At 41.6% G+C, this 72,089-nt stretch overlaps 4 protein-coding genes and 1 non-coding gene across 12 annotated transcripts; all 5 read left to right on the plus strand.

Moving 5' to 3' along the window:
• Positions 1-17,587: 17,587 nt before the first annotated feature.
• On the plus strand, positions 17,588-17,660 carry TRNAK-CUU (transfer RNA lysine (anticodon CUU)). The gene has a single exon. It is a non-coding gene; the product is annotated as a tRNA-Lys (tRNA).
• On the plus strand, positions 17,636-20,818 carry LOC127344507 (uncharacterized). 7 transcript variants are annotated; one of them, XM_051370805.2, is made up of 3 exons: positions 17,636-19,100; positions 19,212-19,327; positions 20,406-20,818. In XM_051370805.2, exon 1 carries the CDS (start codon positions 17,865-17,867, stop codon positions 19,095-19,097), a length of 1,233 nt encoding a protein of 410 aa, XP_051226765.1. In that variant the 5' UTR covers positions 17,636-17,864; the 3' UTR covers positions 19,098-19,100; positions 19,212-19,327; positions 20,406-20,818. The 7 variants fall into 7 exon arrangements, with proteins under 7 accessions (XP_051226765.1, XP_051226762.1, XP_051226767.1 ...); XM_051370802.2 differs by adding an exon at positions 19,596-19,669 and having other exon boundaries at positions 17,636-19,327; positions 20,406-20,813; XM_051370807.2 differs by lacking the exon at positions 20,406-20,818 and adding an exon at positions 19,670-20,381.
• Positions 20,819-23,280: 2,462 nt separating this feature from the next.
• On the plus strand, positions 23,281-29,414 carry LOC127344504 (transcription factor MYB3R-2). 2 transcript variants are annotated; one of them, XM_051370798.2, is made up of 9 exons: positions 23,281-23,504; positions 23,582-23,752; positions 24,967-25,018; positions 25,362-25,419; positions 26,039-26,133; positions 26,226-26,329; positions 26,615-26,743; positions 27,414-28,704; positions 28,894-29,414. In XM_051370798.2, the coding sequence occupies exons 2-8, from the start codon at positions 23,595-23,597 to the stop codon at positions 28,687-28,689; spliced, it is 1,872 nt and encodes a 623-aa protein (XP_051226758.1). In that variant the 5' UTR covers positions 23,281-23,504; positions 23,582-23,594; the 3' UTR covers positions 28,690-28,704; positions 28,894-29,414. The 2 variants fall into 2 exon arrangements, with proteins under 2 accessions (XP_051226758.1, XP_051226756.1); XM_051370796.2 differs by having other exon boundaries at positions 23,281-23,752.
• Positions 29,415-30,448: 1,034 nt separating this feature from the next.
• LOC127344505 (triosephosphate isomerase, cytosolic) lies at positions 30,449-33,963 on the plus strand. The gene is made up of 9 exons (XM_051370799.2): positions 30,449-30,721; positions 30,831-30,906; positions 30,990-31,113; positions 31,318-31,402; positions 31,827-31,959; positions 32,589-32,683; positions 33,120-33,198; positions 33,357-33,439; positions 33,630-33,963. The coding sequence occupies exons 1-9, from the start codon at positions 30,680-30,682 to the stop codon at positions 33,681-33,683; spliced, it is 771 nt and encodes a 256-aa protein (XP_051226759.1). The 5' UTR covers positions 30,449-30,679; the 3' UTR covers positions 33,684-33,963.
• Positions 33,964-37,501: 3,538 nt separating this feature from the next.
• Positions 37,502-38,929, plus strand: LOC127344506 (elicitor-responsive protein 1). The gene is made up of 5 exons (XM_051370800.2): positions 37,502-37,767; positions 37,846-37,911; positions 38,047-38,185; positions 38,277-38,415; positions 38,489-38,929. The coding sequence occupies exons 1-5, from the start codon at positions 37,701-37,703 to the stop codon at positions 38,540-38,542; spliced, it is 465 nt and encodes a 154-aa protein (XP_051226760.1). The 5' UTR covers positions 37,502-37,700; the 3' UTR covers positions 38,543-38,929.
• Positions 38,930-72,089: the final 33,160 nt, after the last annotated feature.

Below are 72,089 nucleotides of genomic sequence, written 5' to 3' on the forward strand. Positions count from 1 at the left end.
CGTTTTTGCTCCAGAACTCCAGATTTTTCGATCTCTTTACTCAGCCCAGATTTCTGTCTGAAATTTGGCACATTTGCTCTTCGGTATGTGACTCCTCCACCCATCCAAGTAGAATTTCGTTTGGTTGAGTATATCTTGAATATTTTGCTGCTGTAGGTAACATGATTAGTGAGCTTGCATGCTTGTTCTAAGTGGTAGAAACTAGTTTTGATGCATGATTAGTACTCTATCAAGTTCCTATTGTAGTTTCCCTCAATTATATGTCACCAAATCAAATTTTTATGTCATTTGTTGAAAATTTCAGAGAAGCTATGAAGAAGTTTAGCTTTGGAGAGTTGTTCAAGAAGGGGACAACCAGCACCGGGAGGCCTTCTAGGGCCACCACCCGGATTAGGCAATCATACAATGAAGACATCCTCGCGCCTAGCTTCGCGCCCGAAGAGGACCACGGTCCCCCTAATGCTTCTACTTTTCCATGTTATGATTTTCTAAGGAATGCAGGGATACTGGAGGATTTCTTGACCCTTGTCAACAGGGCAGGGTTAACCACCTATATGAGCGATGAAAGGGAGCAATACCACATGCTCACCAAGATCTTTGTCGAGAGTTTCCAGTTCGACAACAAACAATATGAGCCAACGGTTGCATTCAGAATCTATGGTAAGACTGTGACTATGCTTTGTTGAAGGATTTTGTTGTGCTTTGGACATTGCCCCTGTAGGTACAGCAAGTAGGATTGATGACAACCCCCGGGACTTGCTGGAGCTCTACCGAGGGATCACCGAGGATGATTGTCGCACCATCCAGCGGGGCAAGATAAGGAACATCCAACTTCCCGCCATTAAGTATTTCGCATACTACATTGCTACTAGCATTCTTGGTAGGGAGAACACTAGTAATATCTCTAGTTACCATCTTGCTTTCTTGCATATTGCACTTACTGGTCAAACCTCCTATCACCTCGGTGCTCTTATTGCTCGCCGCCTGACTACCAGGGGGCCTATTTTTGGAGGAACTATCGCATTGCGTGTTTTAACATATCTTAATCTTCCTCTTGATCCTAATGATGTGCCATTGGCCCCTAGGAGACTCGATATTACTGCTATGAAGAGTCATCATTTTGTTACCACTGACTCTACTTTAGATAATATGGTGTATAGAATGTTGTTTTCTGACGGGGAGGAGAAGGAAATCCCTCTTCCCCAACCTGGTTTGTTAAGTATTGACAGGCAATCATGGTCGTGCACCAAGGAGGAGGTGGATGAACATATGAAGATACAAGAATTCCACCAGCAACATGACTCCGAGGATGTCGGGACCTCCTACGACCACACCGTCACATATCCGGGTGCTTCTTCTAGCACATACCCGGAATACGACCCATCTTCTTCATATTACGGAGACACTACTTCATGGGATCGATGGGATTGAACTCCACTTAGGCCAAAAGCCTAAGCTTGGGGGGAGGTATACCGGCATCACTCATTCTTTGCATATTATGATTGCTGGATACTTGCACATACTTGTTTTGTTCGTTTGAGTGGTTTTCTAATGAGAGGAAGATGATATTTTGGGAAATGCTGCCTGAAAACAGATTCTGGAACGTTACTGTAAAAATCGTCAAAAATTGCCAGAGCGTCATTTTGAGCTGCAAATTTTTGTGTAGGTTCCCCAGGTTGTTATCTAACTTTCATTAGTTGAACACTTTTCGATCTGAGCAACGTAAGATTTTTGTAAAAATCGATTTCTGTACTGCTGTCAGGTTTTGGCAGATTTCTGTCATCCTGCTTTTCTGTGTTTCTTTTAGTTCGCTATTTCTTGTTTTTGTTTTGTTTCCTTCCCAAAACACAAAAAGACCAAAAATATTTCTGTTGTTTCTCTTCACCATTTGTTTGCTTTGGTTTCTTGCATTTGTTTCACTTTATTTGCTATTGCTAGTTTGCTATAAGAAAACCCAAAAAGATTTTGCTTTGTTTGTTTGTTTCCTCTTGTTCTTATTTGCAATTTGAAAACACCAAAAATATTTGCTGTTCTTCTCTGGTTTGTAAAGTTCTTTTTGAGTTCAATGGTCTTCGGTGGCTGGAGCGTGGTTTTCATTTCATATTATCCAAGCTGCACAAGTGAAAAGGCAATAATGACGATCTACGACAATCTGATTGTGGTGAGAGGCTGGTATGAACTCTATTTGTTTTCATTTTTGTACATATACTCATCCATGTGAGCATGCTTAGTTGGTTCATGTGAGGTATATGTTATTTGAGAAAGTCTAGTAGTTCATGATCTCTCATGTTTAGCTTCAATTTATTAATATGAGTAGCATGTCATGTATGTTTGTCTGCATTGTTTTATTCATAAGTAAGTATGGCATTGTGGTATCCTCCTCTGAATAATTCATTTATATCGACTTGGCACATGCTCACACATGCATATGACTGAACAAAAAGTCAATTAAGCCTCGATGATCTATATTGCTTCAGAGTTCTTGTATCACTTTTATGCCTCCGTTAATTTATTTTGCCGCAAGCATGATTATGACAGTTACTGCTCTCTTGATTTGTCGCTCCCTAGTCTTTTGCTAGCCTTCACTTGTACTGAGCGGGAACGCTGCTCGTGCTTCCAACCACATGAAAACCAAGTTACTCCAGCGTGTCCACCATAAATACCTATGCATGGCATTTCAAACCATTCCAAGTAAATTCTCATGCGCTACCTTTAAAACCTTCAAAATGCTTCTCAATTTGTGTTTATGTTTCATAGCTCATGAGGAAGTATGTGGTGTTTAGCTTTCAACCTTGTCATTTACTTTTGACGGACTCTCATATGGACTAGTGGCACATCCGCTTATCTAATAATTTTGCAAAAAGAGCTGGCAATGGGATTCCCAGTCCCGAATTAATTAACTTAAATAGACACTCCTCCATGGTTTGTGATTGTTGGACGGCACCCGAAGTATTCGGTTAGCCATGGCTTGTGTAAGCAAAGGTTGGGGGGAGTGTCATCATCATAATAAAAATAAAATAAAAAGGCACTCCTTCATGGTATGAGATTGTTGGCAGGCACCCAAGGATTCGGTTAGCCATGGTTTGTGAAAGAAAGGTTGGAAGGAGTGCCAAATAAATATGCAATAATTCATGGGAGCCGCTCTTGAAAGTCCGGTTGGCGAGGTAGTTAGTGTACCCATTACCATTCGTTGACAACAACAAACACCTCTCAAAATAATTTTACTCCTGACTTTATAAAAATGAAAAGCTCTAGCGCATGTTAATCCCCTCGCTTCCCTCTGCGAAGGGTCAATCTTTTACTTTTATGTTGTGTCTCCATTATTTCTTTGAGCACTATCTTGAGAGCACAACTGTCATTCTTAGTATAATATGCTTGTCTCAAAATATGATTGATTGTGGTATAACTTTGATGCATTTATCTTTTGACAATCACTACTTCTAGTCTTTCTATGAACTCGAGGTGCCGGGCATTTATGTTTTGCCAACCAAATACAGGCAAGCGAGATACCACTTTATCATGCTCTCTTATGAACATTACAATTCTGCTTATATACATGATTCATGATGCTTATTATTAATTGTTGGTGCTTCTCCATGATTGACATAGCTGTTAGATGATCTTATTTGCATGTATCTCATTATGAACTGCTTAAGTATTAGCCATACCATGAGAATATATACATCATATGAGCAAATGTGTTCGTGAAAGTTCTTTTATCGCTCGGTTGTTAACTGAATTGCTTGAGGACAAGCAATAAGCTAAGCTTGGGGGGAGTTGATACGTCCAAAACGTATCTACTTTCCCGAACACTTTTGCTATTGTTTTGCCTCTAATTTGTGTATTTTGGATGCAACTAACACGGACTAACGCTGTTTTCAGCAGAACTGCTCTGGTGTCTCGTTTTTGTGCAGAAATCCAACTTTCGGGAAAAACCTCGGAATTTATGCAGAAGGCCCTATTTTCCCAGGAAACTAACGGAGCCAGAAGGGCAATTGAAGTGGAGGCCCGAGGGCCCCACACCATGGGGCGGCGCGGCCCAGGGGGGGCCCGCGCGGCCCTGTGGTGTGGCCCCCTCGGCCGGCCTCCGACGCCCTCTTTCGAACTACTTATTCGCCTCGACCTAAAAACACCAGAAGAGAAGTCGAAGTCGCGTAAACCCTCGAACGCCGCCACATCGCGAAACTCCGTCGCGGGAGCCAGAAGTCTCCGTTCTGGCACTCCGCCGGGACGGGGAATTGGAGGAGATCATCGCCGCCATCACCGCCAACGCCTCTACATCAACCAGCCATGTTTCCCCCATCCATGTGTGAGTAATTCCCCCGCTGTAGGCCGAAGGGGATGGTAGGGATTGGATGAGATTGGTCATGTAATAGCATAAGATTGTTAGGGCATAGTGCCTAGTGTCCGTTATTGGTACTTTGATGATATTGTTGCAACTTGTTATGCTTAATGCTTGTCACTAGGGCCCGAGTGCCATGATCTCAGATCTGAACATGTTATTGTTTCATGAAGATAATCATTGTTTATGGTCTTACCTATAAGTTGTATACACATGTCGCTGTCCGGAACCGATGGCCCCGAAGTGACAGAAATCGGGACAACCGGAGGGAATGGTAGCGATGTGAGGATCACATGTGTTCACGGAGTGTTAATGCTTTGCTCCGGTACTTTATTAAAAGGAGTACCTTAATATCCAGTAGTTTCCCTTGAGGCCCGGCTGCCACCGGCTGGTAGGACAAAAGATGTTGTGCAAGTTTCTCATTGCGAGCACGCACGACTATATATGGAACACATGCCTATTGATTGCTTTGTACTTGGACACCGTTTTATTATTATCTGCAAATGCCCTGCTATGATTGTTACATGAGTTTCTCTCATCCATGCAACGCCCGTCATCCGTCCCCGTGCCTACAGTATTTTAATCCTGCTGTTTACTATAATCACTACTGCTGTCTCTGTTACTCTGCTGCTGTTATTTCACTACTGCTACTGCTATAAAACTGTTACTACTGATAAACTCTTGCGAGCAAGTCTGTTTCCAGGTGCAACTGAATTGACAACTCCGTTGTTAAGGCTTCCAAGTGTTCTTTGTCTCCCCTTGTGTCGAATCAATAAATTGGGTTTTACTTCCCTCGAAGACTGTTGCGATCCCCTATACTTGTGGGTCATCAGTGTGCATAAAACATGTAGATAACTTCAATAATGTGGCATGGAACATAAGAAATTATCGATACGTCGGAGACGTATCAATGTCTAAGTTGAAGAATAATCAATAGCGAGAAATCCAATGCGAGCTTTCTCCTTAGACCTTTGTACAGGCGGCATAGAGGTACCCCATTGTGACACTTGGTCAAAACATGTGCATTGTGATGATCCGGTAGTCCAAGCTAATTAGGACAAGGTGCGGGCACTATTAGTACACTATGCATGAAGCTTGCAACTTGTAAGATATAATTTACATGATACATATGCTTTATTACTACCGTTGACAAAATTGTTTCATGTTTTCAAAATCAAAGCTCTAGCACAAATATAGCAATCGATGCTTTTCCTCTATGGAGGACCATTCTTTTACTTTCATTGTTGAGTCAGTTCACCTATTTCTCTCCATCTCAAGAAGCAAACACTTGTGTGAACTGTGCATTGATTCCTACATACTTGCATATTGCACTTATTATATTACTCTATGTTGACAATTATCCATGAGATATACATGTTATAAGTTGAAAGCAACCGCTGAAAATTCATCTTCCTTTGTGTTGCTTCAATGCCTCTACTTTGAATTATTGCTTTATGAGTTAACTCTTATGCAAGACTTATTGATGCTTGTCTTTAAGTACTATTCATGAAAAGTCTTTGCTTTATGATTTAGTTGTTTACTCATGTCATTACCATTGTTTTGATCGCTGAATTCACTACATATGCTTTACAAATAGTATGATCAAGATTATGATGGCATGTCACTCCAGAAATTATCTGTGTTATCGTTTTACCTGCTCGGGACGAGCAGAACTAAGCTTGGGGATGCTGATACGTCTCCGACATATCGATAATTTCTTATGTTCCATGCCCCATTATTGATGTTATCTACATGTTTTATGCACACTTTATGTCATATTCGTGCATTTTCTGGAACTAACATATTAACAAGATGCCGAAGTGCCAGTTGCTGTTTTCTGCTGTTTTTGGTTTCAGAAATCCTAGTAACGAAATATTCTCGGAATTGGACGAAATCAACGCCCAGGGTCCTATTTTGCCACGAAGCTTCCAGAAGTCCGAAGGAGAGACGAAGAGGGGCCACGAGGGGGCCACACCCTAGGGTGGCGCGACCCCCCCTTGGCCGCGCGGCCCTGTGGTGTGGGGCCCTCGTGCCGCCTCTTGACCTGCCCTTCCGCCTACAAATAGCCTCCGTGACGAAACCCCCAGTACCGAGAGCCACGATACGGAAAACCTTACTGAGACGCCGCCGCCGCCGATCCCATCTCGGGGGATCCAGGAGATCGCCTCCGGCACCCTGCCGGAGAGGGGAATCATCTCCCGGAGGACTCTACGCCGCCATGGTCGCCTCCGGTGTGATGTGTGAGTAGTCTACCCCTGGACTATGGGTCCATAGCAGTAGCTAGATGGTTGTCTTCTCTCCATTGTGCTATCATTGTCGGATCTTGTGAGCTGCCTAACATGATCAAGATCATCTATCTGTAATTCTATATGTTGCGTTTGTTGGGATCCGATGAATAGAGAATACTTGTTATGTTGATTATCAAAGTTATATCTATGTGTTGTTTATGATCTTGCATGCTCTCCGTTACTAGTAGATGCTCTGGCCAAGTAGATGCTTCTAACTCCAAGAGGGAGTATTTATGCTCGATAGTGGGTTCATGCCTGCATTGACACCTGGGACAGTGACATAAAGTTCTAAGGTTGTGTTGTGCTGTTGCCACTAGGGATAAAACATTGATGCTATGTCTAAGGATGTAGTTGTTGATTACATTACGCACCATTCTTAATGCAATTGTCTGTTGCTTTGCAACTTAATACTGGAGGGGGTTCGGATGATAACCTGAAGGTGGACTTTTTAGGCATAGATGCAGTTGGATGGCGGTCTATGTACTTTGTCGTAATGCCCAATTAAATCTCACTATACTCATCATGATATGTATGTGCATGGTCATGCCCTCTTTATTTGTCAATTGCCCAACTGTAATTTGTTCACCCAACATGCTGTTTATCTTATGGGAGAGACACCTCTAGTGAACTGTGGACCCCGGTCCAATTCTCTTTACTGAAATACAATCTACTGCAATACTTGTTCTACTGTTTTCTGCAAACAATCATCTTCCACACAATACGGTTAATCCTTTGTTACAGCAAGCCGGTGAGATTGACAACCTCACTGTTTCGTTGAGGCAAAGTACTTTGGTTGTGTTGTGCAGGTTCCACGTTGGCGCCGGAATCCCTGGTGTTGCGCCGCACTACATCCCGCCGCCATCAACCTTCAACGTGCTTCTTGGCTCCTCCTGGTTCGATAAACCTTGGTTTCTTTCTGAGGGAAAACTTGCTGCTGTGCGCATCATACCTTCCTCTTGGGGTTCCCAACGAACGTGTGAGTTACACGCCATCAACGACGAGTCTTAGCAACGGTGCATACTAAGGATGATAACTTCATGGATATGCGAATATTATTAGTGCCCCAATAGTTGGAGGATTGTGACGCCTGGCGTCTTCAACCTTCATACATTCCCATAAAACTTATGAGTTTATGTAGTCTCACCAAATTTATATTCTATCATCTTGCAATAAGGTCTTAGATATCACATATATCTCATACCTTGATTATTTCTGAAAACTAAATTTTCAGCTCCTTACTTTTCAAACAGATTTGAACTTCAAGTTTCACGGAGACAAGATAACTTTGGGTACTAATTGAAACCATAGCTCTTTAAATCAACAATGTGAGGTTTACTAAAAGTTTGCAATAGGACTTAATTAATTCTTGATTCTTTAACAATACGGTACTAATCCGTAAAGTTTCTTATCAGATTTAACAGTATTTCTATCTCAATAACAAGACTAGCGCATAGTAGTAAACGGATGCCAATACTACAAAATTAATACAAAATACTACTCAGACTATGTTTATGATAATTAGTTCATGTTTTAATCTAATTACTAATGAACTCCCACTTAATACAACATCCCTCATAGTTGTTAAGTGGTACACGATCCAAATCCACTACACCAAAACCGATCATCACGTGAGATGATGTAGCTTCAATGGTGAACATCAACATGTTGATCATATCATCCATATGACTCGTGTTCAACCTTTCGGTTTCCGTTGTCCCGAGGCCATGTCTGTACATGCTAGGCTCGTCAAGCAAACCCAAGTATTCCGCGTGTGCAACATTGCTTACACCCATTGTATGTGAACGTTGAGTCTATCACATCCGATCATCACGAGATGCTTCGAAACGACGAACTGTACAACGGTGCATACGAGGGGAGAACACTTTATTATCTTGATATTAATGTGAGGGATCATCTTATAATGCTACCGTCGCGATCTAAGCAAAATAAGATGCATAAAGGATTAACATCACATGCAATTCATATGTGATATGATATGGCCCTTTTGTCTTTGCGCCTTTGATCTTCATCTCCAAAGCACGGACATGATCTCCATCATCAACGAGCATGATCTCCATCATCGTCGGCGAAGCACCAAGGTCAATGGCGCCGTCTTCATGATTTTCCTCCATGTAGCAACTATTACAACTACTTTGAAATACTACTCAACATGAAATTTAAAGACAACCATAAGGCTCCTGCCGGTTGCCACAATACAATAATGATCATCTCATACATAGTCATCATCACATTATGGCCATATCACATCACCAAACCCTGCAAAAACAAGTTAGACGTTCTCTAATTTGGTTTGCATATTTTACGTGGTTTAGGGTTTTCGAGTAAGATCCAATATACCTACGAACATGAACCACAACGGTGATACTAGTGTTGTCAATAGAAGAGTAAATTGAATCTTTACTATAGTAGGAGAGACAGACACCCGCAAAGCCACTTATGCAATACAAGTTGCATGTCGAGCGTGGAGCAAATCTCATGAACGCGGTCATGTAAAGTTAGCCCGAGCCGCTTCATCCCACTATGCCACAAAGATGCAAAGTACTCAACTAAAGATAACAAAAGCATCAACGCCCACAAACCATTGTGTTCTACTCGTGCAACCATCTATGCATATACACGGCTCTGATACCACTGTAGGATAACATTGCATAGAAAACAAAAAATTTCCTACCGCGAACACAAAATCCAAGCCAAGATGCAATCTAGAAGACGGTAGCAACGAGGGGATTATCGAGTCTCACCCTTGAAGAGATTCCAAAGCCTACAAGAGGAGGCTCTTGTTGCTGCGGTAGACGTTCACTTGCCGCTTGCAAAAGCGCGTAGAAGATTTTGATCACGATCGGTTCCGGCGCCACGAACGGGCAGCACCTCCGTACTCGGTCACACGTTCGGTTGTTGATGAAGACGACGTCCACCTCCCCGTTCCAGCGGGCAGCGGAAGTAGTAGCTCCTCTTGAATCCGGCAGCACGACGGCGTGGTGTCGGTGGCGGTGGAGAAGTCCGGCGGAGCTTCGCTAAGCTACGTGGGAGATATGGAGGAGAGGGGGGCGGCTAGGGTTTGGGAGGGGGTGGCCGGCCACTTCAAGGGGGGCGGCCAGCTTGTGGTCTTAGGGTGGCCGGCCCCCTCCCCTTGGCCCCTCTATATATAGGTGGAACCCAAGTGTTGGTCTCCAAGTCTTCGAATAAGACCTGAACCAAAAACCTTCCATATGGTGGGGAAACCTACCCAAGTTAGGACTCCCACTAGAGGTGGGGTTTCCACCTCCCATATGGGGGGGGGGGTGGCCGGCCCCCTAAGGGGGAGTCCACTTGGGACTCCTCCCCCACTAGGGTTGGCCGGCCATGGAGGTGGAGTCCCATGTGGACTCCACCTTCCTTGGTGGTTTCTTCCGGACTTTTCTAGAACCTTCTAGAACCTTCCATAGAACCTTCCGCGACATTTTAATTCACATAAAATGACATCCTATATATGAATCTTATTCTCCGGACCATTCCGGAACTCCTCGTGATGTCCGGGATCTCATCCGGGACTCCGAACAAATATTCGAACTCCATTCCATATTCAATTTCTACCATTTCAACATCCAACTTTAAGTGTGTCACCCTACGGTTCGTGAACTATGCGGACATGGTTGAGTACTCACTTCGACCAATAACCAATAGCGGGATCTGGAGATCCATAATGGCTCCCACATATTCAACGATGACTTTAGTGATCGAATGAACCATTCACATACAATACCAATTCCCTTTGTCACGCGATATTTTACTTGTCCGAGGTTTGATCTTCGGTATCACTCTATACCTTGTTCAACCTCGTCTCCTGACAAGTACTCTTTACTCGTACCGTGGTATGTGGTCTCTTATGAACTCATTCATATGCTTGCAAGACATTAGACGACATTCCACCGAGAGGGCCCAGAGTATATCTATCCGTCATCGGGATGGACAAATCCCACTGTTGATCCATATGCTTCAACTCATACTTTCCGGATACTTATTCCCACCTTTATAGCCACCCATTTACGCAGTGGTGTTTGGTGTAATCAAAGTACCTTTTCGGTATAAGTGATTTATATGATCTCATGGTCATAAGGACTAGGTAACTATGTATCGAAAGCTTATAGCAAATAACTTAATGACGAGATCTTATGCTACGCTTAATTGGGTGTGTCCATTGCATCATTCATATAATGATATAACCTTGTTATTAATAACATCCAATGTTCATGATTATGAAACTAATCATCCATTAATCAACAAGCTAGTTTAAGAGGCATACTAGGGACTTCTTGTTTGTCTACATATCACACATGTACTAATGTTTCGGTTAATACAATTATAGCATGATATATAAACATTTATCATAAACATAAAGATATAAATAATAACCATTTTATTATTGCCTCTAGGGCATATCTCCTTCAAAAACTGCAGAAAGTTGGCATATAAATGGGAGCATGTTTGAATGCTTTTACCTCCTTAATCAGTCCATGCAATAATTCTTACATTTGGATGCAAAGTTAGCGATGTATCATGAGTACCATGATAATGTTCGTTTACAAAAGCAGCTTAGTTTGTTTTGGAAAAAAAACTTGTACACGTGACGAGGCAGTTGGTTATCCACATTAGCTTTATCAGAGCAAAAAAATAAAATCGTGTTGCATAGGTTAGTTTGTTGTTTTCATCAATGTACTAAGGCAATTGTGTTTATATGCCACTGAACAATTGTTGAATTCCTATACTGATCCATTCCTAATGAACCCGTATGATGAATGATTGCATTTCGGTTTGCATCCGTAGCATTATCCCAGTGAGCTTCTTCCAAACCTATTATCCCTCCCTGTTAATGTTTGACATGTTCTCTGGTTCGAATTCGATTTATTTATAGACTCCATGCAAGTTGATGGATCTCTACAAACTCATTTTTCTCTTTGCCAATCAGTCAACCTGAGCATTCCCGGTTTAGAATGGTTTAGACAGGTTCCTCAAACCAGCCCGTCAGTGCCAGGTTTAATTGGATTGGTTTGGTCTACACCGTTTAGTTAGGAGGTCAAACAGCGGGTTGGTGCGGGCTGGTTTGCCGGTGTATGCGGTTTTGGAACCGGGACGGGGGCGGCGGACGGCCAGGAGAGGACCAGCGGCGTCCGAGGCCGCGGCGGGCAACCGGGACGGCGGCGTCCGGGAGAGAACAGGCGGCCGGAATCAGACTGCCTGGGCGGTCGCGGAAGGCCGGAATCGGACTGCCGGGGCGGCAGTGGACGGCCGGGATGGCGGCGACTGGGAGAGAACCGGGGCCTGAATCGAACGGCCGGCGGCCTGAATCGGACGGGAGGAGGCGGCGACCATGCGCAGCGCCTGAATCGCACCCGTCGCGGCCGTGAACCTTCGCGGCAGAGTCTGCCAAGCTGCTGATGGCGAGCAATGCGGTTTGTGAATGGTTTCGTCAGGTTTAGTTGGTCTCAAACCAGCTAACAGTTTTGTGCTCACGGTTTCAATCCCAAAAACCAGTTGAACGGGGTGCAAACCGTATATCTGGTTCGGTGCGGGTTGGGCTCGTGGTTTAACTGGTGTGACACCAAACCATGAACAGGCTTACCAATCAGGCATGTATTGTTTTGTTTTCGTCCATTTCATAACGTGATGTTTGCTTTGTCTTTAAGGTGGCTTTGCCTTGGCGCTACCATTGTCGTTGAGGATGCAGGACATGGTGGTGGTTCCACTGGATCCAGCACGGTATTCGGTTTAGCACTTGTTCTATGTTATTAATGTACTGGCAAGTATTCACCAATTGATGTGAGAAACATTGACTACTGTTATTAATGTGATTTAGCGACTCTTAATTTCAATGGGTTTTGCTTTGCATATTTTTTCTGTTTTTTTCTATTTAGAGATGGTGAACTAAAGTTTTTCCCTGCCCCACTATTCATTTGCTATTGTAGATTTGTGAATATTTACACCAATATATTTACTATGATTCTCTGTATGATTTTTTTAGCTAGCTTGCTCCATTTTAATTTTTTCTTCCAGTGCGTTGCTCTCACTTGTTCAGGTAGCTGTCCTTCCTTTGTCTGTCTTCTTCATATTCTAGATCTGAAATCTATGTCATAAGCATTAAGAGCTACACAGAGATTTCAGCTGATATATGCATTAAGTCGGTAGATGCATACAAATATAATGTGATCATAGAACAGCATGCAGATTTATTTTGTTAGATAAATCTAGCGACTTGATTGCATGCCTCTAATGAGCTCAAATACATGTGAGCCGCTAGATTGAAAAGTCCCACGATACCGGTTAATAATATCAGTTTACAGGCAACTAGCTAAGAGCATATTGACATGACCATTGTGCTTGCATTGCACTTCTGGTTAACTCAGGTTTGCTTAACCAGTCACACTATACCGGTTAATAATATCAGTTTACAAATGCAATTCATGTTTTCAGCCATTAAGCTTTTAGTGCATAATAAAAGTGAGAGCTTGGTTACCTAATATGCAGATTTCGCCATCCCTTTTTTATGCTGCATGCCTTGCTATTGCTCTGCATTTGCCATTGTACTTCTATTCTTCTATATTCTGATTTAGTCTGTCCTGTTCAGGGATTATTTGTTGCTTTGCATGTTTCTGGGATATAGAATAAGTTTTCTATTTTTTCAGGTTTTAGGCTGCATATTGTTGCTGCTCCTATTTTTATGACATGTGGTTCCCTTTCTTTGCCTTGTACCAATGCATTTTATGTTTCCTTTACAGACTGTTGGTTCATTCAGCTACATTTCTCATAAGGAAATACATATGGTCTTTGGTCTCGAGGTATTATCTGCCGATAGATGTCTTGCATAACTCAAAGAATCAATAAATGAGTGATGGTTTGTTGTGGTTGTGCAGATTCTTTGGGACATTTGCTTTCTACATCTCTAATTTCAGTATACATATGCCGGTTTGTCCATTTCGCCAGTACTAAACGTGCATTGGATCATCCGTTTACTTTTGTAGAGCGGCTTCTTTGTGACAAAAGTTAGGTTATCTTTGCACACTTCATTAGAGATATATTTATGTTTCAGAGCCAGAACACATTGATTCTTCATCTATGTCTACAAACTATGAATAGCTCATGTTGATGTTCCTGGGTTAGTTTACTGCGGTTATGTTTTCCTACTTTTCAAGCTTCTAGCTTAAGACTAATTTATTAAAGTGCTACTTCTTTCTCTTGTGCCCCAACATCGTTTACCTAACCCAATTATTAAACATCTTTACCCTTCATGATCATAGGTTGCAGGGGATTGAGCGGCAGTGCTCTGTGTCGTTGGTACTACCCTTCATGATCATAGGTTGCAGGGGATTGAGCGGCAGTGCTCTGTGTCGTTGGTACATCAATAAAGATCTACCAGAAATAACTGAGATACTTACACATAAGTACTCCTGGTGCAGTTAGGGATTTTTTTATACCATGGTGCATCTTTCTGATGTGCGTGTTGCTTCAGATGGTCACTTGTCTTACTATCTACTCTGCTATTTTGTGTGGGAATTCACGACTTTTTACGAGAAAGGTACGTTTTAGTTTTATACGATGCATTCATGTTTGTTTTCTTGATCTATCTCTGCTCATTTCAATTGTATTTTTCGCTAGAAAGTCCATGCCATGTATTACTCTGTCCATTTCATTCAGCAAGTTCTTGTATTTCTTGCTTGCCATGGTACACAAGATGCCATTTGTTTTGAGTTAATCTGTCTTAAATTAAAGTGGCTGGGAGCTTAGGAGATGCTAAAATTGAGCTTATTTGCCTAAAAAAATGTTACTTCTCTTATCTGCCTAAGAAAGATTTTCATATAAGTAACCTCTATTGACTACAACATTGACACGACTAACCTTAGTGTGTACTGAAGCAGGAAAGAATTGCCCCACCTTTTATTTTTAGCACGATATTCAGTGCTAATTTTGAGTGGAAGAAGTGGAAAAATTTCAGGTGATTACTGTCAAGGATTGTAACTATATATTTATCTTAGAAAGTATGGTTTCACGTATTGCTTGACCTGAAGGGAGGAGGACAGATATGTTGGATCTACTTCGATGGTGGAGGCTGGCGCTGGATTTTGGGTGATCTGCTTCGATGGTCGAAGCCGGCGCTGGATTGGGGTTTCACGATCATGATGGTCATCCTTTCTGCCAAAGACCTTGCATGGCGTCCACGTTGTGCGGGCGAAGCTTTAGCATCAAACACGAAGTAGCCTGCATGTAACTTCTCATGTTCTCTGCCTGTTTTGTGTCATATTTCATTTCCTTTTTTGTTTTCCGGTCATTCACATCCCTATTAATTAGTTACTTATCAAGATATACTTTATCATGTCTTTTTATGATCTCTTCACAAACTGCTCAGTTTTACACATCCAGCTGTACTATTTTGTTATGTCATCTTCAGGTTCTTGTGCATGTACTCTTCAGTTTTACACATTGGATGTTCTCTGCAGGTTCATATGCATAGTCGATGGCGCGCTGACATCATGGCTGCCGTGGTCTACAAGTTGGAGCAGTGGTACCTGCCACATGACTTCCAGGGCGCTGCTCGTGGAGCTCCAGTTGCAGAGCACTTAGGCTCCGCCGACTTGCCATGGCCGAGCTTCGCTGCAGCGTCCTCTTCGAGTTCTTGTGCATGTACTCTTCAGCTTTACACATTGGATGTTCTCTGCAGGTTCATATGCATAGTCGATGGCGCGCCGACAACATGGCTGCCGTGGTCTACATGTTGGAGCAGTGGTACCTGCCACATGACTTCTAGGGCGCTGCTCGTGGAGCTCCAGTTGCAGAGCACTTAGGCTCCGCCGACTTGCCATGGCCGAGCTTCGCTGCAGCGCCACAGTCGTTGCCGAGGCCGCAGGACATCATGGTGGTGGAACCTGGGGTGGTGATCATAAGAGAGTAGGAGAGGAGTGTATGTGTGTGTGTGTGTGTGTGTGTGTGTGTGGTCACGAGGTGTTCAATTTATATTTCATAACAAAACCTTTATCTCTTAACCCAGTTCTTCTGCTTGCATATTTGTTGTGGTTTTGTGGTGTGGTAAGAATTGGAAGGGCAAGTTCATCAACCATTTATCATGCGACGCATGTAATTATACTCTAGATCCTTTTGTACATGCATGTTTATTTCAAACCATTCATGAGTTGCGTGGGGTTCTAATCGTTGTGCTGGTTGTTTGCTGTGACAAAACATCACACTAATGTCGGCATTGAGCGTACTTTTGAGTTATCAATATTGGTGGTTCCGAATACTTATTCTGGTAGACTATTTTGAGTGTGTTTATTTGTGAATTTAGGTGGAATATATGTCAATATTATGTGGTATTGCAGAACCCATTGAAATAGCTTATAGAAAGGTTTGGCACCAGAATTCTATGCTCCTAAGGTTGCTTGAAGATTTTCTTAGCCCTTTGGGCATGTTTGATACAGATGGTTACCATCCAGGATCATTAGCAGACGTCAAGGAGTATAGAAGTGTTATTTGGACTCACCAAAAAAGATCTGTTCCTTCAACTATTATTGTGTATCAGTGTATGTAGCTGCAGCCTTGTGTCAACCGGTGATGGATCTAGAGGCAGAAGAGTTTGAGCCATTCACAGTGATGGAATGCTATAACCCAGATGTTGATCTGGAAGCAGTGTGACCCATTCACAGTGATGGAATGCTATAACCCAGATGCTGATCTGGAAGCGGATGATTCAAATTCCTGTAGAATCGTTCCAAAGGTTTCAAATGTTCTATTATAAGTTTGACAACATTTCCAGAGAATGCACACATAGGTACCATCACTTGAGTTCCATAATGTACCTATTGTAGTACTAGCCTTTAGTTATGTTTTGTACCTATGGTACTATTGGCATACTTTATTTATGTTTAAATAAATTAGTTGAATGTATATGTATAAAATCGAAATATGTTCTATTACTTTGCTTGATAAATGTTTGCTATTCTATTTAATATTTCTTTCGTTTGTATCAAATAAATGTTCTTTAGTTTGCTTAATAAAAACAAAGATGTTGGGTGGGTCTAAGGGGTTAGCAGAGGAGAGGCGGAAGGAACCGTCGAATGGGGGCAGAGGGTGTAGCCAAAGGAGAGCGAAGGGGTCGTTGAGGACATTTTCTCCAGTGCATGCCGCCGGATGCTGTTGGAGCTCAGCCAACCTGTCTGCCCTCCCTTATGGTTTAAATTTCAGGCTTGATTCTGCCATTTGCGCGATAGCGCAACGGGTCATCTAGTATGCTTAAATGTGAAAAGAATTGGCAGATTGGCTAGCGTTGGCCAAAATGGCAAGCGCATACTGAATGGGTCGCATCACTAGGAGAGTAGGAGCACTAGGCTAGCAGGCCAAACCATGGTCCAAATTTTATTTACAGGATAGAAGACAATTTAGATCACCATTATGGTTCGCGCCGCTAAAGATGCCCAAAACATTTGGTACAGATTTAATTGCTTAAATCCGCCGGAGAGAGTACTAACCATACTGAATCTGCTGTCACATTTCAATATGAAATGCCAAAGTGTACAAAAATATGTGAAGTCTCAGCGGCAACAGTAACACGCGTCCCTTTTTTCTAGTAGATACTTCCACAAATTTCCCACGCACGCGCTCTGATAGCTTTTCTTATTTCGAAGTTTCGTAGATGCGAAAAGGCTGTGCTAACGTCAAATTCCTTCTAGGAGATGCCCATTTTATTTATTTATTTGCAGTTGTTCCAGCAGATGCTAATCTGCAGAGGTGAGGCCAAGTACACAACGTTTCCTTGTTCTCCTTCCAACCTGTCGCGTGCATAGGTGATGACGGGATATTCTTCCCAGCGCTTTTACAGGACTTTGCTTGTCCGATCACAGTCGCATCTTTTGAAGGGATTTTGTTATTAGTCACGCTATAAGTCTAATTATATTTATGTAAATTTTATTCAAAAGCCCGTCTAGCTCAGTTGGTAGAGCGCAAGGCTCTTAACCTTGTGGTCGTGGGTTCGAGCCCCACGGTGGGCGCTTGTTTTTTCACTCATATTTTTCCTTTTCCGTTGGGCCATGGCGAATCTGCCGACGACGAAGAAGTTTTGGCTTCGAATCCTGAGACTTGTCTGCTTCCAATCGGCCTATTCGGCCGTCTGCTGACCCACAGGGCCACAGGTCAAACTCTAGAGGGAAGGAAAAAGGTAGCACTCCAGTTTTTTTGCTGGTGAAAACACCTCGATGTCGTCGACCACGGCCGCAGCCGTGCGCCGGCTATGCGCCGCCGGCGAGGTGCGGTCAGCCCTTGCGCTGTTCGCCCGTGGCTCGAAGGCGGGTGACGCGTCCCTGGACGTGGCCGCGTGCACGGCTCTCGTCCACGGCTGCTGCAGGAGCGGCGATGCGGCAGAGGCGCGGAGGGTGTTCGACGTAATGCCGCGCCTGGGGCTGGCCCCTAACGAGGTCACCTTCACGGCTCTGATCCACGGCTACTTCATCTGCGGTCACAGAGAGGAGGGTCTCGCCCTGTTCGAGGAGATGTTGAGTCGTGGAGTCGAGCCCAATCTCTACGCATACAACATCCTGATCGGGGAGTGGTGCAGGACAGCGGAATTCGAGCGCGCCCGACGCCTGTTCGACGAGATGCCTGCAAAGGGCGTCGCCCGCAACGTTGTCAGCTACAACACACTCATTGCCGGGCTGTGCAGACACGGCAAGCTGAAGGATGCCGCCCAGCTGCTGGAAATAATGCGAGCGGAGGGTATCCATCCGACCGTCGTGACGTTCAACCTTCTCGTCGACGGGTACGGCAAAGCTGGGAAGATGTCCAACGCTCTGCATTTCTCCAACCAAATGAGGGCGGCCGGATACCAGCCCACCGCCGTGACGTACAACGCGCTTATTGCGGGGTTCTGCCGTGCCAGAGACATAGCCCGCGCAAACAAGGCGCTCTCCGACATGAAGGAGCGAGGGTTGGCACCCACGAAAGTGACGTACACCATACTGATTGATGCACTTGCCCGAGACAATCACATGGACAAAGCTCTTGAGATGTTTGCGCAGATGGAGCAGACTGGTTTAGAGGTGGATGTGCACACGTACGGTGTTTTGGTGCATGCTCTCTGCGCGGAGGGCAAGATGAAGGATGCCAGAAAGCTATTCCAGTCAATGGCGGACAAAGGTGTTAGTGCAAACAATGTGATCTATGACATGTTGATTTATGGCTATGGACGAGAAGGGAGCTCTTACAAGGCTATGAGATTAATCATGGAGATGAGAAAGAATGGCTTGGTTCCAAATTCTGCTAGCTATGGCCTGACCATCCGTAGTCTTTGCAATGACGGGAAAGTTTCGGAAGCCGAAACTCTGATTCATGACATGCGGCATGCTGGTCTACAAACAGGTGATTCGGTGTGCCAAGCGCTATTGGATGCCAAGGCAAGACAGAGAAGCTCGACTGATGACTCTTTTCCTTAGGCGGTCAGGCATACCACTTGTTCTCAAGTCATACGTTGTCATAATATTTCTCTTGTGAAAGAGGAAGATGAAGCTCACCTTCGGATGGAATCTGATATGCTTTACAAACTGCAGCAATGCTCAGTGGTTTGCTGGACATTGCCAGAACTCCATTATGGGTGTAACTGTGTAAGCAAATCCCCAGCCACAAAATGAAGATCCATGTGTTCAGCACCCGCTTCGAGATAAAGGTCAGTGCATCTGTACTTGCCTAATTTATTTTGGCTGTGCATGTACATTTATTTTGTATATCAATATCAGGGACCTAGTCATATGCAAATCGGATAATTTGTTTTTCATTTTTCCGAGGTCAACAGTAAACATGCTGAATGAATTCGTTTTTTTCCTTCTTTTTGAAGACAGATTATTTGCCAACTGCTTCATGTTTTCTCAGGACAATAGAAAATTATCTTTACATTAAAGCTGGGGTTCCTTATTTCTGTGTTTCTGATTTGACAGGTAATACGTTCATCCTCTGAGTTGGAGTGGTAGCCGGTGCCTCACATACTTAATTTAGTCAAATGTTAGTGCAGGTATGTATCTGGTGGATATGTCTGATTCTCTGAAACATTTTTGTCAATGTATAGTTGAACCTGCTATGATTGTGTTCCGGTATGTTCACATAACTAAGCTTTTGAATGTAGTGAAATCTGCCATGGTACTGTATTTTTTTTGTTGACTGATTCTTGTGTTGTAGAATGCTTAGGTTTTTCTAGCCCTTAGTACAGGGTGTAGTTGGCCACTGGAAAGAGAATACGAGCTTTGTAATATTTTACCTGAGAGTCAAATATTGCGCTAATGAACAGATACAATGAGGAGGTTCAAAGCTCAAAGCCTTAAGTAAATTTAAATATATTCCACCAGCATTATACTATTTCAGGACGAATCTTTCTCAGTGATTACTAAGCCTGGGAGCAACTTTTGTTCTCATTTCTTTTTCACTTATAGCTATGATAATTTAGCATTGAGTTCTGACTCTTACAAGTTAGATTTCCTTAGTTAACCATTGCGTGGCATGTTTCATTAATCATCTCAGTCCATGTCCATGGAATATTCACGACAGTGCTATGCGAAAGTTGATTTCTGTTGCGCTGCTTGGAACTCCTTTTCGAAATCTGAGAACATGATAGAATAGTGAAGAATGTAATCCATGTATGCTTTCGGAGATGTCTGCTATTGAATAAAGTTCAAAAAAGTTAAGTCTCATGTTTGGATTTACACTGCCATTGAATTAGTATCATTACAAGTTTTGCTGGTGCTTCTGTTTAGGCACAGCTGTACAAATTTGGATGTTGTTGCCGGGCTACACCTCTGCTGTGATGATGTTTCGGTTTAATCACGGCTGTACAATTTCAACTCGCGAGGGTAATGCGGTTGTGTCTTATTTAAGGCTGTAGACAATGGAAGCAGACCAGGTGATAGATGTTGTTGATCTTTTTAGCTCACGACTGAACATGGATATCTTTTCTAGAAGAATTATGTGTCGTTTACAACCCAGGAAAATGTTAGTTAAATTCAGTTTGAATGACACTTGGAGCTGCAGGCAACTTGTGTGATTCATGGCAGAGAGTACAATATGAGGTGAACTTATTCAAGGAACAAACACCATCTGGGTAAATCACACTTGAGCTATTTCCTTGAGATGCATAGTAAAACAATTTGAGATTTTGTTCTCTTGCTTATTTTCAGTCTCTTGCAATACTGCTTCATTTCTTTCTATCATAACATGGTACATGCCACATTGCCACCCCTTTTAATTATTGCATGCTGTATTATTTTCTCGTAATATTTAGTACAAGAGTTGCATGTTCTGTTTTCTGCATTACTTTGTTGTTTTCTCCACTCTCCCAATACAGAGCTAGCAAGTTTTTTTCTGTATACTCTAGCTACGTCTAGATCAGATGGAGCGATGATTTTGAGTTATCATCGAACTGTTCTTATTGGTTCTGGGGCATTAGTGGATGTAATCAGCTCAAAAATTTTATAGAGTGTCTAGGCTTTGAGTTAGATTGTCGATAAAGTGACCGCCTTTGAAATATACATTCTGGATCAGATAAAGTGCCCAGTCTTCGAGATTTGCAGCATGCTCGATTATTCCTTGGTCATGCATACTTTCGGTCCAGCTCAATGGTTTGAAAACTGGATTGATACCATATTAAATGTACAAATATATGGGCGAGCGTGTTAGCAAATGGTTTATTTTGATTATGCTGGAGAAAGACTAGCTAAGTTGCGTTGCTGCACATGATTGTTTATTTTTTATTCATATTTCTTGCAACTAATATGGATGGGAGGAAGTAGTTTTTTTATTTACTTATTTGTACTTAGTATTTATCGAAAAAGCGCGGATGCTATTTCTTTAATACTTCTTGTCTCCGCTGCGATTACTTCAAAATTGATCGGAAAATTTAGTATTGGGTGAATTGTGGCAGCACTTCAAAATAAGTTGGGAACTGAAAAGTGTATTGTAGGGCAAGGCACGTATGCTTAGCTGCGACTTAATACGTGTACCAGTGGCATATCTATTTATATTTTACTCACCATCTTATACGAGGTAAAAACGGAGGGAGTACCTAAAATATCGCCTGTGGTTTGCGGACTGCGGCGCTTTATTCATGCTCGCCTTTGCCAGGAAGGAGAATGGACGGCGCAGATGATGTGGAGGAAAGCTTTGACGGCCGGATGCAGCTTAAGCTAGCCGATCCAATCCCACGGTCGCAGCGCACAGAATAATTGGAGGACGGGAGGAGTCGTTAGCCGTCAGGCTTAAACCCGCAACGGTAACTGGCGACGTTGGTGGCCGGCCAGCCGCTCCCTCCCGAACCGGGCCCAGGCCTGACGGCGCCGTCAACCCGCCGCCATGGCAAGCTGCCGTCCGCTGCACGTTTCCTTCCGGCCTCCGGCCCGTGTTGGTTTTCCGTATTCCCCCCCTTACCTTCTGCGAATTTATGCTTCTACTAATAATGCTTCAATGGACGTTACGTGCAACGATTAGTAATTTGACGTCGTCTCCAATACCTTTTTCCCCCATGCTTCCTCCATTCCAGTGAGTCAGTGACCCACGCTCTAGATTCGCATTTATCTGCATGACTACACACTAAAGCATCTAGATACGTACGAATCTAGATAAATCCGAGTCACTTAATTTGAGACGCAGGAACTATATAATTATATGATATACGCTGACTCAGCATGCTATCCGATTTGTATGCCGCATGCACCTCCTTGTTGTCCCGGACCGGCGGCTTTCTTAGTTGTCACCCTTCCTCTAGCACAATGTATCCTCTCACACACACACACTCTCTCTCTCTCTCGTTCCTTTATGCTCCTTCCTCTTCGTCTCGATGTGTCCAATCTTCTTTACCCTACTACTCTTGTTGGACCGCTCAACTTTGAAGCGAACCCATCGTCGGAAGGCGCTGACCTGCATCAAAATAGGGTGTTTCGCGCGCCAAAACATGTGGTGGCCACTTATGTCAAGCTGGGGTGTCATCAAAACAATCATCAGGCCGTTTGAGGTGGTTAGGCTGAACGTTGTGGATTGACACTATTCATCCCTCCTCCTTCTTTAGTCCATTCTGAAGTCGTCGACATTGAACCCTTGAATCGATCTAAATCTTCTAACACCAAACCTGCAACAGATGTACACTTTGTAGCTAACTGAGTGTTCATCATTCGTTGGAAGCCCTATGTGAGGTGGATTGTTGATCGATTCTATTCCTCCATCCTCCCCTTCTCCTCCACAATCTTCTTTGTTCTCGACAATCCCTCAAACCCTCTTCACCTCGCAAGCACCTAGATCAACAACTCTTGCTTCATCGTGGTTTAAGCCCATCGATTGAGCGTCGATATATTTCTTGATGATCCTAAAATTGTTTCTTTGTACACAAGAAAAAGATCATGCATTTATGACCAAAGCTGTTTCATTCTGAATGTAGATTTTGTCCCAAATACACATTATTTCTGTTCTACACTACAAAGAGGTTGTAACGGACCCGTATCTCTTGTCCTTATCTGACCTGATACGCAACAAACCCAGGGACCAAGTCGGAAAAAGCGCGGCAGTAATTAATTCCGGCTCGGCCTCGTCCCCTCCCCCATCCCTTCCCTTCAACGGGCGAGGTTTTTTGAAAGCATCCTCTCCTCTCCATCAACAACAACAACTGCCCCCGACACCCAACGGCAGCCGTAGAGCGAGGAAGGAAGGAAGGATAAAAAGCTTCGCTCTTTAACGTCCCCCCGCCCCCTCCTAGGGTTTCGAGCCAGCCACCGCTCCCTCCCTCGCTTCGCGCCAATCCCCCGCCCCGCCCTGATCGATTCGCCCGCGCCCCCCGATTCGATCCGCTCGATCTGGGATGCGCTAGATTCGTAAGGCGCCTTCCGGCTCGATCTGTTCCCGGCGGGCTCTTCTTGATCTGAAGTTCCATGATTTCTCGCCCTGCTAGGTTGCCGTGGTACATGGGAGCCATGATGGCGGAGGTGGACCACGAGGGCTGCGTCGAGAACCGGGCCGCCTCGACCTCCTCCGTGTCGGAAGGGAGCAGCTGCGGCGGCGGCGCGCTCGCGCGGATGTCGCCGCCCGTGTCCACCTCGGTCAATTCCATCTCGGCGCTCAAGTAAGAAACCCTTTCTCGCTTAATTGGCCCTTACCCGGGGGGATCTGGGCCAGCCGGTCCGTCTGTCTGTTGGGTAGCGCCGGTTGCTTAATTGGTCCTCATCGGAGGGATGATGTATGCTCTCGTGTTGTGGTCCCGGTGAGGCACGCGTTAGGGTTTGAGTGAAACGGGCCTTTGTGTGGTGGGTTGCGGTTTTATCAGCGGCAATTGCCTTGCTTGATGAGCGCTTTGGGTATAATCTTGAGAAAAAAACCCCATGAGGTTCTCTTTCTTGGTCAAGAAGTGGCGCAGGAGCAGTATCATGGCTGTTTGGGTGGAAAAGATGGGGGTTTGTGGGTATCCGTTAGATCCTCCAAGCATTCTAGGTCATCATAGATTCCATGAACTGCTGTGTCTTCATCTAGAATTTCAAGCTTGAAACATGTTCCTTTTTTTGGGTATCCATTAGACCCTCCAAACATGTTTCAACGTGGTGAATTCGGTGTGAAACATGTTCCTTTTTCGTATCTTTATTACTAAGGGTTCAATCATTGCGATTTGGCTGGATTAGTTTAGTTTGTGGCTTTCTGTGATTGATGTAATTTGTAAAAGATGCCCATTTTCAGTGCTGAAGCTGGTTAAACCATGTTACCGATGCCATGCGGTAGTTGTCATATTGATTGATGGGAAAGTTCATTTTGGTTATGTTATTGTTGCTGAGGTTTTAGTAGCTTTAGTATTAGTATGCCTTGTATATCTGGAGACGCAATTTACTCCTTCTTTGGCAGCATTTGTTTCAACAATATAAGGATTGAGTTCTATTTTGTGCTATTCTAGTGTCATACCCTTGTTTGAAACGCTTCATCTATGGTGAGCAATTTCCTGTATTGGATAATCTTTCTTGATTGAATTATCCCCTGGAAACACTTTCAATCATCAGTATGCAGTCTTATTTATGGGAAGACAATCTTTCCCTTAGTGAAATGTGTCTTGAGGTTGCTGTATGTTCTTTAGTAGCCGCAGCATATGCCAGACTTCATTGCGCATTCCTTACTCGGAATAAGCAGATTCTGGCATCTTAGGGTTCTGGGTGGGGAAATTGTACGCTGTTGTGTATCTATAGATTGTGCTTGAGATCATGATATGCATGTTCTGGGTCTACTATAATGTTCCTTAATGCCTTGAACTGACAACATTTCACCTTAATGTTGCTGACAAAAACTTCCTTGTATTAGGCGAACAAGTGGGCCTATAAGGCGAGCTAAGGGTGGCTGGACACCACAAGAGGTAACTATCTCACTTCCTCTTTTATTAAGACTAGCCTATTACATGCAATACAAACCTATATTCAAGGTGTACATATGCCAGTGTGCAAATAGAACGATCTTCTTTGGTTTGTGTATCTAATTTATATCTATCTAATATGAAATTCATCTGTAATATCATCCTCTGTGTAATTTTCTCTCAGTTTGCTGTGTCTATCATTCTTACTGTTCATGGTCTGGCCATTGGAAACTAAATTTTTATATCACAAGAAATTTCTCCTTTCATCCTATTTGGAAAGTAATTTCACTGTTTGGTTCCACTACACATGGGATTGCTGCTAATTGGCATCAACATATGACAACAGGATGAAACATTGCGGAAGGCAGTTCAAGCTTTCAAGGGTAGAAGCTGGAAAAAAATAGGTTTGCCTTTTCTTTGCATTGTACCAACTCATATTCTCAGTTGTCCTTGCATTAGTAAACTGCTATTTGTGCTTGCTTCCATTTGCAGTAGGATGCTGTAGTAATTTTTAGTCTTGAATGCCACTATTGAACATGGATTTAAATCTAAGATTCTGGAAGCCTGTGAAAGTAAACTGTGACTCTGTAGAATCGCAGATCTTGAGAGAAGTTTTGATATGTAGAATAAGGAAAAACACTGTTAACCTACCAATGATTAAAGTCCATGATATTAAGAAGCTGAATTTGTTGAAAACCATAGCTGTAAATGCATTTAGGATGTTGCTAATGACTTAGTCCACTGGCATGGGACCCAACTGCATGTTACATATTTAGCCAATATCATTTGAGGAAAAAGGGTAAGCAGAAATTAAGACGAGTTACTGACGCTCTTGTAGTTGGACAGTTGTTCAATGCCGAAGCACGTCACTTGTCTCTGTGTGGTAATTGCCTAGTTGGTATGACCTTATGAATGCATATCGTACAGTTTAACTAGTTATAGAAATGCCATACTTCTTTTGACGTTCTTCAGTACATATAAGTATGTTGAACTCACAGAAGGTACCATTATCTACCTATGCAGCTGAATTCTTTCCAGATAGGACAGAGGTACAATGTTTACATCGATGGCAGAAGGTTCTTAACCCTGAACTTATCAAAGGTCCTTGGACTCAAGAGGTTTGACAACTGCACTCCTGACTTAGGTCGTCCAGGAAAAGCTTTTGCATGTTCTATCTAACAAATGTTATATTTACGACCTTTTTCTACAGGAAGATGACAAAATTATTAATCTTGTTAACACGTATGGACCAACAAAATGGTCCGTCATAGCAAGGTCACTACCTGGACGTATAGGCAAGCAATGTCGAGAGAGGTATTCTTTTCAATGGTTTCATATGATTTGCTGAAATGCATTTTCCATCTTCATGCAAGACATGCAGGAAATTTTGCTAATATTGAAATACACTGTTTACATAAAGAATTGCAAAACCTGAATGGCTTATCATTTTGTTATGATAAGCACAAATATCCTGTGTTAGTCTCCTGGCTTTCAAACTGTTAATTATGTAGAACTGTTTTCCTATTGAGCTTAATTGGCTAAGCTTATCATAATAGAGGTACAAAACATGGAGCTAATTTTGAGTTCATATGATCTTAGGTGGCATAATCATCTTAATCCTGACATACGGAAAGATGCTTGGACTGCTGAGGAGGAACAGGCACTAATTAATGCCCATCGGGTGTATGGAAATAAATGGGCAGAAATAGCAAAAGTTCTTCCTGGAAGGTACTGCTAAACAGCTTACACCCTGTTGGTAATTTTCTATGTAAGCCCAGCAGCGTGATGTTGAAATCACATTGAGTTGCTATTAACAAACTATGCTATTTCATTACTTCAAATGTTCAGTAATCGCCCTATTTCAGTACCTGGCCTGCTATGAATGTGGAATAACATGGGCAGTTATAGTTGCAACACCATTTTTATCAGAATGTGTTTTAGGTTTACTGGTCTAGTTGCAACACCATTAGATTTTCTCTTTTACAACGATATAGAATGTAAAAAGACCCCCACCAACCACTTCTTTATTGTTGATTATCTGCGATGACCTCTACTGTTGGTTCTGATAAAAAGAATTGCAGTTACAAGACTATCATAATGGAATACAATGGATGTAAAAGATCTAAATAAGCAATCGAATACTGTAAAGACAATCTTCAAGGTTCTGTTCTTGAATGGCGATAGATCTATAGCCACATGTATCACTCATAATGCACAATTTGATTTAGTTAGTTTGATTTTAAATTTCTGTTTGTAACTGCTCCTATTTTTGTTATGGTCGTAATTCTTGATTTGCCTCCTCATTGTATGAGTTTCTGTTTGCATCTTTACTCCTTAGTTTTCCTTGTTTATTTCACAATATTATGTAGTCTTGCTGACAGTATGTTGCTCTTTCCAGGACTGACAATTCTATAAAGAATCATTGGAATAGTTCTTTGAGAAAGAAGTTAGACGTCTATAGCACAAGAAATATTCTGGCAATTCCGAGACTACTTGGTCATGATGACTTCAAGGATAAACAGAAGCTGGTGGCTTCTGAGGGCCATCTTGATCTGAACAAAGTGCCCAGCATCACTTCAAAAGCCCTAACTGAAATAGCTCATCGTTCTAATTGTAGCCCACTTGCACAGGCATACAAACTGGAACATACCAAGGACTGCTCAGGGTTCCTAGCTCTTTCTATCTTACCAACTGCACAACCACTTACTTCATATGAATCAGCGGTTGATCGTTCTGCTGTTACTTTAGCGGTACAAGGTTTGGAAAGTGATTCTGTTCGTGACAAGGGCATGGAAATTGTCTCTGGTCAAGAGAAGGGACTTGATGTTGATTCCACCCTAAATACCCTTGGGGAGTCTGGTACCACTCAGCTAGAAGCTGTACCAGCGAAAGGTGAAGAACCATCTTTGAGGAATGAGGTGCAGTCTAGCCTTGGTCCTCTTTGTTACCAGATTCCTGACATGCAAGATGTAGCCCCTGAGAGCTCCTCGCTCTTTTCTGAACATCATACCGTGCATCAGACATCCGAACATTGCAGGGATGGGGTACTGCCACCCAATGGTTGTACTACTCCAACCCAGGGAACAACGTCAAGCCAGTTTAGTGTTGATTCAATATTGAAGATCGCTGCTGACAGTTTTCCAGTCACTCCTTCAATATTAAGAAGAAGAAAACGGGACAGATCAACACCTGCTAGTGACTTCAAGCTTGGTGAACTGAACACTGATAGCTTCTACACCCCTGCTGGGAAGCGGCCTGCTACAGGCTGTACCCCAGAGTCCTTTAAAACAGCATCCTTTCTGCCACTGGGTTCTCTTGATGAGCTAGCAAGTTCTGTGAGGGGATTTGATGTTTCACCTCCTTACCGGATAAAGTCAAAAAGAATGTCCGTCACAAAAACAGTGGAGAAACAATTAGATTTTTCATCAGATGGATTGGGTACTTGTGGTTCGGAGGTTGTAACAAAAGCAGTTGAGAAGCAAGTAGATTTTTCATCAGATGGGTTGGGTACTTGTGCTTCGGAGGTTCTGAACTCACCTTGCCAGAATTCTCAAGGCACAAATCCTTTCAGTGAAACCCCGATAATAAAAGAAAAGGAACATAAGGGGCATGCCATGCAGCTGGAAACTTTAGCCAAGAACATCGCCTGTACAACCAATTTGGATGTAGCATAGTTCTACAATACGCAGGTAAGCTGCCACCAATATCTTCAACAGTGCATTCCTCTTTTAGCGCTTGAGTTTTGAGAAAGCTGTAGGGATTTTCTGAACACAGAGCTCAGTTTCTTTTTTTCCAAATGCGTGTTTTGGGTTGTGTTGCTCCGGTTAGATTGTTGATCATGAAACCTGTGTATAATTGTTTTTTCCCTTGTCTTGTAGGAGCTGTTGTCAATGTAGAATTGTTGATGAAGTCTGACAGTTGAGCAAGAAGGCCTTGTAAGCTCACCGATGAGATGGGCTCTGTAGGATCAAACCAAAATGCATACTAAATGCAACTCCTGAGAGGAAAATGACTTGGACGACTGGATCAAAGTACTGGATATGGAAGGACCGGCGCGTCTCTTAACAAGGGTCTAGGAACACGTTCTCTAAATTTGGTGGAGCTCTATAGAAGATTTTACTTTGCTCGTTGCACCTTTGTATACTTGATAGAAGAAATAGGGATTCGGATTGTAGAAGCCCAAACTGTGTAGAAAGGTAAACCATAGCTTTAGAAGAAGAAACACATAGCTGAATAAGGGTCTCGATTGGAATGGAAGGGGCCACGGGGTGTTATTTTTTTTGTCAACTTTTGTAATGATGAAATCTTTTTTTTATTACTGGACAAAGTCTGGCAATAGTTTTGTTTGTCAAGAATGTATTCATCAGGCTTAATTTGTTGCTTGAGGTGTTTTATTGTTTGTCAAGAAAGTATTCATCATTCTTGTTAGTAAGTACTCCTTGTTCATCAGCACAGGAAGTACCTGACCGATGGACTGACTAAAGGTAGGTGGAAAGGCAATATCAACAGCAAATAGATGGTCCTCTGGTTTTCGAAAATAAAAGGAGTGTGGCATTTTGTAGATCGAACTACATGTAGCTCTTTAAAAAAAAAATTGAAAATGGCATTTGAGACTTCTAAAAAATTCTACTTATTTTTTCAGCTATGGATGATAATGTATTTTGTAAACATGCAAAATTTTAACTCAAATACCTTATGTTGAATATAAATACACTACCTAGTCTCTTTCTATCAGTTCGGATTTTTGGTTTAATTGTCTAGTGCAACAATCTTTTATCGGTATCAGAGCTCCATTGACCTATGTCTCTCGTTCTAGTCGGTGTAAAAATAACAAAAGTGGAAATCGAATTAGAAGTCGTTTGGAAGCCAGGTTTTCATTTCATTTGTAGCATTTTGAGATGAATACATGTATTCATTTCATTTACATTGTAATTCCAGAAATGGACACTTGTTTGGTTGCCACAGGAATTGCAAATGACAGTAGAATTCAATATTGAATTTGTTTGGTTGCCACAGGAATTGTGAATGACAGGTTTCAGTTCGGAATTGTGATTACACATGGCATCATTTTGCTGGATTTCCCAAATGAAATGATGGCCCAATTCTGTGGCAACCAAACAGCCCACTTATGGAATTTTAAAATGAATTCCAGGATTCCAGGCTCAAATGATGGATACCAAACGACCTCTTAGTGCACAATATAAACTTTGGAAACTCTAAAAATCATCAGATTTTGTCATTTTTGTGTGACCCAAAAACTTTAGAGCTGAGATTTTGCAGGTCAGTAAAAGACAATATTAGATTTTTTTCAGATTTTTGTGGAACTTTAAAATGTCATTTTCTTGTTTTCCAAAATTTGGCCTACATACATTTTATATTCCGGGCTGTTTGCCTCAAGTTTGAACAGGCATGGTAGTCTGGCAGACCGCAGCAAATTGACGGTGCTCTGGTTTGAGAGTTGAGACCGACCAGTTGGCTCCGCCGCCGCATCGATCCTCTTCTTTCTTCCGCTCCAAGATGCTGAGCCACCTGTTTCCGCCGCCGGTTTTACCTCCGGCTTTCTCGATATAACCGCCTGCCTCAGCCCGCCAGGCGCACACCAAAAGCGACCGAGCCCTCCATCGCGACGACAGCCTCCGATTCGCCGCACAAGCCAACCATCCAATGGCTCCGAGGAAGTTCTTCGTCGGCGGCAACTGGAAATGCGTAAGCTCCCGTCTGCCACCCTTCGTCGTTTCAATTCCAAAACTGGAAGACACCATTGGCGCTTAGTTTTGATCTGTAGTAATAATGGCGTCTGCGACGCTACGTGCAGAACGGGACCACCGACGACGTGAAGAAGATCGTCACCGTGCTCAACGAGGCCGAGGTGCCCTCCGAGGACGCCGTCGGTGAGCGAACCCTCCGACCGATCGAGTCGATTGATTCGGCAGCGCTGATCGATGTGCCTGCCTGGTTTTCCTTTTGGGTGCAGAGGTGGTGGTGAGCCCGCCGTTCGTGTTCCTGCAGCAGGTGAAGGGGCTGCTGCGCCCCGACTTCGCCGTCGCCGCGCAGAACTGCTGGGTGCGCAAGGGCGGCGCCTTCACCGGCGAGATCAGGTGAGCTGGCCCTCTTAACTCGTTTCGCTTTCCCTTTTGTTCTCTGAACTTCTGATGCGTACGTAGCGGCTAATTTGGCAATGCGAGTAGCCGTGGCGAAATCTGTGACACCGAATTGGCCAAAATTCCTTTGCTTTGATTAAGATTCTTCTCGATTTGCGAGTGTCAATTTTCTGATTGACGAATGCCATCTTCTCATTGCAGTGCTGAGATGCTGGTGAACCTGCAGGTGCCTTGGGTCATTCTGGGGCACTCTGAGAGGAGAGCGCTGTTGAGCGAGTCAAATGATGTGAGTGCCTTCTGAACTGTGCGTCCTTTGGTTAATATATCACTGGTTAATCAGATCAATTGTCTTGGCTGCCCACTTCCTTTTGAACCTTGCTGTCAGATCTGTCCCCTACTCCTCTGGACCTTTGAAATAAGTTTACTCTGGGTTTATGTTTGAAGAACTAAATCTACTACTGCAGTATCCTCTACTGAGACATTTTTAAAGATTGTGGGCTGCTACTAGGACAGGACCAAAACCTTTTGCTATGTTGTGAACCCCTTTCTGTCATGGCAAAACTAGTCCAGGCCAATTGGGTTTGAGTTTTATTTCACCATCTGCGTAATATTGTGAGGTTGCATACTTTTCATCAAGATGTCTGCACCTCTATTTTTACCTTATGGAAAGTATCCAATTGTTTCTGTAACAGTTTTATCATTCATGACAGTTTGTTGCTGATAAAGTTGCTTACGCTCTCGGTCAAGGACTCAAGGTAATTGCTTGCATTGGTGAGACCCTTGAACAGAGAGAAGCAGGAACGACAATGGAAGTTGTTGCTGCTCAAACTAAAGCTATTGCAGGTAACCTTTATTTGATGTAATTCGAGGAGATTTTGAAACATCGGTAAATTCTACTATCTCTAATTCATGGAAATTGTATTTGCTTCTTTGCTCTAGTATATACCTAAAGCCTCAGGCCCATCACATAGCAAGGCCGAAGAGGCCCGTCCATACCTCTTGCATATGTTTTTCTGGTCATAGAGCATATATTGATGTTAATTTGAACACCTTAATTATCAAACATTGGATAACCTTCTTAATTGTATCATTTATTTTTAGTGGATGATGTAATGTTGGTTAAGGTAAAGACTAAAGAAAAAATAAATTGAATGATTGATCAGTTCCAGCTAGTGGCGTGTAGGCTTCATTGCGACTTTGCGATAGTGCTGGTTTATTATTTTATTATCTTCGGAGTAAAATAGCCAAAATGTATCCTGTTGTACTTGTACTCTTTCCTTGAAGATTAGTATTGCATATCAGGAAACAGAATACCCTGACAGAAGTCTGAAAACTACTTGTAAATGTTAATGGCACTGTAAATTAGTACTAGATTTATTACTTGAACTAGGAGCTAAGTCTTTTGTATTTTTTATCATCGATTAAAATTAAAGCTTCTCTTTTTGCATGTTTCTATTGTCTTCTTTTTTCAGAAAAAATATCAGACTGGACAAACATTGTGTTGGCATATGAACCAGTTTGGGCCATTGGAACTGGCAAGGTTGCATCCCCTGCTCAAGCACAGGAGGTATACCTTCTTAAATATGAGTAATAATCACAATTTTACACGTTGTTTTGTTGCATGTTGCTGTTTGCCTGCTTCAATAAGACAGTTGAGCCTTCCTACTCCTCCGTCCATAAATAAGTGCATGTTTAGCTTTGTCTTAAGTCAAATTTTATTGAATTTGACCAACTTTTTCACACAAAAATAGCAATTTTTCATATGTTGTGAAACTACATGTCACGATGAATCTAATGATAGTAATTTAGTGTCATAAATGCTGCTACTTTTTTCGAGGGGAGTAGGTCAAATCTAATAAAGTTTGACTTAAGACAAACCCAAATGTGCACTTATTTGTGGATGGAGGGACTATGTCCTGTACCTCCCTTTGCTTTGGCAAATCACTTTCAATAATGCCTCATTGTTATAATTCTGATGTCTTGAAACTTCAATGGTATACTAGGTTCATGATGGTCTGAGAAAGTGGCTCCACGCTAATGTTGGTCTTGCAATTGCTGAATCTACCAGGATTATCTATGGAGGTACTACCTGCAATAGTTTTACATTCTGCTGCGAAACTAACAGTGAATCACACACCGGATTTAATTGGAATGCTGTTCTCTGTGTACAATATTACAGTTTATTCCATACTGCCCTAAAATGACATAGCCACTTACGTTCTTGTTGAATGTCTTTCCAGGTTCTGTAAATGGGGCAAACTGCAAAGAACTAGCAGCTCAACCTGATCTTGATGGATTCCTTGTTGGTGGAGCTTCACTGAAGGTCTTACTCGGATTCCTATTTAATATCTTTATGAAAATAATGCATAGGGAGAAATTCACACGTTTGGATAACCTAACTATACGTGGCATATTATACAGATGAAGTCAATACTGGATAGTATCTCACACTCTATTGGCTAAGCTTTACAATATTACTCATGGACCGTGAACTTTGTTTTCTGTTTATGCAGCCTGAGTTTGTGGATATCGTCAAGTCTGCCACCGTGAAGTCTTCTTCTACCTAGTTTTTGAGACATGCAGGGAGTTGCTTGTAGGAGTGATTCTACTTATCTTTATATATAAGACTGTTTGACTAGCTTGTTCTAGTTCGAGTGCACTGATATGTCGTATTAAGAGGAATAGAGGATGTTGCATGCTTACATATATGTCCCGCCTGTGCACAAATTTGACAAATTTGCAGCAGCCTGTTGACACTATATTAGGCGTACGATTTCTTGTATGACAGATCTGGAGTTCTTGCTCACCAGGTGAAGAAACCGAGTTCATAATGATTTTTATCTGAAATTTGCTATGCTAATAAATTACTGTAGTCTGTTAGTCAGAAAAAATGTTCATTTCAAACCATAATTGAGAACTTGTGACCAAAATTGATAAGTTTAATTGTGTCACTCGAACTCATCAGTGACTTAGTTTACCTCTTGCAAGTCAGCAAGTGCTTGTCCAGTGCATCTATCTTACTCCCTCCGTTCAACCAAGTCAGACAATGCAACATCGCCAGCACCTTGATGCCACTGAGGGTTGCCTGATATAAAGGGATGCTTGATTCACAAATCACTATCAATGATGTTTTTTTGGCTGGGTGCATTCGTACTACCATTAAGGTATTGCGTAGTTGCAGTGGCTGGATGTAATTGGTATCTTTTTGATATTAATATATTCTCTTTATCGAAAAAAAAGATCTCCCTCCGGTTCATATTAAATTATTAATCTTTACTATTAACCGGCGATGCGACCGTGGTACGTTCCGACTCCGATCGGTGAAATAACTTGCAGATCTTCACGCGCAGTCGCACACCTGCCCAGTCAGACGGCCCATGAAGAAACGCGCGGTCGCACACCTGCCCAGTCATACGGCACACGAAGAAAGGACGGCCCATGAACAGGCAAACTCCAACACGAACAGCCAAAAGTAAAGTAAACCGAAACCAATCGGGGATCATAGAATTCATCCTACTCGAAGTCTCGAACACGAACAGGCAAACTCCAACATGAGCAGGCAAAGGTAAACTGAAATCCTGCTCTGACACGAATACGCATGGTCCTCTCTCCCCGCAAGCTCTTCCTGCTTCTCAACGCCCAATGCTGCGGCGCCGGATGAGCGAATCCGCGCCAGTTCCCTCCGCCTCACTGTCGGCTCGCTCGGCGAGGCCCCTGAAGGCACGCTGGCCGTCCTCCTCAACGACCGCGGCGAGGAAAAGGAGGCAACGGCGTCCTTCTGCTAGAAGAAGAGCGACGATCTCATGCGGCCAGAAAAACAGGCGGGCAGCCGTCCGCGGCCGGCCGTGGTGAGTAGGCGTGAGTTTGGTCGTTTGCTTCGTCCGTGCCGGGATGCAGTCGACTCGCCGGGAAGCTTGCCGTGGATGGAGTCCTGCCGCTGAGTTGCTGCTTAAAGAATTGACTTGCCGCTCTCCTGTACACTATTAACTGGCGGTGGAAGAAGCTAGCGTTTCATGTCTCTGGATTGCTAGCTGTCTATTGCTTAGCTGCTGCTCTAATTTTTATTTTTTAATTTTTTTCACATGTGAGGCTGCTTCTTCTCCTTTCGCAGGTGATTCATCTCTCATGCTCAACCATGTATTTTTTTAACCCTGAGGCAGGTCCAACCTCATTTTACACCAGGTATTTCACATTTATTTTTTCTTGTGTTTTTTATTTGCAAGTGTGATGCCTGGTCATTATAAAAGAAAAACTTATAAAGTGGATTTGAAGACAAATGGTGTAATATTCGACCGAATGCAAACATACTTATACAGATTGTAAGTAAATAATTATACCGGTAATTTAATAAGTTTCATTCACTAACAAAATGATGGTGAATTTTTTTGCAGTATGATAGTCTCTTTTCGTATAGCATGAGCAAATATCCAAAAGTATATATAGGGCTGATGAACTGGTAGTGTATATCATTCTGCATAGGGGTAAGACAGTTATAATTCGCTTATATTTTTCCAACAGTACATTAGCACAAGCAAGCACTAAAAACTAAAAATTCTTTTCAAAAAAAGTAAAAGTCCTGATGAAGTTCTAACCTATTCAGTAAAATCAATTCACATTCCCTTCATATGTGTTAGCGACTTCGCAATCTTCCGATTCATTGACAAGATAATACTACATGCCTTTGTCAATTGTTGTCAAAAAAAATTCTATTTTTCAAGTCAACAATTTATGCTATTCCGCAGCAACGCGCGCGGGCATTGTGCTAGTTGACTCTAATATGGATGTATCTAGACACATTTTAGTTCTAGATACATCCATATTGAAGTCAATTAATATGAATCGGAGGGAGTACTTTTTTTTCATTACCGAATCTCCCTGGTGTTCTATTTGACGAACAATCCCCTTTAGTGTGTCTAGTTGAGTGTGGTGTCACGAGCCGTTAATTTCTACTGCTTTATCTGCCACACACCATGTTCGAGTTCGTTTATTTTCCTTCTTTCATCGATTCGAGTGAGGATTTTTTGGTGATGTCTTTTAGGCAAGAAAGCACACACACGTAGTAAGGGGGCAGATCCAAGAAGGGCGGAGTGGGGGTAGTTTCGCCGTTGGTAGTATCAGTCGGTTTCTCACCTCGCCGCGTACGTAGAAGCGATCAACCCTTCAAAACACGCACAGTAGATCGAGTTTCGCACGCGTCTAGGTTATAGAAGATACCAGGCGTTGTCTACAACCTTTCTTTTTTTGAAAAGGTTTGCCGACTTATTAATAATCAACGATAGTCACAGTAGGATCTGTGTCTCGGTAAAAAATCAATAGTATACAGAACACCAAGTAATTAAAATTATAAATATATCCTTGGCAGTGGTGGAGTTAGCACGTCGAGCAAAGTCTCTCAGCTCTAACCATGTCAGGCGTGTGCCAACGGAAATTGCCGAGGAAACCTGTAGTACTCAATGAAGCACTCTTTGAAGGAGCCCGGACAGCTGCCAAGGGCCGCCACGCTCGAGCATTGGTCCTTGGAGAACTTAGCGACTACATGTAGAGCAAGCGGAAGGGTGCCACCATCCTCATCCCTTCCTCACCAGAATCATACATAACATATCGTAGTAGAGGTTGTGGTAGTAGACATGCGAAAAGTCATCGTGGCTTAACCCCCAATAACAACAATAACCAATGATGAGAACTGTAAATCAGAAACCACACAAACGAACATGAACCGGATCCCAGGAGATCCGCCAGGAAGACCACAACCTCACACGACCTCGCCGATGCTAGAAACACCACTGGAGGCGGGGAGAACCTTATGTTGTCGCCTCACCATCCAAAAAAAGAAATAGAAACTAGCTAAAAGAAGAATGATAACCCTTGTGTCAACGAGGGGGCGTGGTCTACCGCACTTCCGATGGAAACCCTAGATGGGTTCTAGATCGGCCTTCTCTCACCCTTGCGGAACATACCGGTTCATTGTAACATGGCTGCGTTCGTTCATTATCGACCACCCTGGTTGGTACATGCATGCTTGAAAAGAATCAAACCATCGAATAATAATCATGTGTTCATGAATTAATTTATCCAAGTTAGTGTCAAGCACATGTCTTGCTAGCGAAGATGAGTTACTATTACTACTATACTCTACCGTCGATCGAGTGGCCAACTGGTAGTGGTGGGTAGTTCACGGTTAGAGCCAAAGCCCGTTTCTAGGAAGACGTTGGGTGAACAGCAGTTCAGGATCCAAGTCTTCCAGAAACTAAAAGAAAATGACTAGTTGTGGTAGGAAACGGTGAAGGCTCCACCTTCTTTTCGTGCGCGAAGGGAAGGAGTGGGGAAGCTAAGGGAAGACTTGAACTGGTCTTTAAGTCTTGTATCATACTGCGGATGCTCCAGAGTTTTGACTTCTTGTTAGAGCGGCCAGCCAAGGAGCCAAATGTGTATTAATACGCCAGCATCGCGCCGGTTACGGTACCTTGATTCCAAACGCGAGTTGACATCGACACAGAGAGATCGACCAGTCCCAGAAGAAAGAGAGGAAGAAACCAAGGGCGGAGCAGCAGGCTGGGAGAGGGAGAGAGCAGGTCAATAGAACAATGGGGCGAGGTCTTCTGGAGGTTCTTCTTGTTGACGTCAAGGCACTCGCCGGCAACGATTTCCTGGGTGAGCCAGTGGAATTACCACCACGCATGTTCTTGTTTAGGCTTCGATTTGCTCATCTGTTTTTACCTGTACTTGCAGGGAAGCTAGACCCGTATGTGGTCGTGCAGTACCGGAGCCAGGAGCGCAAGAGCAGCACTGCCCGAGGTTCGTAATGAGCCCAACAGCTCTCGATTCTGAATCCTCAACTCCATACCGCTGACTTCGTCAATCCACGAGCCACTGTACTTGTGAAGTGCTGAATGAACAAACCGTGTGCGTTGTATCTTGTATGTAATGCAGACGAGGGGAGGGACGCGAGCTGGAACGAGAAGTTTAAGTTCCAAATCAACTCCACCTCGGCCAACGCGCAGCACAAGCTCATCTTCCGGATCATGGACCACGACAACATGTCCAGCGACGACTTCCTCGGCCAAGCAACGTGAGTACTCAATTCCTACCTGCGAAGAAACAGATGTAGTTAAAGAGAGAAATATGAATCTAAGTCTTGAATCTGTCTGTTGTTGATGCAGGATCAACGTAGCTGATCTAATCAGCATAGGCATGGAGAAAGGCAGGTCGGAGATGATCCCGGCCAAGTACAGAGTGGTCACCGCCGACAACTCGTACCACGGCGAGATCAAAGTTGCCGTCACCTTCACCGCCAAAAAGGTATAGCAACGGGCTGATCTCGATGGATGGACCGTGAGTTTTGCTTTTGATACTGATGCCAAACTAATGCCAGGCCGAAGAAGACGGCGAGCAGGTTGGAGGCTGGATGGACAGCTTGGAGGATTAGAAGGTGCGAACTAGGACACAAAGCTAGAAGCTAGAGCTCGTTTGCTCGACTGGCTTTAGTAACGAACCAATAAGAGTAAATTTTTTGTTTGCTCTTTAATGTTACGAGCTAAAAGATCGAGCCGGCGAGTCTCGCGAGCTACTCGCTACGAAGCTGTGTGTACGGGTTATGGGAAGAATATCCTGCCGTGTCCTTCGGTTGTAATATTAGTGGTCGATCCATGTTGCAATATTGTATAGTTACTGTGCAATGTGTTCCGCTTTTGCATATGGCTGATGCCATCAGTTATTAGTGTATGTAAGTTGCATTTGTAGCTCTCTAGATGTATATATCAAATGTAAAGTAAACGAAAATGTCAAATGAATGGATCAATTCGTGTTCTCTTTATTGGTGGCTTGGGTATATATACACATAGTGCAAATAAACAGAATGAATGGACGAAGGTCACCTGCTGTACTAATTCTAACACTCTCTTTGTATATGTTCGCTCATATATATGCATCATCTTGAAAAAGTTCCTACAAAATCTAGTGGTAAATTTGAGGACAAGATTAATTAGTCAGTATGTTATTAAAACTTCATTAAACCAAGTGAGAAAATAAGGAGAAAAATGATATAACTTATGATAATTATTGTCTCCTTGGTAGCTTATATGAGAAAGCTTTTAAAAACATATAAGCAAGTTTAGAGAACAACAAATATGTCTTTATACTTCCATTAAAAATTACGGCGTGGGGAAATAGAAGGTAAAACATATAATCTTGTGTAGATATTATCTCATTAAAAACTTTGATGAGAATCTCGAGAGTAAAACTCACAGTGGGGAAAATACAATATATTGTTTGGACAAGTCCACCCTTGCAAATCTCGTAGTCGCCTCTATGTATACCAATTACATGAATGACGAAGTTGGTAATGACTTGAATAGAACAACGAGGCTATTGTATGAATTGACACTACTAGGAAAAAGCCTATTGCCGGCGCACCAAATTTGCCTACTGCCGACGCACCAGCGCCCGCCGGTGGGAACATGCCGGTGATAAAGGGCTACTGCCGGCGCATCTACCTAGTGCGCCGGAGTAAGTTTTCCAGGGAACAAAAAAAAGCCTCGCGGGAGCGCTACAAGCAGCCCCCTACGTTCAAAACATGAAAGAAATCAAGTCTTTGTTCATTTTTGCACAGATCTGGATCTTGAGGCCTCGTCGGAGCTCGATGCGGCGTGTCGGCAGCGTGGTTGTCGGCGTGTCTGCAACCTCGTCGGAGCTCGAGGTTGAGGAGGAGCGCCATGCGGCGTGGTCGTTGGTGCTCGAGGCCGAGGAGGAGGACCTCAAGGCAGCGTGGCTGTCGGAGCTTGAGGCCGAGGAGGAGCTTGACGCTGAGGGAGAGGATGCGGCAGCTCTTGGTCCGTGTAGCTCCAGGGAGGATGCGGCGTTAGAGAAAGAAGAGAGGAGGAGGAGAGGAGAAGGAGAGGAGAGGATAAAAGAGTAGGAGAGGGGGGAAATTAGGAAGGGGAAGAGGAGGATGCTGGTTTGTACTTATATACCTAAGGTTAGCGCCAGCGCACTTAGTATGGTGGTGCGCCGGGGGTAACTCATTTATTTTTTTCATCAAAATCTAAAATCTGAAAAAAGTCCCGTTTCTGTTTTGAATTTTCCGAATCCAATTTTTTTTTCAAATGACCGAAGTTCGTTGAATTCGGATAGAAAATTTCGTGTAGATAGATTTTGATATAAAAAAGTTTTTCATCGGAGGTCGTATGCAACCAAAAATCCCGTTTTACCGAAATATAACGCCATTTTGCATAATATATCGAAATTCATGTTTTTCAATTTTCACTTAAACTAGATGACATAATACATGGTAATTTCAAAGGATTTTTTTTTTCATTTTCTACCATTTTCTTTTATTTTTTCAAATCCCGGCAGGGCTAAGACCCCTTTTTCGTATGAGGTGCCTAGTTGACCCGACCCAACCTACAAACAACAAAATCTGAAAAAATCTAGGATGAGGTGGAAGAATCTGTGTCCAACCAGTCTACCAAACACACCCATAGTGGGGAGAAAGATGATGCATATTGCTTCCATTTGTTTCTTTTCAAATCTTTAAGCAATAGTTCACACATTTCAAAGATTGCTCGGTGTTGAGCATGTTCTTGATAATACATCTGATATTTGAAAAAAAAATATAGATGCAATGTTTTGTTAAACATATATAGTTTCTCCATGCATGTTTGTAGATTAAGAGAACAATGATACAATGGTGCCAAGAAATGCGTGAAGAGATACATGGTTTAAACACTTAATCGTATGATACAAAACTATATCTTATCAAAATGTAGCTCTATTTTATATGTTTTTGTTATATATTATCGTTTGCAGCTGTATTTGTTGAAAATATGCAAATTGAATCGGTTTGTACCTTTTTCGTTGAATACACTTGCTTTTCTATCAAAACAAAATTCGAAGCTTATTTTTCCGACCCGACTCAGTTCAATTCGTAGCTCCGCCACGCCATTGCACATAACTAGATGATGTCATCGAATCTCATGCAATAAATTTATGATTGGCACGAATCTCAAAGAAAATCTGGCGGATAGGAGATATTTTCGTGGTTTCATCCCCGCTTGCAACTGAGAAAAAATTCTTTACGAAAAATCCCCATGGTCCACCTCGGCCCCTCCTACTGTGCGACCATGTCGACGTCAGCCCTTCAAAGTTTGAGCCACCCTTAAAAACTGATGTCAAAGTGTTGCTATACAAAACGACACGCCCAAAATTGGGACATAGATTTGGTGCACATGAGCACGAGTGATCTCATTATTTAAAAATTCTAAACATCATTTTATGTTTTAAAAAATCTAAAAAGAAATCATGATATAGCTAGTAATATCTCTCACAACCATGCAAATTTACAATTTAAAATAGTGTGTATTTTGGGATGCACAATTTTTTTTAGATCGGAGCATAGTGATTTTAAATCTCTAAAATAATATAGACTTTATGTTTTTTGTGCAACTCAGAATAGAAAGTATTTAAAATTAAGATTTTGCACGCTAGTGAAATATATCATTAGTTACTTTCATAATTTTGTTTCATAATTTTTTGAAACTTGTAAATATAAATCCCGGCAGGTCATCTCTCTATGCCTAAGCATCACCTCTTCATCAATAAAGCAACATGTTATCTCTCTATGCGCTATATTTTTATAGCTTCATACACTATGTGTTGTTCTTGGAGCGTCTTTATTTTTGTTTTGTTTGCTGTAGCATATGTTGGATCCCAACAAATTTGTTTTCTCTTGGAGAAAGACCCGCTTCATTCTAATTGCATAGAACGCTCTAGTTTTCGCTATTTTTGTCTTGCGACTGTTCTAGTTATCTGATACTACGTTTAGCTCTTGTTCTTTCACTTGAATTTTGTTCAGAACATGTTAGTATTCTTTATTTATGTATGATTAGCTCTCTGGTCCATAATGTATTTCATCTCTGAGAGTTATTTCAAATAAGTTGATTTGGTGTTGGATACGAGTAAAATATTTCATGACTATAGTGATGCAAAAGGAAGCTTGTCTAGACTGTGGCATAGACTTTGGCATGTGATGTTGGATGTTATTCTTGTCATATGCTTAGTACTTATTGTTGTAGCATGACTTGTATCAAATGGCTGAGAGTGCATAATGTGTCATTGAAAGAATCATGTGTTGTTTCTATCATAAAAGTATAATATTATGGTATTCTCCTTTGATGCTTTATTGGGTTGACTTGGCACATGCTTACACCATGTTATGACTATGACCAGTCAACTAAAGCCTCTATGATCATTTAGTTTTTGACTTGTCATATCACTTTATGCTTTGATTGATAATGTTTTTTCTCTATGCATGATTATGGCCATTATTGCTCTCTTAGTTGGTCACTTCCAGTATTTTGCTAGCCTTCGCCTGTGCTGAGTATGATCTCTACTCGTGCATCCAACCACCATGAAACAAAGTTTGCCAATTGTCTTCACCATATCTACCTAGTAGCATTATTGCTATTCCAAGTAATTCATCATATTTTTATTTATCTTCAAAATTAAATTTTGGTATGAGAAAATTAGTCAGTAAAGCTCTCATGAACTTGATGGCACATTTACTTCCGTGTACTTAATAAATTTGATCATTGTGTCTATCTTATGAATTTTATATGTTTGCAAATTGCGAGTTGGGAGCTAGTAGACCATGCTTTCATGGGGGACATTTTCGACATTGCACCTATATTTAGTTGAGGTCATGTTCTTTTGTTTATGGATGCCTAGTGATGCAAAATAAAATGAAAACTTATAAGTACATGGAGTTTGTATATGAGTTAAGGAAACACCTGGATAGCTAATCTAAGCCATGCATCGGAACCATAGTGAGCATTCTATGAAGTATTTGCAATAAAAAACTATACTCATAGTAAATAAAAAATTGCTGAGATGCCCATTATCTATTTGTCTTGTCGTTTTGGCATGGGATTGCTCTTACAAGAGTACCTCCATATCATCGGGCAAGAGGTACCCCGTTGGCGGTTCTCAATGATACATGTATACTTACAATGACAATAACTTATTTGGGACCTAAGTTGAGTCGCATGAGGTTTAGGTACTCGCATTCAAGGGGCATGCAATTTTCAACTTGTGATTTGCAAGCATATAACTCATATTTGACTCACATTAACTTTTATCATTCAAGATGCTTATGATAGGGGCATTGAGAGCTCAAAACTAATAAGTACCATACTTTTTAGAAGGTTTATAAAACTTGTTTATCTTGCTTACTCTGCAAAGAGTTTCTCTTTTACTATTATGTTGAGTCTTCATCTTTTACTTTACGCACCAATTAAGAGAACATAGTTGTCATTCTTAGTGCAATGTGCATAGTCCCAAAATTATTATTGATTGATTCATGATTGTGATATTCCTTGCTCTCAAATTACTTATATCTAGTCACCCTCTAAACTTTGAAGGTGTCCTAGAATTTATGTTTTGCTATTCCATAAGGATAAGTTGAGTACCACTTTGTTATGTTTACCCTATGATCATAAACAAACAGTTGCTTTCAATTCGCTATTATTCATGATCCTTTGTTTGAGTTACTCTTCATGTCATAACATAGTTGCTAAGTTCTATTGAATTATATCTATCATGCCTATGTTAGAGTACTTAGGTCCTAGCTCACAATGCTTTACATGCTTGATCAAGATTGTGTTGGCTTCATGTCACCTCAAAAATTATTTTGTTACCACATACCTACTCGAGGACGAGCATGCGATTCCTGGCTCGGCTCCGATAACGCAATTCCGGGAGGAGTCGGTAGTTGGGCACTGGATCCCTTTGGACCTGGAGAACGTGTGACAGTGGGTCGGGGTTTGGTGAACCAACAGGTCGCTCCTTTAGTTGAAGTATCGGGCCCCTTTTTCGTTGCCTAGGTTACACCTTCGGAATACCCCAGACGAGGATTTCAGAGTTCATCGATAGACTTTCCCTTTAGTTTCGTACTTCCCTGTTTCGGATTTGCATATGTCTTGTTTCACAATAGTTGTAGAGAAAGTCCATCCCTCAATCACGGGACAATCCTCCAACGCACAATTGGCAGAAGGCTGCCATGTTGAGGTGCAATCCCTATTACGATGACAACCTTTTTCGACAAAGTTTTCTTGGGGGGTAAGGGTATTGTAAATAGAGATAGATGTTTCGTCCGGCTCTGAGAAACAATTCGGCAACCCTGCTCTTCCCTTTGCCTCTTCCACATCTATTTTTGAAACTTGATTCAGTTGAGTTTGAAGCTTGGGGATGCTGATACGTCTCAAATGTATCTATAATTTTTGATGTTTTCATGCTTGTTTTACACTAATTTATATATGTTTTATTTACACTTTGTTGAACTTTTACATGATTTCTTGTACTAACCTATTAACAAGATACCACAGTGCCAGTTCCAAATTTTCTGCTATTTTTGTATTTCAGAAAAGTTGTTCAGGAAATATTCTCAGAATTGGACGAAACAAAAGCCGAAGTCAATATTTTACAGAAACGAAGACGAAGTCTGAAGGGGGGTCGAAGAGGCACCACAGGGTGGCCAAACCACCCCATGGTGCAGAATGGGTGTGGCCTGTGCCTAGGGGTGGTGTGGCCCCCCAGGCACCCCACCAACCTGAATCGTCCGCCTATTTATACATCTTCTCGGGAAAACCCTGGATACCCGAGCCTCCATCCACGAAAAGTTCCATCGCGACCGCCATTGCCAAACCCATCTCGGGGGGTTCTGAAGCTCTTCCCGGCACCCTGCCGGAGGGGAAAATCATCGCTGGAGGCATCTACATCGCCATGCCCGCCTCTAAAGTTATGTGTGAGTAGTTCATCCGTGAACTATGGGTCCATAGCAGTAGCTAGATGGTTGTCTTCTCCAGTTTGTACTTCTGTATCGATCTTGTGAGTTGCCCTATATGATCAAGATCATATTTATGTAATCCTATATGTTGCATTTGTTGGGATCCGATGAATATTGTATACTATGTTGAGATTGATTATATATTCATGTCATATGTTATTTGTTATCTTGCATGCTCCCTGTTGCTAGTAGAAACTCTGGCCAAGTGGACACTTGTGACTACAAGAGGGGGTATTTATGCTCGATAGTAGGTTCATGCCTCTAGTTTTCTGGGAGAGTGATGTTTAACTTCTAAGATTGTAGATGTGCTGTTGCTACTATGGAGAAAACAAAAATGTTTTATCCGAGGGTAATTCTATTGTTAGTTTACACATATTGCTTAAGGCGATAGTCTGTTGCTTGCAACTTAATACTGAAAGATGATAACCTGAAGGTGGATTATTAGTCATTGACGAAGTTGGATTACGGTCTATGTATTATGTTGTAATACCCATATCAAATCTCATAGTAATCATCTTGTCATGTATGGTCAATATTTTATCAATTGTCTAGTTGTAATTTGTTCACCCAACATGCTATTTCTTTTTGGAGATAAACCTCTAGTGAACTGTGGATCCCGGTCCTATTTCCTTTACTAATAAATTATAGTGCAATCCTGTTCTGTTTACTTTCTGCAAACATCTCTTTCCACTCGATACGTCTAATCCTTTGTGTTCAGCAAACCGATGAGACTGACAACCTCACTGCAAGTTGGGCAAAGTATTTTGTTTGTGTTGTGTGCAGGTTCCACGTTGTTACTGATGCCGGTAGTGCACCCTGTAGGATAATCGTTGCATAGAAAACAAAAATTTTCCTACCGCGAGAACGCAATCCAAGCCAAGATGCAATCTAGAAGACGGGAGCAACGAGGGGATGATCAAGACTAACCCTTGAAGATTTCCAAAGCCTATAAGAGTAGGCTCTTATTGCTGCGGTAGACGATCACTTGCCGCTTGCAAAAGCGCGTAGAAGATCTTGATCACGGTGCCACGATCGGGCAGCACCTCCGTACTCTGTCACACGTTTGGTGTTGATGAAGTCGACGTCCACCTCCCCGTTCCAGTGGGCAGCGGAAGTAGTAGCTCCTCCTTGAATCCGGCAGCACGACGGCGTGGTGGCGGTGGCGGTGGAGATCTCCGGCGGAGCTTCGCTAAGCGTGCGGGAGAAGAGGAGGAGAGAGGGGGCGTCTAGGGTTTGGGAGAGGGGGTGGCCGGCCACCTAGGGGTGCGGCCAAGCTATGGGCTTGTGGTGGTCAGCCCCCTCTCCTATGCCCCTCATTATATAGGTGGAAGCCCCAAGTGTTGGACTACAAGTCTTCGAATAAGACCCGAACCAAAAACCTTCCATGTGTAGGGAAACCTACCCAAGGTGGGAATCCCACTTGGGGTGGGATTCCCCCCTTCCATGAGGGGGGTTGGCCGGCCACCCTTGGGGAGTCCACCTTGGACTCCTCCCCTTTAGGGTTGGCTGGCCATGCAAGGTGGAGTCCCTCCGGGACTCTACTTTCCATGGTGATTTCTTCCGGACTTTTCTAGAACCTTCTAGAACCTGCCATAAATGCACCGGATCATTTCCAAACTTGGAATATGACTTCCTATATATGAATCTTATTCTCCGGACCATTCCGGAACTCCTCGTGATGTCCGGGATCTCATTCGGGACTCCGAACAAATATTCGAACTCCATTCCATATTCAAGTTCTACCATTTCAACATCAAACCTTAAGTGTGTCACCCTACGGTTCGCGAACTATGTGGACATGGTTGAGTACTCACTCCGACCAATAACCAATAGCGGGATCTGGAGATCCATAATGGCTCCCACATATTCAACGATGACTTCAGTGATCGAATGAACCATTCACATACGATACCAATTCCCTTTGTCACGCGATATTTTACTTGTCCGAGGTTTGATCATCGGTATCACTCTATACCTTGTTCAACCTCGTCTCCTGACAAGTACTCTTTACTCGTACCGTGGTATGTGGTCTCTTATGAACTTATTCATATGCTTGCAAGACATTAGACGACATTCCACCGAGAGGGCCCAGAGTATATCTATCCGTCATCGGGATGGACAAATCCCACTGTTGATCCATATGCCTCAACTCATACTTTCCGGATACTTAATCCCACCTTTATAACCACCCATTTACGCAGTGGCGTTTGATGTAATCAAAGTACCTTTCCGGTATAAGTGATTTATATGATCTCATGGTCATAAGGACTAGGTAACTATGTATCGAAAGCTTATAGCAAATAACTTAATGACGTGATCTTATGCTACGCTTAATTGGGTGTGTCCATTATATCATTCACATAATGACATAACCTTGTTATTAATAACATCCAATGTTCATGATCATGTAACGATGATCATCTATTAATCAACAAGCTAGTTATACAAGAGGCTTACTAGGGACTCCTTGTTATTCACATAACACACATGTATCAATGTTTCGGTTAATACAATTATAGCATGGTATGTAAACATTATCATAAACTCAAAGATATTATAATAACCATTTTATTATTGCCTCTTGGGCATATCTCTAACAGTCTCCCACTTGCACTAGAGTCAATAATCTAGTTTACATTTGTAAAGATATAACACCTTGGCCTTCCGGTGCTTTATCATGTTTTGCTCACGGGAGAGGTTTTAGTCAACGGATTTGACATGCTCAGAACCGTATGTATTTTGTAATTCATTTGCGTCTCAACGCATCACTCATTTCCAAATGAGTCGGCATTAAATATGTTTGGTCTTCTGGTGGAACCTTAATTTCGCGGTCTGAAATATGTCACTAATATTGTCACACACAATATAGCTTCAAAGTTCTGACTCTGTCGGAACTACACCAAGTTCTAAAAGAACCTTTTGACTTAACATCCTTTGTCATTGTCAAAACAATGACATACACTGCCTTCTTTTGTAGAATCCGTCACAATATTTAGAACTCTTCTAAATCTAGCATAGACAACTTCTAGCTCATTGTGCTACCTTTTAAACAACACTTAGTCTAATTTGAGATTGAAATTTTATTTTCATATGTGACAAAACAAATATCGGTGCAACATCTTACAGCAATTTGTTTGTCATTTCTCCATACAAAACTATATATATATATACTTGGTTCTTCTTAAGTACTCAAGAATATTCTTACTGTTTTTCAATGATCATCACATGAATCATTCTGGTACATGCTCATAACACTTTTAAGAGCATAGGACATCTGATTGTGTACATATTATTTGTGATCTATAATCACTCATGTGTTTTTACTCATTGAGTGTCAAATACACTCAAGTCTTGTAAAACCTTCACATGACAAGAACATTTTCTTAATATTTCTATATTAAACTATTTCAATATTCATCCTATGTACTTTGACTTAAACTTATTTATGTGTTTCAATCTATCTTCATAGATCTTGACACTAAATTTGTTTCAGTCCATATCTTTTCATTGAAATTAATTCTCAATGAAACCTTTTTAATCAAGTATATAATTACATCATTTATAACAAACTATATGTCATCTACATAAAGTATTATAAATATGTCTCAGCGCTCCCACTTAATTTCTTGCAAATGCAAGCCTCTTCATCGTTTCTGACGAAATCAAAAACTCTTTGACTATTTCATCTGGTGAAGATTCCAACTCCATGATACTCACTTCATCCAATTGAAGTTTGTATACCTATTTAGTATTCCACGGACTAGCAAAACAATTGGTTGTATCTTGTATACACCTTTAATGCACACGTCTGATAAGTAATGTATTTTGCCATCCTACTAGCATATCTCATAAAAGAAATATGTAGTGATTACTAGAATAATCCACATAGACTATAAGCATTGCTACGGAAGATCTAATCTTATCGTAGTCAACTCTTTGAACTTTGTCGTAAACAATTTTTCGACAAGTCAAGCTTCTTCAAGGATATTTCATCCAAGTCTATAGATCCATTTACTTTCAAAAAATATTCATCTATTATGGATTTCATGGCGTATGGCCATTTTAACGGAGTCAGGGCCCATCATAACTTCTTTGTTTTGTAGTTGGTTTATCATTATTCAAAATCAATCCTTTGTCCACAAATCATTTATTTGATCACAAAGTAAACCATACTTACAAGGTTCAATGAGTACTTCGATCTCCATGGCTAAAACACTTTGTAGTCATGGGAGCCATGATCGTCGTGGCCGCTTCCGGAACCATTTCCAATGCTGCGCTACTCTGATCATTATGCTCAGGTTCATAAGCCTTATCAAGTTCTATTGTCCTCCCACTCAAAAACTTCGCTAGAAACAATTTCTTGGAAATAAGAAACATTGACAAACACTTTTGTCTTTGTCTACATAGTGGGAAGAATTCCCAATCAATTCTCTGGGATAACCAACAAAGACATTCATCCGATTTTGGTTGTAAACTTATTTACTTATGCTATGCATACCAAAATTTTAAGAAAAGACTATTAGGGTTCATACCCATGCCATAACTCGTATGGTGTCATTTCTACAGATCATGATGATGCTTTATTCAGTGTAAAAGCGGTAGTCACTAAAGCATAATCCACAAAATATAATGGCATCAATATTTTATCTCATCATTAATCCAACAAGGTTTGGATACATCTCTCGGATACTATATCATCATTATGATGCTCCAAGAAATGTGAGTTGTAGAACAATTTCATAACTCTCTTAGATGTTCGCTAAAACTCGTAATTCAAATATTTCCACCATGATCCAATCATAGATATTTGACTTTTCTATTATGATGATTTCCACTTCATGCTGTATTTATTTGAATCTATTCAAATGTTTCAAACTTCTTCCTTATCGAATATATCCACATATATATATATATATATTCAATTCATTGTTTGAAGTTTTCATGAAGTAGAAAAATCTCCCGCACACAACTATGCCCAGTGAACCATATACATCATCATGTATGTTTCCACTAAGTTAGTTACCCATTCAAATCTTGCCCTATGAACGGTATTTCAGTCATTCCTTTTAGAAGAAATTAGCAAGCGCCAAATGATTCGTAAATCAAATGACTCCAAAAATCCATTTGCATGGAGTTCCTTCATGCGTTCCTTTCTAACATGACCTAAATGGCGGTTCCACAAATAAGTGGAATTCAAATCATTTGCCTTATGGCATTTTAGCGTCAGTGTTATGTATGTGTGTTTCACCATTAAGATTTATAATAACTCATCCATCGTACATGGAGTAATGTCATAATTTGAACAACTCATTGTTTTCATTTGACCAGAGCAAAATAAAAATTATTAAGTTCTTTATTATAAATTTTAAGGGCTAGATAAAATGCTAACGACGAACATAATAACATTTTATTTTGTTCCAGACGTGCATCCTTATCATATTCCTTGTCAGTCACTTAGGCCATTGTATTCTTGTATTGCGTTGTTTTGTATGACACTTCATAACAACCAATATAGTACTAATACCCAAGAATTTCATAGTGTGACTTAACTAGGAATACAACCATAACATGTATATCATTTATATACACCTGAGCTAGACTTTCTAGTCTTTTCTTTTCTTTTTGCCAAAATATCTTTTGCAGTTTCTCTTTTAGCTTTCCTCATTATTCAGAAAAACAATTCAACATCAATAACTTCTAGGTTTGTTGGTCAAATACCAATAACCTTGAGGTTCTTACTTTGAAGTTGATCATCATATGACAAGTGTTTCAGATTTCACTATTAGTAACTTTGTAATATGATGAACAATTTCACTCATAATTTTATCCATTGTATCATTGATGACTTTCTGAGACCATGTCTGTACATGCTAGGCTCATAAAGTTTTAACCTTGGTACTTGCATGTGCAAATCTGGCTTGCACCCGTTGTATGCACACGTAGAATCTATAACATCCGATCATCACGTGATGCTTCGAAACGACAAGTCATAGCAACGGTGCATACTAAGGACGATCACTTCATGGATATGCGAATATCGTTAGTGCCCCAATGGTTGGAGGATTGGGACGCCTTGCGTCTTCAACCTTCGTACATTCCCATAAAACTTATGAGTTTATGTAGTCTCACCAAATTATATTCTATCATCTTGCAATAAGGTCTTAGATATCACATATATCTCATACCTTGATTATTTCTGAAAACTAAATTTTCAGCTCCTTACTTTTCAAACAGATTTGAACTTCAAGTTTCACGGAGACAAGATAACTTTAGGTACTAATTGAAACCATTGCTCTTTGAATCAACAATGTGAGGTTTACTAAAAGTTTGCAATAGTACTTAATCAATTCTTGATTCTTTAACAATACGGCACCAGTCCGTAAAGTTATTTGTCAGATTTAACAGTATTTCTATCTCAATTACAAGACTAACGCATAGTAGTAAACGGATGCCAATTCTACAAATTAATTCAAAATACTACTCAGACTATGTTTATGATAATTAGTTCATGTTTTAATCTAATTACTAATGAACTCCCACTTAATACAATATCCCTCATAGTTGTTAAGTGGTACACGATCCAAATCCACTACACCAAAACCGATCATCACGTGAGATGATGTAGCTTCAATGGTGAACATCAACATGTTGATCATATCATCCATATGACTCGTGTTCAACCTTTCAGTTTCCGTTGTCCCGAGGCCATGTCTGTACATGCTAGGCTCGTCAAGCAAACCCAAGTATTCCGCGTGTGCAACATGGCTTACACCCGTTGTATGTTTGAGTTTATCACATCCGATCATCACGAGATGCTTCAAAACGTCAAACTATATCAACGGTGCATACGAGGGGAGAACACTTTATTATCTTGATATTAATTTGAGGGATCATCTTATAATGCTACCGTCGCGTTCTAAGCAAAATAAGATGCATAAAGGATTAACATCACATGCAGTTCATATGTGATATGATATGGCCCTTTTGTCTTTGCGCCTTTGATCTTCATCTCCAAAGCACGGACATGATCTCCATCATCAACGGGCATGATCTCCATCATCGTCGGCGTAGCGTCAAGGTTCATGGCGCCGTCTTCATGGTTGTTCACCTCATGTAGCAATTATTACAACTACTTTGAAATACTACTCAACATGAAATTTAAAGACAACCATAAGGCTCCTGCCGGTTGCCACAATACAATAATGATCATCTCATACATATTCATCATCACATTATGGCCATATCACATCACCAAACCCTGCAAAAACAAGTTAGACGTCTCTAATTTGGTTTGCATATTTTACGTGGTTTAGGGTTTTCGAGAGAGATCTAATCTACCTACGAACATGAACCACAACGGTGATACTAATGTTGTCAATAGAAGAGTAAATTGAATCTTCACTATAGTAGGAGAGACAGACACCCGCAAAGCCTCTTATGCAATACAAGTTGCATGTCGAACGAGGAACAAGTCTCATGAACGCGGTCATGTAAAGTTAGTCCGAGCCGCTTCATCCCACTATGCCACAAAGATGCAAAGTACTCAAACTAAAGATAACAAGAGCATCAACGCCCACAAAACCATTGTGTTCTACTCGTGCAACCATCTATGCATAGACACGGCTCTGATACCACTGTAGGATAATCGTTGCATACAAAACAAAAATTTTCCTACCGCGAGAACGCAATCCAAGCCAAGATGCAATCTAGAAGACGGGAGCAACGAGGGGATGATCAAGACTAACCCTTGAAGATTTCCAAAGCCTATAAGAGTAGGCTCTTATTGCTGCGGTAGACGATCACTTGCCGCTTGCAAAAGCACGTAGAAGATCTTGATCACGGTGCCACGATCGGGCAGCACCTCCGTACTCGGTCACACGTTCGGTGTTGATGAAGTCGACGTCCACCTCCCCGTTCTAGCGGGCAGCGGAAGTAGTAGCTCCTCCTTGAATCCGGCAGCACGATGACGTGGTGGCGGTGGCGGTGGCGGTGGAGATCTCTGGCGGAGCTTCGCTAAGCGTGCGGGAGAAGAGGAGGAGAGAGGGGGCGGCTAGGGTTTGGGAGAGGGGGTGGCTGGCCACCTAGGGGTGCGGCCAAGCTATGGGCTTGTGGTGGTCAGCCCCCTCTCCTATGCCCCTCATTATATAGGTGGAAGCCCCAAGTGTTGGACTACAAGTCTTCGAATAAGACCCGAACCAAAAACCTTCCTTGTGTAGGGAAACCTACCCAAGGAGGGAATCCCACTTGGGGTGGGATTCCCCCCTTCCATGAGGGGGGTTGGCCGGCCACCCTTGGGGAGTCCACCTTGGACTCCTCCCCTTTAGGGTTGGCTGGCCATGCAAGGCGGAGTCCCTCCGGGACTCTACTTTCCATGGTGATTTCTTCCGGACTTTTCTAGAACCTTCTAGAACCTGCCATAAATGCACCGGATCATTTCCAAACTTGGAATATGACTTCCTATATATGAATCTTATTCTCTGGACCATTCCGGAACTCCTCGTGATGTCCGGGATCTCATCCGGGACTCCGAACAAATATTCGAACTCCATTCCATATTCAAGTTCTACCATTTCAACATCAAACCTTAAGTGTGTCACCCTACGGTTCGCGAACTATGTGGACATGGTTGAGTACTCACTCCGACCAATAACCAATAGCGGGATCTGGAGATCCATAATGGCTCCCACATATTCAACGATGACTTCAGTGATCGAATGAACCATTCACATACGATACCAATTCCCTTTGTCACGCGATATTTTACTTGTCCGAGGTTTGATCATCGGTATCACTCTATACCTTGTTCAACCTCGTCTCCTGACAAGTACTCTTTACTCGTACCGTGGTATGTGGTCTCTTATGAACTTATTCATATGCTTGCAAGACATTAGACGACATTCCACCGAGAGGGCCCAGAGTATATCTATCCGTCATCGGGATGGACAAATCCCACTGTTGATCCATATGCCTCAACTCATACTTTCCGGATACTTAATCCCACCTTTATAACCACCCATTTATGCAGTGGCATTTGATGTAATCAAAGTACCTTTCCAGTATAAGTGATTTATATGATCTCATGGTCATAAGGACTAGGTAACTATATATCGAAAGCTTATAGCAAATAACTTAATGACGTGATCTTATGCTACGCTTAATTGGGTGTGTCCATTATATCATTCACATAATGACATAACCTTGTTATTAATAACATCCAATGTTCATGATCATGAAACGATGATCATCTATTAATCAACAAGCTAGTTATACAAGAGGCTTACTAGGGACTCCTTGTTATTCACATAACACACATGTATCAATGTTTCGGTTAATACAATTATAGCATGGTATGTAAACATTATCATAAACTCAAAGATATTATAATAACCATTTTATTATTGCCTCTTGGGCATATCTCTAACACACCCTGCCACTAGTCGGCCAGCAACACCTTCAGAAGTCACGCCTTTATCCTACTGGTCGATTAAACCTTGGTTTTATACTGAGGGAAAACTTGTTGCTGTGCTCATCACACATTCCTCTTGGGGTTTCCCAACCGCTTCCACAACAACTGGCAACAAGATTGTCTAGCGCCATCACTGGAGCACCATCAGGGCGCACCGCCGCCAAGAGGCTCATGTGATGTTGGATGTTATTCTTGTCATATGCTTAGTACTTATTGTTGTAGCATGACTTGTATCAAATGGTTGAGAGTGCATAATGTGTCATTGAAAGAATCATGTGTTGTTTCTATCATAAAAGTATAATATTGTGGTATTCTCCTTTGATGCTTTATTGGGTTGACTTGGCACATGCTTACACCATGTTATGACTATGACCAGTCAACTAAAGCCTCTATGATCATTTAGTTTTTGACTTGTCATATCACTTTATGCTTTGATTGATAATGTTTTTTCGCTATGCATGATTATGGCCATTATTGCTCTCTTAGTTGGTCACTTCCAGTATTTTGCTAGCCTTCGCCTGTGCTGAGTATGATCTCTACTCGTGCATCCAACCACCATGAAACAAAGTTTGCCAATTGTCTTCACCATATCTACCTAGTAGCATTATTGCTATTCCAAGTAATTCATCATATTTTTATTTATCTTCAAAATCAAATTTTGGTATGAGAAAATTAGTCAGTAAAGCTCTCATGAACTTGATGGCACATTTACTTCCTTGTACTTAATAAATTTGATCATTGTGTCTATCTTATGAATTTTATATGTTTGCAAATTGCGAGTTGGGAGCTAGTAGACCATGCTTTCATGGGGGACATTTTCGACATTGCACCTATATTTAGTTGAGGTCATGTTCTTTTGTTTATGGATGCCTAGTGATGCAAAATAAAATGAAAACTTATAAGTACATGGAGTTTGTATATGAGTCAAGGAAACACCTGGATCGCTAATCTAAGCCATACATCGGAACCATAGTGAGCATTCTATGAAGTATTTGCAATAAAAAACTATACTCATAGTAAATAAAAAATTGCTGAGATGCCCATTATCTATTTGTCTTGTCGTTTTGGCATGGGATTGCTCTTACAAGAGTACCTCCATATCATCGGGCAAGAGGTACCCCGTTGGCGGTTCTCAATGATACATGTATACTTACAATGACAATAACTTATTTGGGACCTAAGTTGAGTCGCATGAGGTTTAGGTACTCGCATTCAAGGGGCATGCAATTTTCAACTTGTGATTTGCAAGCATATAACTCATATTTGACTCACATTAAATTTTATCATTCAAGATGCTTATGATAGGGGCATTGAGAGCTCAAAACTAATAAGTACCATACTTTTTAGAAGGTTTATAAAACTTGTTTATCTTGCTTACTCTGCAAAGAGTTTCTCTTTTACTATTATGTTGAGTCTTCATCTTTTACTTTACGCACCAATTAAGAGAACATAGTTGTCATTCTTAGTGCAATGTGCATAGTCCCAAAATTATTATTGATTGATTCATGATTGTGATATTCCTTGCTCTCAAATTACTTATATCTAGTCACCCTCTAAACTTTGAAGGTGTCCTAGAATTTATGTTTTGCTATTCCATAAGGATAAGTTGAGTACCACTTTGTTATGTTTACCCTATGATCATAAACAAACAGTTGCTTTCAATGCGCTATTATTCATGATCCTTTGTTTGAGTTACTCTTCATGTCATAACATAGTTGCTAAGTTCTATTGAATTATATCTATCATGCCTATGTTAGAGTACTTAGGTCCTAGCTCACAATGCTTTACATGCTTGATCAAGATTGTGTTGGCTTCATGTCACCTCAAAAATTATTTTGTTATCACATACCTACTCGAGGACGAGCATGCGATTCCTGGCTCGGCTCCGATAACGCAATTCCGGGAGGAGTCGGTAGTTGGGCACTGGATCCCTTTGGACCTGGAGAACGTGTGACAGTGGGTCGGGGTTTGGTGAACCAACAGGTCGCTCCTTTAGTTGAAGTATCGGGCCCCTTTTTCGTTGCCTAGGTTACACCTTCGGAATACCCCAGACGAGGATTTCAGAGTTCATCGATAGACTTTCCCTTTAGTTTCGTACTTCCCTGTTTCGGATTTGCATATGTCTTGTTTCACAATAGGTGTAGAGAAAGTCCATCCCTCAATCACGGGACAATCCTCCAACACACAATTGGCAGAAGGCTGCCATGTTGAGGTGCAATCCCTATTACGATGACAACCTTTTTCGACAAAGTTTTCTTGGGGGGTAAGGGTATTGTAAATAGAGATAGATGTTTCCTCCGGCTCTGAGAAACAATTCGGCAACCCTGCTCTTCCCTTTGCCTCTTCCACATCTATTTTTGAAACTTGATTCGGTTGAGTTTGAAGCTTGGGGATGCTGATACGTCTCAAATGTATCTATAATTTTTGATGTTTTCATGCTTGTTTTACACTAATTCATATATGTTTTATTTACACTTTGTTGAACTTTTACATGATTTCTTGTACTAACCTATTAACAAGATACCACAGTGCCAGTTCCATATTTTCTGCTATTTTTGTATTTCAGAAAAGTTGTACAGGAAATATTCTCGGAATTGGACGAAACAAAAGCCGAAGTCAATATTTTACAGAAACGAAGACGAAGTCTGAAGGGGGGTCGAAGAGGCACCACAGGGTGGCCAAACCACCCCATGGTGCAGAATGGGTGTGGCCTGCGCCTAGGGGTGGTGTGGCCCCCCCAGGCACCCCACCGACCTAAATCGTCCGCCTATTTATACATCTTCTCGGGAAAACCCTGGATACCCGAGCCTCCATCCACGAAAAGTTCCATCGCGACCGCCATCGCCAAACCCATCTCGGGGGGTTCTGAAGCTCTTCCCGGCACCCTGCTAGAGGGGAAAATCACCGCTGGAGGCATCTACATCGCCATGCCCGCCTCTAAAGTTATGTGTGAGTAGTTCATCCGTGAACTATGGGTCCATAGCAGTAGCTAGATGGTTGTCTTCTCCAGTTTGTACTTCTGTATCGATCTTGTGAGTTGCCCTATATGATCAAGATCATATTTATGTAATCCTATATGTTGCATTTGTTGGGATCCGATGAATATTGTATACTATGTTGAGATTGATTATATATTCATGTCATATGTTATTTGTGATCTTGCATGCTCTCTGTTGCTAGTAGAAACTCTGGCCAAGTGGACACTTGTGACTACAAGAGGGGGTATTTATGCTCGATAGTAGGTTCATGCCTCTAGTTTTCTGGGAGAGTGACATTTAACTTCTAAGATTGTAGATGTGCTGTTGCTACTATGGAGAAAACAAAAATGTTTTATCCGAGGGTAATTCTATTGTTAGTTTACACATATTGGTTAAGGCGATAGTCTGTTGCTTGCAACTTAATACTGAAAGATGATAACCTGAAGGTGGATTATTAGTCATTGACGAAGTTGGATTACGGTCTATGTATTATGTTGTAATACCCATATCAAATCTCATAGTAATCATCTTGTCATGTATGGTCGATATTTTATCAATTGTCTAGTTGTAATTTGTTCACCCAACATGCTATTTCTTTTTGGAAAGAAACCTCTAGTGAACTGTGGATCCCGGTTCTATTTACTTTACTGATAAATTATAGTGCAATCCTGTTACATTTTACTTTACGCAAACATCTCTTTCCACTCGATACGTCTAATCCTTTGTGTTCAGCAAACCGGTGAGACCGACAACCTCACCGCAAGTTGGGCAAAGTATTTTGGTTGTGTTGTGTGCGGGTTCCACGTTATTACCGACGCCGGTAGTGCACCGCCACTAGTCGGCCAAGAACACCTTCAGAAGTCACGCCTTTATCCTACTGGTCGATTAAACCTTGGTTTTATACTGAGGGAAAACTTGTTGCTGTGCTCATCACACATTCCTCTTGGGGTTTCCCAACCGCTTCCACAACAACTGGCAACAAGATTGTCTAGCACCATCAGGGCGCACCGCCGCCAAGAGGCTCATGTGGCGGCGCCCTTTGCCGGTAGCAGCTGCCAGTGGCGGTGGCTGCGTGGTGCCCCTCTTTGCCGGCAGCAGCAGCCCTAAGCCCTGGTTGGTAAGATTTTTCTTTTCCCTTTTCGATCTAGGGTTTATGTTTGGAATTGGGTAGGGTTTCTGTGTCAACTCTTTCCTACCTTGGTTGCCACATCATTGATATGCAAAAATTTTCCTACCGCGAGAACGCAATCCAAGCCAAGATGCAATCTAGAAGACGGGAGCAACGAGGGGATGATCAAGACTAACCCTTGAAGATTTCCAAAGCCTATAAGAGTAGGCTCTTATTGCTGTGGTAGACGATCACTTGCCGCTTGCAAAAGCGCGTAGAAGATCTTGATCACGGTGCCACGATCGGGCAGCACCTCCGTACTCTGTCACACGTTCGGTGTTGATGAAGTCGACGTCCACCTCCCCTTTCCAGCGGGCAGCGGAAGTAGTAGCTCCTCCTTGAATCCGGCAGCACGACGGCGTGGTGGCGGTGGCGGTGGAGATCTCCGGCGGAGCTTCGCTAAGCGTGCGGGAGAAGAGGAGGAGAGAGGGGGCGTCTAGGGTTTGGGAGAGGGGGTGGCCGGCCACCTAGGGGTGCGGCCAAGCTATGGGCTTGTGGTGGTCAGCCCCCTCTCCTATGCCCCTCATTATATAGGTGGAAGCCCCAAGTGTTGGACTACAAGTCTTCGAATAAGACCCGAACCAAAAACCTTCCATGTGTAGGGAAACCTACCCAAGGTGGGAATCCCACTTGGGGTGGGATTCCCCCCTTCCATGAGGGGGGTTGGCCGGCCACCCTTGGGGAGTCCACCTTGGACTCCTCCCCTTTAGGGTTGGCTGGCCATGCAAGGTGGAGTCCCTCCGGGACTCTACTTTCCATGGTGATTTCTTCCAGACTTTTCTAGAACCTTCTAGAACCTGCCATAAATGCACCGGATCATTTCCAAACTTGGAATATGACTTCCTATATATGAATCTTATTCTCCGGACCATTCTGGAACTCCTCGTGATGTCCGGGATCTCATCCGGGACTCCGAACAAATATTCGAACTCCATTCCATATTCAAGTTCTACCATTTCAACATCAAACCTTAAGTGTGTCACCCTACAGTTCGCGAACTATGTGGACATGGTTGAGTACTCACTCCGACCAATAACCAATAGCGGGATCTGGAGATCCATAATGGCTCCCACATATTCAACGATGACTTCAGTGATCGAATGAACCATTCACATACGATACCAATTCCCTTTGTCACGCGATATTTTACTTGTCCGAGGTTTGATCATCGGTATCACTCTATACCTTGTTCAACCTCGTCTCCTGACAAGTACTCTTTACTCGTACCGTGGTATGTGGTCTCTTATGAACTTATTCATATGCTTGCAAGACATTAGACGACATTCCACCGAGAGGGCCCAGAGTATATCTATCCGTCATCGGGATGGACAAATCCCACTGTTGATCCATATGCCTCAACTCATACTTTCCGGATACTTAATCCCACCTTTATAACCACCCATTTACGCAGTGGCGTTTGATGTAATCAAAGTACCTTTCCGGTATAAGTGATTTATATGATCTCATGGTCATAAGGACTAGGTAACTATGTATCGAAAGCTTATAGCAAATAACTTAATGACGTGATCTTATGCTACGCTTAATTGGGTGTGTCCATTATATCATTCACATAATGACATAACCTTGTTATTAATAACATCCAATGTTCATGATCATGAAACGATGATCATCTATTAATCAACAAGCTAGTTATACAAGAGGCTTACTAGGGACTCCTTGTTATTCACATAACACACATGTATCAATGTTTCGGTTAATACAATTATAGCATGGTATATAAACATTATCATAAACTCAAAGATATTATAATAACCATTTTATTATTGCCTCTTGGGCATATCTCTAACAGTCTCCCACTTGCACTAGAGTCAATAATCTAGTTTACATTTGTAAAGATATAACACCTTGGCCTTCCGGTGCTTTATCATGTTTTGCTCACGGGAGAGGTTTTAGTCAACGGATTTGACATGCTCAGAACCGTATGTATTTTGTAATTCATTTGCGTCTCAATGCATCACTCATTTCCAAATGAGTCGGCATTAAATATGTTTGGTCTTCTGGTGGAACCTTAATTCCGCGGTCTGAAATATGTCACTAATATTGTCACACACAATATAGCTTCAAAGTTCTGACTCCGTCGGAACTACACCAAGTTCTAAAAGAACCTTTTGACTTAACATCCTTTGTCATTGTCAAAACAATGACATACTCTGCCTTCTTTTGTAGAATCCATCACAATATTTAGAACTCTTCTAAATCTAGCATAGACAACTTCTAGCTCATTGTGCTACCTTTTAAACAACACTTAGTCTAATTTGAGATTGAAATTTTATTTTCATATGTGACAAAACAAATATCGGTGCAACATCTTACAGCAATTTGTTTGTCATTTCTCCATACAAAACTATATATATATACTTGGTTCTTCTTAAGTACTCAAGAATATTCTTACTATTTTTCAATGATCATCACATGAATCATTCTGGTACATGCTCATAACACTTTTAAGAGCATAGTACATCTGATTGTGTACATATTATTCATGATCTATAATCACTCATGTGTTTTTACTCATTGAGTGTCAAATACACTCAAGTCTTGTAAAACCTTCACATGACAAGAACATTTTCTTAATATTTCTATATTGAACTATTTCAATATTCATCCTATGTACTTTGACTTAAACTTATTTATGTGTTTCAATCTATCTTCATAGATCTTGACACTAAATTTGTTTCAGTCCATATCTTTTCATTGAAATTAATTCTCAATGAAACCTTTTTAATCAAGTATATAATTACATCATTTATAACAAACTATATGTCATCTACATAAAGTATTATAAATATGTCTCAGCGCTCCCACTTAATTTCTTGCAAATGCAAGCCTCTTCATCGTTTCTGACGAAATCAAAAACTCTTTGACTATTTCATCTGGTGAAGATTCCAACTCCATGATACTCACTTCATCCAATTGAAGTTTGTATACCTATTTAGTATTCCACGGACTAGCAAAACAATTGGTTGTATCTTGTATACACCTTTAATGCACACGTCTGATAAGTAATGTATTTTGCCATCCTACTAGCATATCTGATAAAAGAAATATGTAGTGATTACTAGAATAATCCACATAGACTATAAGCATTGCTACGGAAGATCTAATCTTATCGTAGTCAACTCTTTGAACTTTGTCGTAAACAATTTTTTGACAAGTCAAGCTTCTTCAAGGATATTTCATCCAAGTCTATAGATCCATTTACTTTCAAAAAATATTCATCTATTATGGATTTCATGGCGTATGGCCATTTTAACGGAGTCAGGGCCCATCATAACTTCTTTGTTTTGTAGTTGGTTTATCATTATTCAAAATCAATCCTTTGTCCACAAATCATTTATTTGATCACAAAGTAAACCATACCTACAAGGTTCAATGAGTACTTCGATCTCCATGGCTAAAACACTTTGTAGTCATGGGAGCCATGATCGTCGTGGCCGCTTCCGGAACCATTTCCAATGCTGCGCTACTCTGATCATTATGCTCAGGTTCATAAGCCTTATCAAGTTCTATTGTCCTCCCACTCAAAAACTTCGCTAGAAACAATTTCTTGGAAATAAGAAACATTGACAAACACTTTTGTCTTTGTCTACATAGTGGGAAGAATTCCCAATCAATTCTCTGGGATAACCAACAAAGACATTCATCCGATTTTGGTTGTAAACTTATTTACTTATGCTATGCATACCAAAATTTTAAGAAAAGACTATTAGGGTTCATACCCATGCCATAACTCGTATGGTGTCATTTCTACAGATCATGATGATGCTTTATTCAGTGTAAAAGCGGTAGTCACTAAAGCATAATCCACAAAATATAATGGCATCAATATTTTATCTCATCATTAATCCAACAAGGTTTGGATACATCTCTCGGATACTATATCATCATTATGATACTCCAAGAAATGTGAGTTGTAGAATAATTTCATAACTCTCTTAGATGTTCGCTAAAACTCGTAATTCAAATAATTCCACCATGATCCAATCATAGATATTTGACTTTTCTATTATGATGATTTCCACTTCATGCTGTATTTATTTGAATCTATTCAAATGTTTCAAACTTCTTCCTTATCGAATATATCCACATATATATATATTCAATTCATTGTTTGAAGTTTTCATGAAGTAGAAAAATCTCCCGCACACAACTATGCCCAGTGAACCATATACATCATCATGTATGTTTCCACTAAGTTAGTTACCCGTTCAAATCTTGCCCTATGAACGGTATTTCAGTCATTCCTTTTAGAAGAAATTTGCAAGCGCCAAATGATTCATAAATCAAATGACTCCAAAAATCCATTTGCATGGAGTTCCTTCATGCGTTCCTTTCTAACATGACCTAAATGGCGGTTCCACAAATAAGTGGAATTCAAATCATTTGCCTTATGGCATTTTAGCGTCAGTGTTATGTATGTGTGTTTCACCATTAAGATTTATAATAACTCATCCATCGTACATGGAGTAATGTCATAATTTGAACAACTCATTGTTTTCATTTGACCAGAGCAAAATAAAAATTATTAAGTTCTTTATTATAAATTTTAAGGGCTAGATAAAATGCTAACGACGAACATAATAACATTTTATTTTGTTCCAGACGTGCATCCTTATCATATTCCTTGTTAGTCACTTAGGCCATTGTATTCTTGTATTGCGTTGTTTTGTATGACACTTCATAACAACCAATATAGTACTAATACCCAAGAATTTCATAGTGTGACTTAACTAGGAATACAACCATAACATGTATATCATTTATATACACCTGAGCTAGACATTCTAGTCTTTTCTTTTCTTTTTGCCAAAATATCTTTTGCAGTTTCTCTTTTAGCTTTCCTCATTATTCAGAAAAACAATTCAACATCAATAACTTCTAGGTTTGTTGGTCAAATACCAATAACCTTGAGGTTCTTACTTTGAAGTTGATCATCATATGACAAGTGTTTCAGATTTCACTATTAGTAACTTTGTAATATGATGAACAATTTCACTCATAATTTTATCCATTGTATCATTGATGACTTTCTGAGACCATGTCTGTACATGCTAGGCTCATAAAGTTTTAACCTTGGTACTTGCATGTGCAAATCTGGCTTGCACCCGTTGTATGCACACGTAGAATCTATAACATCCGATCATCACGTGATGCTTCGAAACGACAAGTCATAGCAACGGTGCATACTAAGGACGATCACTTCATGGATATGCGAATATCGTTAGTGCCCCAATGGTTGGAGGATTGGGACGCCTTGCGTCTTCAACCTTCATACATTCCCATAAAACTTATGAGTTTATGTAGTCTCACCAAATTATATTCTATCATCTTGCAATAAGGTCTTAGATATCACATATATCTCATACCTTGATTATTTCTGAAAACTAAATTTTCAGCTCCTTACTTTTCAAACAGATTTGAACTTCAAGTTTCACGGAGACAAGATAACTTTAGGTACTAATTGAAACCATTGCTCTTTGAATCAACAATGTGAGGTTTACTAAAAGTTTGCAATAGTACTTAATCAATTCTTGATTCTTTAACAATACGACACCAGTCCGTAAAGTTATTTGTCAGATTTAACAGTATTTCTATCTCAATTACAAGACTAACGCATAGTAGTAAACGGATGCCAATTCTACAAATTAATTCAAAATACTACTCAGACTATGTTTATGATAATTAGTTCATGTTTTAATCTAATTACTAATGAACTCCCACTTAATACAACATCCCTCATAGTTGTTAAGTGGTACACGATCCAAATCCACTACACCAAAACCGATCATCACGTGAGATGATGTAGCTTCAATGGTGAACATCAACATGTTGATCATATCATCCATATGACTCGTGTTCAACCTTTCAGTTTCCGTTGTCCCGAGGCCATGTCTGTACATGCTAGGCTCGTCAAGCAAACCCAAGTATTCCGCGTGTGCAACATGGCTTACACCCGTTGTATGTTTGAGTTTATCACATCCGATCATCACGAGATGCTTCAAAACGTCAAACTATATCAACGGTGCATACGAGGGGAGAACACTTTATTATCTTGATATTAATTTGAGGGATCATCTTATAATGCTACCGTCGCGTTCTAAGCAAAATAAGATGCATAAAGGATTAACATCACATGTAGTTCATATGTGATATGATATGGCCCTTTTGTCTTTGCGCCTTTGATCTTCATCTCCAAAGCACGAACATGATCTCCATCATCAACGGGCATGATCTCCATCATCGTCGGCGTAGCGTCAAGGTTCATGGCGCCGTCTTCATGGTTGTTCACCTCATGTAGCAATTATTACAACTACTTTGAAATACTACTCAACATGAAATTTAAAGACAACCATAAGGCTCCTGCCGGTTGCCACAATACAATACTGATCATCTCATACATATTCATCATCGCATTATGGCCATATCACATCACCAAACCCTGCAAAAACAAGTTAGACGTCTCTAATTTGGTTTGCATATTTTACGTGGTTTAGGGTTTTCGAGAGAGATCTAATCTACCTACGAACATGAACCACAACGGTGATACTAATGTTGTCAATAGAAGAGTAAATTGAATCTTCACTATAGTAGGAGAGACAGACACCCGCAAAGCCTCTTATGCAATACAAGTTGCATGTCGAACGAGGAACAAGTCTCATGAACGCGGTCATGTAAAGTTAGTCCGAGCCGCTTCATCCCACTATGCCACAAAGATGCAAAGTACTCAAACTAAAGATAACAAGAGCATCAACGCCCACAAAACCATTGTGTTCTACTCGTGCAACCATCTATGCATAGACACGGCTCTGATACCACTGTAGGATAATCGTTGCATAGAAAACAAAAATTTTCCTACCGCGAGAACGCAATCCAAGCCAAGATGCAATCTAGAAGACGGGAGCAACGAGGGGATGATCAAGACTAACCCTTGAAGATTTCCAAAGCCTATAAGAGTAGGCTCTTATTGCTGCGGTAGACGATCACTTGCCGCTTGCAAAAGCGCGTAGAAGATCTTGATCACGGTGCCACGATCGGGCAGCACCTCCGTACTCGGTCACACGTTCGGTGTTGATGAAGTCGACGTCCACCTCCCCGTTCTAGCGGGCAGCGGAAGTAGTAGCTCCTCCTTGAATCCGGCAGCACGACGACGTGGTGGCGGTGGCGGTGGCGGTGGAGATCTCTGGCGGAGCTTCGCTAAGCGTGCGGGAGAAGAGGAGGAGAGAGGGGGCGGCTAGGGTTTGGGAGAGGGGGTGGCCGGCCACCTAGGGGTGCGTCCAAGCTATGGGCTTGTGGTGGTCAGCCCCCTCTCCTATGCCCCTCATTATATAGGTGGAAGCCCCAAGTGTTGGACTACAAGTCTTCGAATAAGACCCGAACCAAAAACCTTCCATGTGTAGGGAAACCTACCCAAGGTGGGAATCCCACTTGGGGTGGGATTCCCCCCTTCCATGAGGGGGGTTGGCCGGCCACCCTTGGGGAGTCCACCTTGGACTCCTCCCCTTTAGGGTTGGCTGGCCATGCAAGGTGGAGTCCCTCCGGGACTCTACTTTCCATGGTGATTTCTTCCGGACTTTTCTAGAACCTTCTAGAACCTGCCATAAATGCACCGGATCATTTCCAAACTTGGAATATGACTTCCTATATATGAATCTTATTCTCCGGACCATTCCGGAACTCCTCGTGATGTCCGGGATCTCATCCGGGACTCCGAACAAATATTCGAACTCCATTCCATATTCAAGTTCTACCATTTCAACATCAAACCTTAAGTGTGTCACCCTACGGTTCGCGAACTATGTGGACATGGTTGAGTACTCACTCCGACCAATAACCAATAGCGGGATCTGGAGATCCATAATGGCTCCCACATATTCAACGATGACTTCAGTGATCGAATGAACCATTCACATACGATACCAATTCCCTTTGTCACGCGATATTTTACTTGTCCGAGGTTTGATCATCGGTATCACTCTATACCTTGTTCAACCTCGTCTCCTGACAAGTACTCTTTACTCGTACCGTGGTATGTGGTCTCTTATGAACTTATTCATATGCTTGCAAGACATTAGACGACATTCCACCGAGAGGGCCCAGAGTATATCTATCCGTCATCGGGATGGACAAATCCCACTGTTGATCCATATGCCTCAACTCATACTTTCCGGATACTTAATCCCACCTTTATAACCACCCATTTACGCAGTGGCGTTTGATGTAATCAAAGTACCTTTCCGGTATAAGTGATTTATATGATCTCATGGTCATAAGGACTAGGTAACTATATATCGAAAGCTTATAGCAAATAACTTAATGACGTGATCTTATGCTACGCTTAATTGGGTGTGTCCATTATATCATTCACATAATGACATAACCTTGTTATTAATAACATCCAATGTTCATGATCATGAAACGATGATCATCTATTAATCAACAAGCTAGTTATACAAGAGGCTTACTAGGGACTCCTTGTTATTCACATAACACACATGTATCAATGTTTCGGTTAATACAATTATAGCATGGTATGTAAACATTATCATAAACTCAAAGATATTATAATAACCATTTTATTATTGCCTCTTGGGCATATCTCTAACACACCCTGCCACTAGTCAGCCAGCAACACCTTCAGAAGTCACGCCTTTATCCTACTGGTCGATTAAACCTTGGTTTTATACTGAGGGAAAACTTGTTGCTGTGCTCATCACACATTCCTCTTGGGGTTTCCCAACCGCTTCCACAACAACTGGCAACAAGATTGTCTAGCGCCATCACTGGAGCACCATCAGGGCGCACCGCCGCCAAGAGGCTCATGTGATGTTGGATGTTATTCTTGTCATATGCTTAGTACTTATTGTTGTAGCATGACTTGTATCAAATGGTTGAGAGTGCATAATGTGTCATTGAAAGAATCATGTGTTGTTTCTATCATAAAAGTATAATATTGTGGTATTCTCCTTTGATGCTTTATTGGGTTGACTTGGCACATGCTTACACCATGTTATGACTATGACCAGTCAACTAAAGCCTCTATGATCATTTAGTTTTTGACTTGTCATATCACTTTATGCTTTGATTGATAATGTTTTTTCGCTATGCATGATTATGGCCATTATTGCTCTCTTAGTTGGTCACTTCCAGTATTTTGCTAGCCTTCGCCTGTGCTGAGTATGATCTCTACTCGTGCATCCAACCACCATGAAACAAAGTTTGCCAATTGTCTTCACCATATCTACCTAGTAGCATTATTGCTATTCCAAGTAATTCATCATATTTTTATTTATCTTCAAAATCAAATTTTGGTATGAGAAAATTAGTCAGTAAAGCTCTCATGAACTTGATGGCACATTTACTTCCTTGTACTTAATAAATTTGATCATTGTGTCTATCTTATGAATTTTATATGTTTGCAAATTGCGAGTTGGGAGCTAGTAGACCATGCTTTCTCTCTGGCTTCCCGCTCTCTGCGAGCCTCTTCAGTTTCTACTAACGCCATTTCCCCCTAGTCCTGTGATAAAGAGCGATTACTCATAATTACACCATGCAAATGCTTTCTGAGCTCAACTCAATGCCCAGAACTAGTCACACAATGAAATCAAGAAGCAAATCCAAAACAAACATTTATTATGTATATACACCGTATAATACATAACACACTCACAAACTTATATTACATGTGGTACATATAAACCACTTATTTGGCTCAAAGCCCAAGCCAACGGAAATTTAAAATACGTTCTATTACAATACCACCTAGATTACTTTATTCTTCATTGGAACTCTACTCCTCATCGTCTTCATTCGCCTCCGCGTACATCCCTGGGGTCCATCCGGTACAACGGTCTGTCCTCCGAAGACCGTCCGGAATGAAAGTTCTTCCCGTAGGTATGTAGTCTGAATCGGACGAAGTGCCGAGACAGAGATCCGTCATGCCAAAGTAACTAGATAAAGACTCGTACATATCCCCAGTGGAATACATCTCCTCTTCCCCAGTCATCCATGGAGGATTCCTATTAACTTGACCCCTCATCTTCTTCTTCTTCTTTTTCTTGGTTCCAGAACTCTCACCTACAACGTACTGGGATGTTTTGGGTAATCCCATCTCCAAATCCAAAGAAATGGAGTTGGTGTCTTTCTCTTTCTGCTCAAAGCTTTGGTTAACATTCGGGTTAACCGCATCACTCTCATCTCCGGTATCACATGGAATTGGCTCCTCCTCATCACCGAAAGGTTCCCCGAAACGCCAACCCGTCGAGTTTTCAATCGGTGACTCCGAGCAATTTATGTTCCATGAGTGGTCTTCCCCATATCCAAGATCATATGATGCGACACGTGTGGATAGTGCGGGACAAAGTTAGGTGTAAGTGGATCTCTTGTAGGTAGATTTCTCTTGAACCACGGTCACTCAAATCTACATCACTATCTCAGGTTAAAGAAGGGTGTAGTATGTTGTGGTTGTGCCCTCAAATCACGCATCCGAGTTTGGACTTTATCAGGGTCCGTGAACTCAGCTAGCATGTGGTCAATCTCACCTCTCATCTTCATGTGTAAAAGGTACATCGTGGTCAATAAAGACTTACAACAATCCATGTGCTGTGCTGCAGCTTCAGGACTTCTGTGTGCTAACACCAAATGATTCAGAGTGGGATCCTCATCTTCCTCGGCATGAGGTATATGAGAAAACTCTGAACATAGCAGTTCTCTGCGACTTGGGCTGCCTTATCTCAAGGAGTGCCTTGATTAGAGCCATGTGGTAGGCTATGGTGATAGTTTTTGCTTCTCCGTATGGCATTATACGACTCATCGCAGCTTTTCCGGTAGTTGGACCGATACTACGCACTTGGCTAGGATTTCCCCATCATAGTAAGTATACTTGATAACAGGTATCCGTGGATCGCAATGAAGTTCCTTCAGCATCCCACACAGGAGAGCTGTTATTGGTCCATCATACTCACCGAGCCAACCCTCAACTTTCCTCAAAGTCCTCTTAGGAAAAGTGTTCGCCATTATGGCTGTATACAAAAGCAGAATATTAGTGATGATAATGCATCATAATAGCTATAATAAAGAATTATCGCACTAAAATATATGGTTTTGCTATTCTCAAGTGAATAATCACCATACTTCTAGAGAATCCTTTACTATTTCTACTAGACTCCTACAGGTTCCTTCCCTATACTAGGTTTTTCCAACCTAAGGTCGCAACATTTGCTACGATACCAGCTGCGGTGACCCAAAGCATACCACCGCATGTTGTAGTATACAAGTCGTTGATATGATCTTTGTGAAGGGGCTTCCTCACAATTTGCCATATCCCTCGAGTGGTACAACGAAACATTGCAGGTCATAACACTCCATACTTTATTACAAACATTTTCTTAACAAGTTGGTATTCTCACAGGTCCTATGAGAACACCCTAAGATACTACTAAAGTACAATTACAACTCATACTAAAGATGAAAAGAGCTCAACAACTTATTTAGGTAAGTTCTACGTTGCTCGGCTCTATGGTACTAGGGTATGTCACTACTCCTCCACCTCCGTGTCATCTGGTCCGTAGACTATCCCATAGTCTACGCCTTCCACTCCGCCGGTAAGATCAGGTTCATCGTCGACCCGCTCGTTGCTTCCTTGCGGTGCTTCATCGTTGATAGCCTCCACTTCGGGATCACGATCTAGCAAGGGTGTCGAAAGAAAGTGAGTACAGGGGTACTCAGCAAGTTCTAAAAGAATAAAAGGTGTTTGATGCACTAGCTACGACCATTGATCAGGAAATCGCAGGTCAATGCATGTTTTGAAAACATTTCTTCAAAAGGTTGCTTTTATTATGAAAACTATGCCCGTCAGTCTTCACAGGTTGACTAGAACTTCGTGGAGTTCCTTTCCTGCCGCGTTCGCGATTCCTTCCCGGAACAAGGAGTGACAGCCACAATTTGATACACTCTGCAGAGGTGCGTTACTTTTCCCACAAGAGATCTCACCCTTTTTGCCATCCGCAGGGACTTGCCCCCGTTCACACTTCCTTTGGTGTGAGGCCAGGTATAAAGATCCAAGCCCACACCGCCTTCTCCGCGATCGCAAACCCACCCTTTTGTCCACCCGCACACCTCCGGTAGACTTTCCCGATAATACGGCTTTACTCATGGTGTACTTTGGACAATCCTTCATAGATCGGAAGAGATTAACATCACCAATGGATGGGGATTTAAAAGGATTTCCCAACCTATTGTGGCAGTGCCTCCAGCACCCCACCGTCTCTCCGATCCGTTGGCGTGCAGAAGGGAAAAGATACAGCTGGCTTTTCCAGAGCCATTATAGATCTCATGGTCAATGCGGTTTGTACGGCGCTAGAATCACTGGACGGCATTGGTAATTTAATCCTAGGGTGATATAACCCATTGCAATGGAACCTCCACCATATCAACACATACCATGGTTCCATTGCCATCCACATAGTCATATTCATAGTTGGAAAATAACATTTCATTTGCGATGCAGGAATGATAAGTATATAGTTTTGCATTAAAGTAATAGAAAATAATCAAGTTGACATGAGCAAGGGTGAACTTGCCTGTGGACTGCGAGATAGTGCAGTTCAATGCAGTTGATGGAACCTGGACCTCGGGTTCTGTAAGAAGCATCATTGTCCGGTAAGGACAATGTTATAAAAATCCAAATAATGCAATCATGGATGTATTATTTTATGTTGAATCCCTTTACCCCATTGAGTTATTACAAGTTAGGGTTGTATTTAAGATTTATGTCTTTGACGGTAATTTACAATTGATTTAAAAGTGGTAATCATGGTAATTCACACAAAGTACAACAATTTTCAAAGTAAAATGATTTTACTTGATAATTACCTTAGTCATTCCAAAATAATTTGAAATTATAGAGTTACCTCTATAGTTTTTGGAATAAAAAGAAATATAGTAGTTTTTAGGAAAATGCCCTTGTTCAAATGAAATGACTTGGAATAATAGAATCTCATTTTGAAATGTTGGAAAATAAGTATTTGAACTTATTTGAGATTTTTCCTTGAATTTTAAATACAAGGAAATAATAATTTAAAATTCCAAGTTATTATTTAAATTCTAAAAATTCATAATTTTGAATTTGTTCCATAATTTCATTTCATATTTTATTCTGGTTAAGATTTATTTTTCATTTATAAATCCAATTTTTATTGGATTTTTAGAGTTGTTTATGATTTATAAAAATTTGGTAAAGTTTTGGTCTTTTATTAATTGTAAAATGACCAAAATACCCCTGGACCCTTATTGGGCCCAGCCCAATTAAACTAACCCGGGGACGGCCCAAATAGGCTGGCCCCCTTTTGGGTTCGGTGGCGCGAAGCGGCCCACCTCACTCACTCTCACTCGGCCCTCTCCTCACTCGTCTAACCCTAGCCTGCGGCGATCCCGTGGCGATGGCGTCGCCGCCATGGCCGCCGCTCTGCTCCGGCCATCACCGGCCTCCTCCGCCGTAGCCACCTA

This window comes from Lolium perenne, chromosome 3 (genome assembly GCF_019359855.2).
Source record: "Lolium perenne isolate Kyuss_39 chromosome 3, Kyuss_2.0, whole genome shotgun sequence".
NCBI lineage: Eukaryota > Viridiplantae > Streptophyta > Magnoliopsida > Poales > Poaceae > Lolium > Lolium perenne.

What these genes read in the sequence shown, in the direction of transcription:
- LOC127344507 (XM_051370805.2), top strand. Translation starts at nt 17,865, where the DNA reads ATGTCGTCGACCACGGCCGCAGCCGTGCGCCGGCTATGCGCCGCCGGC.
- LOC127344504 (XM_051370796.2), top strand. Translation starts at nt 23,562, where the DNA reads ATGATTTCTCGCCCTGCTAGGTTGCCGTGGTACATGGGAGCCATGATG. An exon ending in GTGGCTGGACACCACAAGAG is followed by an intron (nt 25,019 to 25,361) that starts GTAACTATCTCA and finishes ATATGACAACAG; the next exon opens with GATGAAACATTGCGGAAGGC. An exon ending in GCAAAAGTTCTTCCTGGAAG is followed by an intron (nt 26,744 to 27,413) that starts GTACTGCTAAAC and finishes TGCTCTTTCCAG; the next exon opens with GACTGACAATTCTATAAAGA.
- LOC127344505 (XM_051370799.2), top strand. Translation starts at nt 30,680, where the DNA reads ATGGCTCCGAGGAAGTTCTTCGTCGGCGGCAACTGGAAATGC. An exon ending in GCCCTCCGAGGACGCCGTCG is followed by an intron (nt 30,907 to 30,989) that starts GTGAGCGAACCC and finishes TTTTGGGTGCAG; the next exon opens with AGGTGGTGGTGAGCCCGCCG. An exon ending in TCAAACTAAAGCTATTGCAG is followed by an intron (nt 31,960 to 32,588) that starts GTAACCTTTATT and finishes TTCTTTTTTCAG; the next exon opens with AAAAAATATCAGACTGGACA.
- LOC127344506 (XM_051370800.2), top strand. Translation starts at nt 37,701, where the DNA reads ATGGGGCGAGGTCTTCTGGAGGTTCTTCTTGTTGACGTCAAGGCACTC. An exon ending in CGCCGGCAACGATTTCCTGG is followed by an intron (nt 37,768 to 37,845) that starts GTGAGCCAGTGG and finishes CTGTACTTGCAG; the next exon opens with GGAAGCTAGACCCGTATGTG. An exon ending in GACTTCCTCGGCCAAGCAAC is followed by an intron (nt 38,186 to 38,276) that starts GTGAGTACTCAA and finishes TTGTTGATGCAG; the next exon opens with GATCAACGTAGCTGATCTAA.